This window comes from Eschscholzia californica, unplaced genomic scaffold (genome assembly GCF_041429995.1).
Source record: "Eschscholzia californica isolate CP2 unplaced genomic scaffold, dmEscCali1.0.p SCAF_4, whole genome shotgun sequence".
NCBI lineage: Eukaryota > Viridiplantae > Streptophyta > Magnoliopsida > Ranunculales > Papaveraceae > Eschscholzia > Eschscholzia californica.
The window spans coordinates 26,678,967-26,751,055 of record NW_028238461.1 but is presented as its reverse complement, the minus strand read 5'-3'; the positions used below and the strand labels follow the sequence as shown (position 1 = coordinate 26,751,055).

Genomic DNA, 72,089 nt, shown 5'->3' with positions numbered 1-72,089 from the left:
GCACCCTGACTGTCTTGAGCGTCAGAGCGGTTTTCAAACCCTTTGCAGGTTTCCCCCCTTTGGGAACAGACGAACAGGAGTAAGGAATCAGGAGCTGGAGCAAGGAATCAGAAGTTGGAGCAAGGAGTCAGGAGTTGAAGCAAGAAGTAAGGAGCAGAGAAGCAGAGGAGCGGAGCAGAGTAGAGAGGCAGAGCTGAACAGAGGAATCTCTCCTCTCATAACAGAATATACCATCATAACGGAGGTTGTCATGCATCAACTCCCTTTTTCATGCTGATTTAACCGGAAGCCAATTTTCGACATCAGCAGGCTTATACATGGTTCAATAATCGTGGACTCTCACATCTGACAAAAGAAAGACTAAACAGGGTTTTGGCGTCTTTGGACTGGATTGCCCATTTCCAACATGCATGTGTGTTTCATATTCCACGTTATAATAGTGATCATTGTCCGATCCTCTTCAAAACAAAGTGACATGGAAACCCCACATCTCGGAAAGACAGTTTGAATCATACTGGACCAAAAACAGGGATTATGGGGCCCAATTAGAACAATGAAGGAAATCTAATGCAAAGTCTGTCTTAGACAAACTCCAAAATACTAAATCTCATCTGATGCTTTGGAGCAAAAAAAATTTTGGGAATCTGGACAGACGACTTCATAAACTACGACAAAAATTATCTACAGTTCAATCGTCAATCCCTGACCCCATTACTTTGAACCAAGAGTCAATTATACAAGAAGAAATAATAAATCTTGAAGAACTGCAACGTACTAGACTTGAGCAGAGAACAAAACAATTTTGGGCTCTCAACGACGACCGTAATACAAAGGCCTTTCACTCATCTATTGCTAACAGGAGAAGAAAAAATCAGATACAATACTTAATTTCCTCATCAGGTACAAGGCTTAACTCCGAACAACACATATCCGAGCATTCACTTGCCCATTTTCAGAACTTTTTTCAGGCGAAACCGGTTACTCAAGTCCCATGATGCACCCGAAAAGGTTGCACACCCAAGCGGAGGTATCAAGTAGTAACCGGTAAAACCGGAGTCGATCCAAGGATAGGAAGGTGATTTGGATATCGAAGGGTCTTGTCCCTCGGTCTAGGTATCACTAGCTAACTTAGACTAAAAAGGAAAGGAAACAAAGATAAATGGGGGTTTGATCGAATAAGGTGATAAGAGAATAAAGCAAACAAGTAAAATAAACTAAACTAAACAATAAAAGTAAACGGGCGAGAGAGATTCGAGAGAAGAGTCAGAGGAACAAGAGTCGGGAGGCGGTAAGACTCGATTCGGGCAACAAATAAGTGAGAGAGGTGTCGAAGTCCGGGAATCCATAATGATAATCCTACGACTACGTATGATCCAATCTAATGTGTCGAAGTATAATCGATGTTCGACTCCTAAAGTAGATGTTTCTAAGTACTACGTATATCCGGAGATCATACCTAGTCAAACAAACGCCTAATTCGGTTAATCCCGAGGTATCGAAAGTGTCGTCTAGTCGCCTAACTATGTGAAGTGCATGACAAGACACATGAAAATATGACTTAGACTACGATCGATATCGAATACTTCGTTTCGTCTATTAACTATGCGAAGTGCTTGACAAGACACATGAAAATACGATCAAAACGATAATCGAATCAAATGAACATCAATCCATAATCAAAACATCAAATCATATTAAACATAATCACAAATTCATCACATTTCATCTCATATAATCGACACACTTGATTTAGCTAACATGGTGAATAAGTAATAAATGAAAAGAAATGATAAGAGAAATCCCCCTTTTTCGATGTGGCTCAAGGCTAGGTTCGTCGAGAAAAATGAGTCTCTAAGCGTAGTCGATCTCCCCGTAGCGATTTTCTGGATTTCCCTTTAAAAATGCAATTTGGATGTCCCCGAGTAAAAATCAGATTTCCCCATAGCACTCATCATCATCTTCTCCATCTCAAGAACATCCACCATTAAAGCTTCATCAAGCTTTCTCTCTCTAGAGATTTTTCACCCAAAATCAAATCAAACTACATGGGAAGATAGATCAAGACATGGGGAGTAAAAACCCTATGGTTTCGAATCAAGAAAGTTGTCGGAAAGTCTAGAAAAATCCGATCAAAGTTTGAGACATTTCCGGCCAAACCCTAGATCCGGCCAAATAGCTAAAATCCGGCAAGAGGGGAGTGTCCCTTGCTGTCCCGCGCGTCCCTAATGCAGTCCCGAGCGTTACTCCCGTGCCGGCCAAGACACCCGCAGCCCCGTCCCGAGCTCGGAAGCTGCTGTCCCGAGCTCCATGAAGCTGCTTCTTTCTCGTTCCGGTTGCTGCGGTCGCTGCTGCTGTGCGCTGGTCGCGTCCCGTGCTCCATGGCCATCCCGAGAGCTGCTGCCGGAAGCAGCCCGAGCTGCTGTTGAAAGCAGCCCGAGCTGCTGTGAAGACAGCAACTCGGCTGGCTAAGCTAGGCCGGCCTAGTGTGCTGGCCGGCCTATGCTTGGCCGGCCCTCCTCCTTCTTCCTTCTCTCTTTCTAGCTCTCAACCCAACCAAATCCTTCAAACTCAAGAACCCTAAGTTGTAGCCTCCTTTTCCTCCCAAAACTTGTGTATTGTTAGAATCAAGAAGATGAATAGTGATGACCCCCTCTTTTTGACTCAAACCCTAGGTCAAGACTTGACTTTGACTCAAACTTGAGTCCATAAAAAGAGGGTGCTCATATAATATTTCCATGTCATTCTTCTTTGGGCTCTTGGGCTTGGTTGTGGGCTTCTCAACTAGAAGTCCAAGGAGTGCCTTTATGGAATCCTTGTTTTAAGACCGAACCTTGACTTCTTTCTTTCACAACTTCCCCGTCCGAACTCGGAATTGACTTCCGTTTTCACCGTTGGACTCGTCTTTGACTCCTCTTCTCATTTGATTTGCTTGAAGTCTTTTTCTCTTGTTTTTGGCACATGAAATGATAGTGATAATTCGCTCCCTTTATTCCGAATTAAGTTCTTTATTCCAAATATGGTACCTAAACAAGAAAAACACATAAAATATTACAAATAACACTTGAAAAAAACTAATTAGTCTATGTTAGGCTCCTTAAATGTGACATTTTCGTGTCACATCAAGATCCCCAAACTTAAGTTTTGCTAGTCCTCGAGCAAATAAAACAAAATAAAAGCCTAACTCACTTTCGGAGGCATCCCGGTTGCATTTAGCGTATGCAACAAGCCTTTAAACCTATAAGTTACCCCTAGAGGACGAGTGTCGTCTCGTGAGGGTTTCCATGGATGACACCCACAAACATCATGGTTTCAAATACACAAGGGTCCAACATCCAAATCATAAATAAGCATGGTTCATCTAGTAAAGGGTTTAAGCATGTCAACACATAATGAATCAAGTAAATAAGTTCTTGTAAAAGCTAAAGGCCCCTTCACTAATGATCTTACCCCAAAGTGTTAGTGTCATACCATAATGAGCAACATCTATGTTCCGAAGTCACAACGCCTTGATTCCTAGTTTAGTACATTTCGCCTCGACTTCGGCCTCACGGACATACACTCCAAATATGAAATCACTCAAGAATGGTTCGCTCGTATGTGTGAGTGTGATCACTAACATGGACTCAACACATAAAAAGGGGTGAGGACAACATTTTGGAACGAATGATCTTCGAAAAGGAATTAGCCACTAAACGGAGTGGGGAAGCTCACTCACCCTTCTCACCCATTCTACCCTCTAAGAATGCCTTCCAAAGGTTGACGGATGCTAGAGATGGATGACAATGGAGGATTCCCGAGAATGTCGAACTCTTCATGATAGAACCTCTTAAGCACTTCCACATTCGTTTCTTGCTTCGAATACTTATTCATGAACATACACACAAACACACATATATACAATCACATCACTCACACAAAAGAGCTAACATGCTCAAACATACACATAAACCACTTTATTTCATTTCTTTCATTTCTCATTTTTTTTTTCATCACTTTTTTTTTCGCTTTTTCACTTTTTTTTTTCTTTTTTTTTTCTTTTTCATAACACAAATACAATCAACCAAAACAAAATACACACACATAACTCTATTCTTGCAATCAACTTTTCATTTCATACTTGCTTTTGACATTCTTCATTCTTTCTTCTCATGTCTTCATTCTCGGGATATAAGATGATGGATGGTGATGGAGTATCCGCCTCCCTCTAGTTGGCATTCTTATTGGGTTTCATGGACTACAAGGGCAAGGTTAATTCGCTATCCTAATGTCACTCTTAGTGGCTAGGGAAGTTGAGCACACGAGATCAAATGAGCTCTTTTATAAGTTACGAGGTTGAGTAGCTCTTCATTCTACTCGGAGTTAGCGCGGAAGGGTACACTCGAAAGGCAATTTAGGCTTTGAGCTCTCACATGGGTTAAGTCTCCACTAATGACTACTCTAGGTCTCTTAGAGATGTTTCTTCTTCACTAAGATGTTACTCCCATAGTATAACACAAACACTCAAAGACTCGACTTTCATGCAAAGACCATTAGCAATCACAAAACCCATCAATCCGATACATATGCATCAACATCCTTAAAACTATCAATACAATCACATGCAAATCTACTCAAAATGTTCAAAAATTTTCAAATTTTGGCTAATTTGAACCCTTTTGTCTTTGAAACCCATGGTCATGCATTGGTTATGGTCATATCCCGCATCCCCAAACTTAAAACTAACATTGTCCTCAATGTTCTAAGCATATACTCACCAAAAGATAAAGAGGCACATCAATTTAAAGAGAAGAGTGGAGAGATATTACCATAACCGGAGGAGATAAAGAATAATACTACCAAGGCTCATGTATAAAGAGGTTCCAAGTTGATGCCAAGCTCGCGCCATCCCCAAACTTGGAACAAACCACGCCTTGGAAGTAGAACAAGTAAGAAATACTCCTAAAGTATCAACAAATATAATGAGAATGAAGCACATAAAAGACATGACCATGTAAAAGTCTACCACTAACGTGGGTATACACGATTGCATTGAGCTATGCAATTAGCCTTTGATTCTCTTGTTGTCACACAAGAGCACGAGTTATGTCTCGTGGAGGGTTTCCAGAGATGCTACCCACAAACATCAAGACCCATCTTAATCGGCTAACGATCATATAACAAAAGACGGAAGATTTGGGGGTCAACCCAAATAAAGCTATATACAAATGCTAAAAGTCTCACAATAATATCAAATGAAAGAAGTGCAAGTGAGACTAAAAGTGAAAAGAGGCCATCCCCAAACTTAGTGGATGCACGGTCCACTAAGTGCGCATAAATGCTAGGGGCGACGACTAAACAGTCGTCAAAAGGATCGACATACAAATGAAGTGTCAGGAAGTCAGTCGAAGGCAAGAAGTCGAACTCAAGCTTAGTGGATAAAACATCCACTAAGTCCCTAGACATGCTAGGGAAGACGCCCGAAGTGTCCCTGAAGGGGTCAACAACCGAGTCTGAGATCATGTGGAAGGTCGAACTAGACTCTAAGGGTAAGACAATAGGCTCAGGGACCAAGTCAAGGTCCATAATTTCCTTAGGTAAATAATCCAACAAGCTATCCGCTATCTCTTCAACTACTATGTTATCGACATCCTTAAAGGCATCGGGAGCCTCAAAGTTGGTTGCAACACCTTCACTACTACATAACTCATCCAAATAATCACAAGTGGTAAAAGTTGGAAAGTTCAACATTGTGTGATTCCCAAGTTTGCTCGTAGAGCTATCATCCTCAACCTCAAAATCTAATGTAGTCGACTCATGGTGAGATGAAAATGGTCGAGGGAGTGGGCAATGAGGGTCATCGGTCAATTCATGTTCAAATGGTCTATCAGGAGCTTCTTCGACATTTAACTTAAGACTAGAGTTAGGTGTATTACCCTCACCATCATTCATAGTCTCCTCTTGAGTTTGGGGTGCGCAAACCCCTTCCTCGTCGATGATAGGCTCCGACTCAATTCTATCAACAATATTGAGAATCCATTCCGTGATCTCTTTTATTTCTCGATTGAATCTAGTTTGATACTCTAAAACTAATTGGAGAGTCTCTTCAGACATCTCCTCGTAATAAGGCACATGAGTATAACTAGACGAAGACTCTCGCGGAACACGGATCATGGGACAATAGTCGGTCAAATGGTCTAAGCTCGCACAAATAGCACAAACCGGGCTAATGGTCTCCATGGTCCTTTCTTCACTACCTTCATGTAGGTACCTAGACTCGACTCTTTGAGTGGAATCATCGAGTCGGGAATTGTCATCACTAAGTGAACCGTTCATATATGCTTGTTGATAGTCACGAAGACTTCGACGTGGTCGATCAATACTAATAGAACTACGGTCCTCATCAAATGACAAATTCATACATGAAGGTGTGGTCATCTCAAATTCTTGTCGATAGTCTCGAAGACTCTTACGGGGTTGATTACCCTCATGCTCATAATCCCTAAAACCATGTTCATGACGAGTCTGACCGACTCCATACATCCGTCGATATTCACCCATGGTCATCCTAGGTCGGTCAGGTTCAACTCGTCTATTCCTATCACTAGTCGAACCATTCCTATATAAGTTTGAGTAGTCCTGATGACTTGTAGATGGTCGACTAGTGTTAGACAGAGTTCGCATAAGGTCATTTTCATCAAATGACCAACTTGCCATGATATCACAATATTCAAGGATACTAACACACAACCGCAAAAATGGGAACAAACACTTATAAGACTAACAATCACACACAAGTAAAAAGGAAGAGATAGAATGTGATACTATCGAGTGCTCCTCTCCTTTCGTTCGCCTTTTCCTTAGCTTCTCGATTCCTTCCTTTTCCTTCGCCTTTATGTCACTTTTGGCTCTTTTCCTATAAAACGGTACCTAAAAGAAAAAGAAATTAAGAAGGTACAAAAACAAACAAAACAAAAACGTCTAAGAAGCAAATAACACAAGACTAATGGACAAAACAACAAATGCTATCCTAACTACTAAACCTATCCCCGGCAGCGGCGCCAAAAACTTGATGCACCCGAAAAGGTTGCACACCCAAGCGGAGGTATCAAGTAGTAACCGGTAAAACCGGAGTCGATCCAAGGATAGGAAGGTGATTTGGATATCGAAGGGTCTTGTCCCTCGGTCTAGGTATCACTAGCTAACTTAGACTAAAAAGGAAAGGAAACAAAGATAAATGGGGGTTTGATCGAATAAGGTGATAAGAGAATAAAGCAAACAAGTAAAATAAACTAAACTAAACAATAAAAGTAAACGGGCGAGAGAGATTCGAGAGAAGAGTCAGAGGAACAAGAGTCGGGAGGCGGTAAGACTCGATTCGGGCAACAAATAAGTGAGAGAGGTGTCGAAGTCCGGGAATCCATAATGATAATCCTACGACTACGTATGATCCAATCTAATGTGTCGAAGTATAATCGATGTTCGACTCCTAAAGTAGATGTTTCTAAGTACTACGTATATCCGGAGATCATACCTAGTCAAACAAACGCCTAATTCGGTTAATCCCGAGGTATCGAAAGTGTCGTCTAGTCGCCTAACTATGTGAAGTGCATGACAAGACACATGAAAATATGACTTAGACTACGATCGATATCGAATACTTCGTTTCGTCTATTAACTATGCGAAGTGCTTGACAAGACACATGAAAATACGATCAAAACGATAATCGAATCAAATGAACATCAATCCATAATCAAAACATCAAATCATATTAAACATAATCACAAATTCATCACATTTCATCTCATATAATCGACACACTTGATTTAGCTAACATGGTGAATAAGTAATAAATGAAAAGAAATGATAAGAGAAATCCCCCTTTTTCGATGTGGCTCAAGGCTAGGTTCGTCGAGAAAAATGAGTCTCTAAGCGTAGTCGATCTCCCCGTAGCGATTTTCTGGATTTCCCTTTAAAAATGCAATTTGGGTGTCCCCGAGTAAAAATCAGATTTCCCCATAGCACTCATCATCATCTTCTCCATCTCAAGAACATCCACCATTAAAGCTTCATCAAGCTTTCTCTCTCTAGAGATTTTTCACCCAAAATCAAATCAAACTACATGGGAAGATAGATCAAGACATGGGGAGTAAAAACCCTATGGTTTCGAATCAAGAAAGTTGTCGGAAAGTCTAGAAAAATCCGATCAAAGTTTGAGACATTTCCGGCCAAACCCTAGATCCGGCCAAATAGCTAAAATCCGGCAAGAGGGGAGTGTCCCTTGCTGTCCCGCGCGTCCCTAATGCAGTCCCGAGCGTTACTCCCGTGCCGGCCAAGACACCCGCAGCCCCGTCCCGAGCTCGGAAGCTGCTGTCCCGAGCTCCATGAAGCTGCTTCTTTCTCGTTCCGGTTGCTGCGGTCGCTGCTGCTGTGCGCTGGTCGCGTCCCGTGCTCCATGGCCATCCCGAGAGCTGCTGCCGGAAGCAGCCCGAGCTGCTGTTGAAAGCAGCCCGAGCTGCTGTGAAGACAGCAACTCGGCCGGCTAAGCTAGGCCGGCCTAGTGTGCTGGCCGGCCTATGCTTGGCCGGCCCTCCTCCTTCTTCCTTCTCTCTTTCTAGCTCTCAACCCAACCAAATCCTTCAAACTCAAGAACCCTAAGTTGTAGCCTCCTTTTCCTCCCAAAACTTGTGTATTGTTAGAATCAAGAAGATGAATAGTGATGACCCCCTCTTTTTGACTCAAACCCTAGGTCAAGACTTGACTTTGACTCAAACTTGAGTCCATAAAAAGAGGGTGCTCATATAATATTTCCATGTCATTCTTCTTTGGGCTCTTGGGCTTGGTTGTGGGCTTCTCAACTAGAAGTCCAAGGAGTGCCTTTATGGAATCCTTGTTTTAAGACCGAACCTTGACTTCTTTCTTTCACAACTTCCCCGTCCAAACTCGGAATTGACTTCCGTTTTCACCGTTGGACTCGTCTTTGACTCCTCTTCTCATTTGATTTGCTTGAAGTCTTTTTCTCTTGTTTTTGGCACATGAAATGATAGTGATAATTCGCTCCCTTTATTCCGAATTAAGTTCTTTATTCCAAATATGGTACCTAAACAAGAAAAACACATAAAATATTACAAATAACACTTGAAAAAAACTAATTAGTCTATGTTAGGCTCCTTAAATGTGACATTTTCGTGTCACATCATCCCACATGTTGTCTTAGAAAATTTTGGACATATTTCAGCAGATAACCAGTCGTCCTTGTCTAGGATACCAACAGATGAAGAGATAAGATCAACGACGTTTGATATGAAGCCACTTAAGAGCCCGGGTCCTGATGGATACACGTGCCTCTTTTATCAGAATGAGTGGGACATTGTGGGGCAGGACATCATCAGGTTTATCAAAAATACCTTCAGTTAAGGGGAATTTTCCAGTGCTCTTAATCAAACAAACAACGTTCTTATCCCTAAAAATGAGCACCCATCGACATCATCGGATTTCCGCCCAATAGCCCTTTGCAACACACTGTACAAGTTCATCACAAAGTTAATAGCAAATAGGCTTAAACCCCTATTAGATCAAACCATTGGCTGGAATCAAAGTGGCTTTGTGCCTCACCGGCAGATTATAAACAATATAGTGATAACACAGGAATCAATTCACTCCATGAAATTATCAAAGGCGAAAAAGGGAGCTTTTATGCTAAAAATGGATATTGCAAAGGCATACGACAAAGTGTACTGGGGTTTTCTACAACAAGTTTTATGATCATTTGGCATTATTGACAATCTACTTAAACTCATAATGTACAGTGTGTCAACCCCAACGTTCATCATCTTAGTAAATGGGAAAAGGTATGGCTAATTTAACTCTTCTAGGGGATTACGACAAGGTTTCCCGTTATCTCTGTATTTATTTATCCTAGTTTGTTAATCTTTGTCTTTACTTATTGAGAAGTATGAAAGGGAAGCTCTTTTCGAACGATGCAGAGTAAACAAGTATGCCCCTAGAGTATCTCACCTACTGTTTGCGGATGATCTCATTATTCTTGGGGATGCAACTGAAAAAACATGCAAGCAGTTAAGCAAATGATGGATGACAATACAAGCTTTTCAGGCCAGACAGTCAATTACACCAAGTCATCATTATTCTTTAGCTCAAGAGTTTCAGTGGAGACCAAAACTTGGTTTACAGACTACCTACAAGCACCAGTCATAAATAATTTAGAGAAGTATCTGGGCATGCTACTCCTCAAACCTAAAAACAGATTACAATCATATGATTTCCACATTGATAAATACCAAACTAAACTTTCAGGGTGCCGAAAGAAATTAACATCACAACCAGGAAGGGCTACACTAATTAAGGCATCACTGAACCCAACCAACACTTACTTCCGTGGCCTATCTTTCATCCCGCGAGGCACAATACACAAATTGGATAGACTAGAGCGTAACTTCTAGTGGGATCACGACGAGACTACAAAAAAAATGCATTTCATCCTCTAAGACATAATTCAAAAGCCAACGGAAACGGGAGGACTAGGGATTCGACCTTTGCAACGGGTTAATAAATCTCTTGTCGCAAAACTTGCTTGGAGACTACTGGTCAATCCTAGGGCCACATGGGTGAAAATTATCAAAGCAAAATATTATACATCAGATGATTACTGGACATAAACAAATAAACAGAATGTATCTTCGATGTGGACTTCCCTAATTCAGGTAAGAGATACTCTTCGCGAACACTGTTGTTGGGAAATTGGGGATGGTACATCAATAAAAATTTCCAAGATCCATGGATTCCTAGTCTAAGAGGTTTTAAACCAGTTGACACCACATCATCAATTAATGCGATTTTTTGGGTCAATGATTTGTTCGAAAGAAACAGAAAGGAATGGAATTCTCACCTGATATCTTACTTATTTGATGAAGAAACGACGCCAGAGATCCTGAAAAATTCCTTTATCTTCATTGATGCACCATGATAAACTTATATGGATTTCAAAGCAAAATGGAGAGTTCTTCACTAAATCTTATTTCAAACAGATTTCTCCAGAACACACAAATCCTAGGGTCACTCCTGGGTTCCCTTGGATGAAGTTATGGCAGATTCAGAAGATAGAACCCAAAATATTGGTATTTATCTGGAAATTACTAAATAAGGGGTTACCTGTAATGGTTAATCTAGCTCAAGGAGGTGTAGTTCTAAACCCTTATTGTCGTCTATGCAACCAGGAAGTTGAATCTATAAAACATTTGTTCCACCATTGTTTCAAGTTCAAAGATATGTGGAGTATTGCTTCCCAAATAGAAAATATACCTCATCACCAAGATCCAGAAAACTTAATCAAGAGTTTATTACTGAATAAACAAAATGGAAGAACTTTAATCTTTACTTTATACTTGCGCTGGTTCTTTTGGAAAGGCAGGAATAAGCTCTACTTTGACAATTGACAACCATATATAAAATTAATCATTCACCAAGCTCAGTTGAAGGTTCATCAAATTTCCAACATTGATCCAGTTCTGAGAATCCATCTACAAGATTTCGAATGGAATCCACCTCCACAAAACTGTGAAGATAAATTTTGATGGATCGTTTGGACAAAAAGGTAACTCCATTGCTGCAGTTATCAAGAATCACAAAGGAGAGATTATCACCTAAGTTCAGAGAGAATTGTGGAAAATTCAGCCATGGAATGTGAAGCTAGGGCTTGTTTGTTGACCTTACAAATGGGTAGGTCCCTAGGATTTCGTAAGATCATATATGAGGGGGACTGTAGAGTCATCATTAAGGCAATTATGAATGGAGGAGATTCAATTCCATGGCGGATCAAATCACTGATCCTTCTCGCATCTCAACAACTAGCAGCATGTCCTGACCACACGTTGGTTTACTGTCCACGCATGACGAATGAATAAAGCGGCACACGATCTGACTTCTTCAGCTATTCACCAACATCAAGCAGATTTAATTTCTTACCCCTAGCTTGCAATAGTAGACAGATCAGTCTTTTTTAATCTTCATTGTAACATACTGATGTAGACGCAGCGGAAATATAAAAACGATAAATAAAGTAAACGAAGAACGGCAAAATAACTGAATAAACTTAATAAACTATAAACTTTGATTTGGTTTTCTCTTCAATATGTCATAAACAAAGACTGGACTCCCTTTTATAGATTACTAGACTTTCCTAGATAGACACAAACTGGACTTTCCTAAATAATAGAAACACTAAAAATAATGAAACTTCCTAAACCTAGATTCATTATGAATCATACTTAAATTAGGACTCTTATTAAACTGCTAATCTTTGGCCGACTAGGACATGTTCGTGTGGCCTTGTGGGGCCGTTTGGGATGCGCCTGCATCAGCTCCCCTTTCCCCAGAAGGTTCGTCCCGAACTTTTTCGATGAAGAAAACAATTTGATGCACCCGCATACGATGAGTTTTGCCATACCGATCCGTAATGCCCACTTTTCACGAAATTTCTTGGAAATACGTAGAAGACAATGATGGACTAGTGAACCCACTAGAATCCGAACCCTTTGACGCGCCAAGATTCGCAAAATCAACAATAGTAAAGAAATATCCAACAAATTGCGACATCGACCGTCATCTTTGAGTTTCAGGAAAGAAATCACAAATACGACCTTCTTTATTGGGAAAACAATAATGAATGTCATCTTCAATTCCAATATGAAAACCACCTTGTTTCGTTTCATAACCACCTGAAATAACTGAACAAGGTGTCGACTATCTTCAAACCCGTAGAAGAAACTCGTAGAAGCATAACCAAGTGTGATTAAGATATCGATCTGGAAACATGTATCGTTGATATGATACTCAAAAACTACCTTCCCACGTTCATCTTCGTGAATTTTATAAACCCGAACTCGATAATCACGTGGAAATTTAGTTACATTCCGAGCCCACATAGTTCCAAAATTTATATGTTTGGCATAAGCTCTGCTTTTTCTAGAAGGTATTGTAGCAAAATTACCTATCGCATGAATATTTCTAAGAAATTCCTCATCGAACACATTAGAGACGTGAATGATCAGTCCCATCAATTTGAACACTTCAATAGAATTTGGTTTATCAATACCATGAATCCTCCCAATACCAGAGTCATTGGCTTTCTTGTATCTATAAGATATAATTGACACATACTAGCAACACAAAAACTAAACCCATTATAATTAAGCCCAAAAGTTTTTATCTTCTCACTAGGAACAATATGTGGTTGTAGATCTTGTATCATAACAAAAGATGGTTGCCGAAGATAACCTCTATTTGATGGATTACCCATTAACGTAACCCATAAATCTGATCCTTGAAAGATATTTCCAAAAGGAGAAACGCAAGAAGCCGAAGTTCGAGTTTGTGAAACTGTGAAGGCTCCTGGATCCCAAACAAGGTAAAGAATTTCTTCGTCGAGAGAAAAATCATAGTCTTCACTGAGTAAAGGAATGCCTTCTTTAGACGATGGTCCAGAATATAAACTGTACGATTGATTCAAGGGTGTTGTGACCGAGCTTCTGTTATGAATATAGTGAGTACGTTTTTCTTCATGGTAGTTATAAATTAGCCTCAAATTTCCTTGCCCAACTTCTATGGTGTCATATTCACTTCCCTTGGAAGTATACATGGTGGAACTGGCAAAAAAATTAAGCCAATACTTTGGAGCATCTTTCTGGGATTTACCCAAGTATGCCTTAGCATAAGAATTTCCTAAGGGCAAAGAAACGTTGACTAAGGGTAATATTTTGGACTTGATTACGTTGTCTCTTGAATCCCTAAAAGTAACTAAGCCACTGATAACTTTTTCTTCCACCAAATTCGAAAGAATTTTGTTATGTTCAAAGTGAACGCCTTTATTGGTATCATCTTCTTCTATTATTTCTTTGTAGTTGGAATCATCTTTTTCACAATCTCCCTCTTCAACTTCTTCATGATCAACTTCTTCCACTTCTTTGTATTCTTCTTTTTCTTTTTCATGATTGAAAGATAAAATCGACGAGGAATATGGTTGACGTATTAATGTTCCGAGGTCGTCACACATATCTTGAATCTTAACTAAATCGGATAGTAGTGATTGAACCGTTTCGGCAGACGTCGTTTGTGGTGGCGGTGGTGGTGTATAAGAAGATGGAGGTGATGGTAAATAAGAGTACGGAGGCGGTGTATAAGAAGATGGAGGTGATGGTGAATATGGTGGTGAGTACGGTAGTGGTGTATACGAGGACGGAGGTGGTGTATAAGAGTAATATGGATGTGAAGTTGTATAAGACAATGGTGGAGGTGGTGACGGTGATGATGAATACAGTGGTGGTGAATGATTATAGTACGGAGGTGGAGTATAAGAGTACGGTGGTGGTGTATAAGAGTATGGAGGTGGTGGTGATGGTGGTGGTTCGGTGTTTGTCGGATAATAAGAGGATGGAGGTTGCGATGAGTTTTCTCTTACGGTTTCTCCCGGATTCCAATAATAATCGTACGAATTCTTATTCTCATACACACATGATGCACATGAACATCGATTTGTTATCCCTTGATGAGTATAATCTGATTGAATATAATCATCTTGACGAATAGAATACGATTGATACGGATTTAACAGGTCTGGAAAAAATTTTCCAGAATCATTATCCAAAAACTTTGGTGGCTCTGAATACCACATGATGTAGACGCAGCGGAAATATAAAAACGATAAATAAAGTAAACGAAGAACGGCAAAATAACTGAATAAACTTAATAAACTATAAACTTTGATTTGGTTTTCTCTTCAATATGTCATAAACAAAGACTGGACTCCCTTTTATAGATTACTAGACTTTCCTAGATAGACACAAACTGGACTTTCCTAAATAATAGAAACACTAAAAATAATGAAACTTCCTAAACCTAGATTCATTATGAATCATACTTAAATTAGGACTCTTATTAAACTGCTAATCTTTGGCCGACTAGGACATGTTCGTGTGGCCTTGTGGGGCCGTTTGGGATGCGCCTGCATCACATACTTTATGCTTGGGCTATCTATGAAGATGTATTTCCAAAAAAAAAAAAAGTAAAAGGGGGGCAAATTGTTATTCTCGGAGAAGTAGAGAACTACAATACAAAATCTTGAGGGCTTCCTACCCTCACATGCTACTGTTTACTTTTTTATACCTGTATTATCATTATTATTACTATTATTTTCTTCAGGAATACAAATCCAATTATACGATCGTCATATAGGAAGCAAGATAGAGAGAGAGAGAGAGAGTTAGAGAGAGAAAAAGGCAGTCCCTTCAATTTGTTCATTTGGAATTATCGTATTTTCTTCGATTGATCTTCAAACCCTTGGAGAGAGGAAGAGAAGGAACCGAAAAGGAACTGCTTTTATTTATATCACTTTTTTCTTTTTGAATCTGATGGGCGATGAGAAATCGCCTATAGTTATGGCGAACAGAGATCGTGAACTTTTGATTCCAGTAGCTGATTCTGTCCACCATGATGATGGATCCTCTTCCAAACCCTCTTCCTCTTCTTCTTCTTCTCATAACTCTGGTAGAGAGGTTAGTTACCCATTCTCCCCTTTCAAACCCTTTCATTTAGATCGATTTCGTTACAACCCATGTTCGAATTTCTGATAAAATTATTATGTTCTTGTGATTTATTGAGGTTCGACCTACTTGTTGATTTATTTGAATTTGAGAAACAGATTTGTTTAATTGTTTGGTCAACCTTTTTTTTCTTTAATAATTCTTCTCATTTTATATCCAGCAAAATTATTTGTTTTAGTTTTATTGCGGGTTCTGGTCATAACCTAAGTTAGCCCTGTCTGATGGCAGCTATACCATGACCTAGTTTATACTTTATATTTCTGCTTTGGGGATTATTTCAACTCATTTTATATTAAGAACCTAATTTTATAGAGAACTCAGAAGCTTGGGTTAATGTGTTAATGAGAAGAGTAAAGCTAGGGTTAATGTGGTATAGGTGTGTTATTGTTTGATGTATGTTAATACATCAAACAACTTAATTTGGTAAGATCAGTACAGTGTTATAATGTAAGTTCCTAGAATGGCTTCATTAAAAGGAGCTGTTGATAAGGCTAAATTTTTAAGTGAAAAATGATACTCTGCCCGATAACTAGGCCATCTGAATCCCAGCTGGCTTAGGCGGTCAGCCATCATTTACAGGTAGATACTATCTAAAGGTTGTCCACCTAAGCTGGTTGAAATTCTGCCAACCTACATGTCGGGCAGAGAGTATCACTGCTGTCTTGAAGTAGGAAACGAATTTAAGGTTGAACTCTCTCTTTCTCTCAAAAAGCATCTAGTATCATTACACCATGAAGGTTGGATTAAATTGAGTATAATTCAGGGAACTGTAAACATAGGAGGCTCTAGGACTAAGTTTTTTCTTTTAGCTTAGCAAATGTAGCTCATTTTCATATACCTTCATGGTTCAAATTCTCTATCTTACGTATCTGATGATATTAAGCCGATTATATTTTAACTCATTCACTACTCACTACTATAACCCCTGTTGAGTCTTCTTTCGGCTATCTTCCAAATAACGAGACAACAAATTCATCCACGGTATCCATGGGATAGGCCATTTTCATTGTGAAATATCGAGTGAATTGTTCAACAAACAAGGCAGTAATCTGAACGAAGCTAAGAGACGAAATCTGGGGCACCATTTGTCTGTTTCAGTGGAATGAAAATCGTAAAGTGCAAACTTCACCTCGCACTCGTTGAGGAGGTCTGATACATAAGTGTTCACCGCAATACAGAACAACTCTTGGGATGGGGCAAACAGTGGACAGTAGGCTGGAGGGATGGGGACCATGGGGTGTCCATATTATATACATGTATCATATTATTGAATATGGATACTTGATACACATAATAAATTATTAAATTGAATAGATTAACGGTATATTAGTATGTCGCGTGGATAGAGTTGAATTGCCATTTTTATAAAACTTTGGTGTAAAATTAGAAGGTGAAGGTGTCAAAAAACAGACCCGTGTCAGAGATGTTTTGTTGCCTTTGACTACATAGCATTGACTGAACAGGCATACGATCCTTCTAAACTTGCCCACGATCAAGAAAACTTCAGAGAAAAACTGACCAGCAGGCTCTTCTATCAGGCTAATTGGCACCAAACCATTTGCTTATTTTTAGTGGTAGAATATCTGACATCAGGGGGCATCTCTTGTATCTTCCTACACCCTATTCTTTTCCATGAATAATTTATGCTCCTTCAAAAGGGAAATCTGACATCTTATGTATTTTATAAGCTGCGCTTTCATATAGATTTAAAAGTTGAATTTGTTCATGGGGGTGTGTATGACTTCATTTATGTCTTTGAAGTTGAATTAAATTGAGTTTTAGACTGTGTTAAACTAGGTGTTCTTTTGCAGGCTTTCTACAAAGTTGTTAGAAGTTGGGCGTCAAAAAAGTTCATGACTGGATGGTGAGTGTATTATCTTTTTCTCCTATTTTTCCGTTGGTTCTGTACGCTGTTCTTTATTTCGTCCTGATTATTGTCATAACCAAATGGTACCTTTAGTTCTGTCTGATCTGTTTGAATGTATAGTCCATTTTTTCTTTCGATAAACTCTTGAGTTGACAATGTTCACTGTCACATATATGTATGTATATATAAAGCAGGGCTGACCCCCACGCCCAAAGCAGCCAAAGCGGCTTTTTGGGCTCCATGCTGGATAAGACCCGATACTCGTTTAGAATTGCGCTTAATCACTACGAAAACAGAATATTAGTAAGAACATGTAGAAAACAATTTCATAAAAGAATGGTGGAGATGACAAAGGTGATCTACACCTATTTAGCAAGAGGTCGTAGTCTCGTAGAGTCGATTCCATCTTATGGTATTTCAGAATTATTTAGCCAAAGTCGTCACAATCTCTTCAAGGATCCGTTTGGTTACATTGTTATGATTTAATTTTCATTCTATAAATTATTTCTTTTCTTTCACAATGGAATTGGAAATGATATTGTTAGTTATTTTTCCCGAACCAATCAATGTACTCCCTCAGTCCCAAAATGAATGACCTATTTTGAAAACCAAACTTTATAAGGGAACATCATTAATTAGAGCTTGACTTTCAAAAATAACATGGATTTTCCAATTGTATCCTCATTAACTTTTTTAATTTACAATGAAAAGGTTAAACTTACTTTTAAATAAAGTTGACGTTAAATATATAGTAATGGGTATAGCGAAAAATTCTTTTCTTTATTTTTAGAAATAGGACACTAAAATGGGACAACCCAAAATAGAAATTAGGTCATTCAATTTGGGACGGAGGGAGTATCAAACACAACTTAAATAAAATTACATTTTACCAAAATAAAATCTGTGATGATTTGATTATTTTTCTCTTACATCAAAACTTCTGATCTGTCTATAGAAAAAAAGATAATCTAATAGGGCTTTAAGTACATTTGTAGATTTATCTACAATCGACATTGGTATATAGAGATTTCAATTTTTTGCTGTACGCTTGTAATCTTATCCCAAAATGATTGCTAAATCTAAACAGAAACTATGATCTACATTTTGAATAATTTGATCAATGACATGACTTTATCTTGTTTTATGTGATAGTAGTTAGTTGGATGAATGAAAATATAGTAGGGCCCCATTTTTAAATTCGGTGCCATAGACTTGGGCCGGCCCTGATATGAAGTGTTATGTTATTTCAAAGTCTTGTTCAGTTATCCTATAGCTAAACTCAAATATAATTTTAATCGTATATATAGTACCTCTCCAACACAGTTTCTGGGATGACTGTCACTCTGTCAGGAAGTAAGGTTCTACTAGGGAAACTGTTCTGGATAATACATGAAAAACTAGCATTTATATTAGATAAAAGAAAAGTGATGCATGTTCACTGCTAGACTCAGAGATGTAGATTTGCACACCTAAAGTATGAACACGTAAAACCCTTAAGTTGTTTTCGCAAGTCTTGTTCAGTTATACTACAAGTAAATGCAAATATAATTTTACACATATATTACCTTTCCAACACAGTTTGTTGGATGACTTATCACGCTGTCACAAGTAAAAGGAAGTAGAGTTCTACTAGGGAAACTGTCCTGGAAAATATGTGATAGACTGCTATTCATTTTAGATAAAAAGAAAATTGATGCATGTCCTTGCAAGATTCAGAGATGTAGATTTGCATACCCAGAGTATGAGCATGTAAAACGTTAGGCTCAACCCGCCTATTTATTTCAATAGTTAGTGTTTCTTTTATACTACACCTCGTGTAATTGTTTTGTTGTTGTAGAACGTATGCATAGGCTGATGGACCGTCCTGTTGGTTGGGTTTGTTCTTAGAAACTTCTGTTGAGTGAAACTCTAACTTATTCCAATAATTCAATGTGGATTTAACAAATCTTTGCCCATCAGTAAATTTGATACCCATGAGGTATGTGAGATCCTTATATATTCCCCCAAGTCTTACTGGAACGTGACACCTGTAGTTTGAAATGTCCTAGTTTTCTTGTTTGAGTCTTCAACAGTAATCAGTACATAAATAAGAATCTGCCGTCCTCCGACATATAAATATAGTGTAAGCACCGCAAGAAGAGATGTATGAAATGTAGCTAAAGATTTGCCTTATGGCCTCAGTGGGTGATCTTATACTCTTAAGTCTAAAATAATGATGAAAATGTCTTGATATGCCCTGTTAAGAGTCTCAAAGATGAGTCTTCTTTCTGTAAGCAGTTCCACTGTAATTGCATAACAAGAGATCCTAAGGACTTCCTCGACGAACTGACAACCTATTTGGGAGAATTTATGTGAAATTTCTGCAGGGCCTCCTAATAGCAGCAAAAAAGGGGTCATTGAGGCCATAATGCAAACATTTTCGTTCTCAAAAATCATACTTTGACCCCCTTTATGTGATTGGCATAAAAGTTTTATAGTTTTCCGTCGGAGTGGTTGTTAGTTTCGTATCAGATGGAAGCTACAAAATAATGTGATAGCCAATTTGCTTATAAGTGTTTCGTTTCTTTCTAGATATCTTAGCTACAGGAAATTATAGTGTTATCTGGAAGCTAGTGCATGTCAATATTCTGATGATTGTTTTCTTCATGGTTGTTCTTCTTCCTGATTGGTTTTCCTTTGCAGTGTCATCTTATTGCCTATAGCTATCACTTTTTACATCACATGGTGGTTTATTCATTTTGTGGATGGGTTTTTCTCTCCTATCTATGCTCACCTGGGAATCAACATTTTTGGTAGGCATGCTGTTTCTCTGAACTCCTTTCTACCTATTACTTGTTTTTAGGAAATGAGGATGGGTATTGAGTTTGTAACTGGATGCATGCCGATGTATACAGTCTCTTTACTTTCTCTACTTTGTGTTGACTGCTGAGCTCAGGGCCTTGACTGTAATCCTGTATTCACATCTTCATTAACCGTGTATGTGTGAAAACTAACCTGTGCTTGATTTACTCTTAACAATTTAAGATAATTTAGGTCATACATACAATGATACAAATTTAGTTTGTGACTTATTTGGAGGGGTCCTGGTTCAAGTGTCGGATTTATCTCTCGTGCTTGGGATCAGCTTGTGCAAGTTGCACCTCCTCTCAGGCCATTATTGAAGCTCTACACTTTTCCCAATTATAGCTACCTATATTTAAATTCTTTCAGTTGTCTAATGCATTAAATGGTAACGGACATCTATAAGTTTATTCCATTAAAATAATAGAGAGCAAGAAGTAGAACCTACGAGAAAGAGAGATGGCAGGGAAGTAATAAAAGGCGGTTGCTATATTATTTTGTCTCTAAGAGATTAAAATTGTTTTTGGGGAGCTTTCTTTTTTATCAGACTTCTTTAATAGCTCTTAACTTAAATGCAAACCCATATCTGGAAGAGGTCTATTTATTGAGAGTAGAGGTGATCTATCGAATGAGCTTTCCTTGTACTTTAACTTCTTACGGTACCTGTTTGATTTGGTATGAACTAATTTCACAAGTTCATGGTAAGAGGGCAAGATAAATGATGTATTATCTCGTATGCATGTTTCAATATATATTTTTTGGGGGTTCCAGTGCAAAAGTAGAGATTTTGACTGAGCTGTAATTTGTGATCACTGATATTTTCTCTTTACGTGCATTACTATCTGGCCGTTAATTTCTTGTTTGGCAAACTAAAAATAAATTTTTTGGAACCTTCCCATCTCTTCTGATACTTTTGACTTGATTATCCTTGAATAGGTCTTGGGTTTGTGACTTCGATATGGTTCATCTTCCTGGTTGGTGTATTCATGTCATCGTGGCTGGGGGCATCTGTTCTGAGCCTGGGGGAGTGGTTTATCAAAAGGATGCCATTTGTTCGCCATATTTATAATGCGTCCAAGCAGATAAGTTCTGCCATATCTCCTGGTATGGTATACCTGCTGTTAACTGTTGCACATGTTCTTTAATCACCTCTTCTTAGCATTACCAATTCCCTGCTCATTGTTATAACAGATCAGAATACACAAGCATTTAAGGAAGTAGCCATCATAAGGCATCCACGTATCGGCGAGTACGCATTTGGGTTCATCACCTCATCACTTGTCCTTCAGGTCTGAACATTTTTCTACCATTTAAGTAGGGTTATACTATTTTATTAATTGTTTTCGTTTTCAGACTTTAAATCGTAGTCTGAAGTTTTAATCTCTATCATAACAGAACTATTCTGGAGACGAGGAGTTGTTCTGTGTCTATGTGCCTACAAATCATCTTTACCTTGGCGATATATTCTTGGTCAGTTGCAAAGATGTCATCAGGCCAAACTTATCGGTCCGCGAAGGAATTGGTAAGAATTATTTCCTGGTACTAGATGTTCGTAGGACAAATTTATGCATATGAAATGGGACTTCACTTTGCAAGCCTGAGTGCTATGGCTAAGTGGCCCGACCACCTTGACTTCATCTTCCTTGGGTTTTTGGTGTCGTTCATTGAAATACCAAATTGCAAATTTCTAAACAAGAATTTTATGAAAGACTGGTAACCTAAACCAACCCGAATATTGACATTTTAAACCTGCTAGAGAAAACACATGATTGGGGATTCCAGTAACTCTCTAGAATTGAAATTTTAAACCTGTTAGAAAAATGATTGCTTAATGGTGATGGACTGATTGTTAAGAAATTAGGGGAACTGTCTTGACATCACATAATCGAGAACTGATTTATCTTGTTTTCTGTCTTTTTCAGAAATAGTCGTCTCCGGGGGCATGTCAATGCCTCAGATTTTGTCGACGCTGGAGACACACACTCCAAGACAAAGGTAGACCAGGAGCTACGAGTAAAGAAACTAGTAACTAATTTGAGTTGTGTATTCCTTAATTTCCTTTCTTATCTGATGATGGTGAGATGTCGGAGATTTGTCTACGATGTGTGTGATTATGTGAAATCTTTAATCATAATTTTTATTAGTTGGTTGGATGGTTTGTAACATTCCATGTCATATACAATGTAGTTAAGTACTTGTTTGAAAATATGGTTACAACCTTCCTCTATTTATCCTCCTAATCAAGCACAGACTAGATTTAGGACTCTTGAGTGATAGGGAGATTTGCTTATTGTTAATATTTGAATATCATCCTTTACTATTACAATGAGGCTTGACATCTGTTCGTTTTGCTTCGTCCCGTTAGATATTGTTTTGTAAGTTTTATTTATCAGATGTCTTGTTTCCTTTGATATTTGTAATTTTTTTTTATCAGATTACCTCATTGACTGTTTATGCACATTGGGGTAAATATAGGCCACCATTTTGGTTAAAGCAGAAAACGTTTTCGGGAAGACGGTGGAAAACCAAAAAAACTCAAACCAAACACTCCCCTCCAAGTCGCTTGAGTGCAGGTGCCGGTCGGAAATGGTCGTTCCTCTCTCTCTCTCTCTTCTCTCTCTCTCTCTCTCTCTCTCTCTCTCGCTCTCCCTCTCTCTTCTCCTCTCTCTGCCTCTCTCGCTCACTTTCTCTCTTCTTTCGCTCTCCTGTCTTTTCTTCTCTTTCTTTCTTTGTCACAGTTTCGGCGAAGGGATCGTTTGGTTTCCAGACGAAGGCGTCTCGTCTGGATCTGAAAGAACTAGATCTAGACGAGTTTCCGACGAAGGGGATGCCGGAACGATCGTGAGATAATGAGAGAGGGAGAGAGGATAAGAGGAGACAGAGAAGAAAGAAGAAAGAAGAAATAAGAAATAAGAGAGAACTCTGTTGCTGATGATCGCCGACATTAATGGTGGAAGTCGCCGGAATCCGGTGGAGGTCGCCGGAGTTCTAGTTGAGGTGAGAGGAGAAGAAGAAAAAATAAAAAATTGAAAGGGTGATGTTTGGAGGAAATAAAAAAAATTTGTTCCCGCCCAAAACTTATTGCCCCGGAAACATAATAGTGAAAATAATCATTTTTTTCTATCCACAATGTTGATTAATTCTCTCTTTTCTAAAGAATTTTCTATCGTGAGACTAAACAATTCAGTTGTCTTTCTGGTGGGGAAAATAAAAAAACCATCCACACCATCAACTGGCTCCATATTTGTAGGCCCCGCAAACTAGGTGGGCTCGGCATCAGGTTACCCGCTCTAGATAACGAAGCGTTCCTCAGCAAACTCGTTTGGCGTTCTCTTAAAAACCCCCAGGCCCCTTGGACGAAGGTCCTCAAAGCAAAATACTACCCTAAGGACACCAAACCTAGGATGGCGATGACTCACCACTTCTGGATTTGGAAATCTATGATGCAACGCTTTAAACAAGTTCACGATCTCATTTTTTGGGATGTGAACAAGGGCACAAACATCAACATTTGGGAGGACTTCTGGATTCCGAATCATAAGCCTCCGCTTGCTAATATTAATCATTGCAGTTTACAGGCAGTGGATCAACTGATCACTAATAACCATTGGAACATGGATTTGTTACATCGCTATTTCAATAACGAGGTTTGTAGAGCCATCAGCAGTATCAATATACAACATGGTAGGGATGACTCCATGAAATGGACTCTCACCAAATCAGGTAAGTTTACAATTAAATCTATGTATTTTCATTTGAGAACCAAAAATTTTGATTATACTCCACCGGAATGGAACCACATTTGGAAAATCACCACGATCCCTAGAATTAAACTATTTTTATGGAAATGTTGTACGGATAGCCTACCGGTTCGGGGGAAAATCGGGCAGTTTATTGGAAATTTAACCAACTGTGTTTTTTGTGAGAATGTGGAAACTTTGACTCATATTATGCTTCATTGCAGTTTTACCCGCACTATATGGTTTCACTTTAATATTAGGGTAGATAGCGTTAACAATTTGCAGGAATGGATTAAGGAGTGGAAAATTTTTGAACTCGAGCAGCAGTCTCTATACGCTAAAATCTTATGGTTCATATGGAAAGCGAGGTGTTAACAAGCTTTCTCTTCGAGGATCCAAACTCCGGTTCTAGTGATCAACAATATACAAGGTTCAAGCTTCATCCTGAATAGTAAGAAAAAAGAATCGCTCAAAAAATCCCCTCCATATTGGGCGCCTCCAGACCCCCCTTTTCTGAAGTGTAACGTGGATGCTTCTTTTAAGACACTGCTAGTGTAGGGTTTTGTGTATCCTATACACTAACTAGTGTTGTAAGCGGAATCTCAAACATCTCATGTTTAACACTAGATTTCCCAGGATCGTTATGCATAAACTAATCAATGAACTAGAGAGGGATAAATACCTTAACGCGTTTTTCCCTCGAACCATTCCAATCGCATGCAAAGATCGAGAGCTCCAACTGTAGCTCCTCTACTTGAGACACCGAGTGAATAGACTTGATCTCCCTTCCTTTCAGACTGCTAGGACTTACTAGAAGGTTGAGAAGAACTCTTCTTCTTGACTAGATTGATAGAACGAGAGCTTTTTCTCTATATTCCTCTCTCTCCAATAGCTGTATATTCAGAGAGAGAGAGAGAGCTGTATATTTTTCCTTAGAGAAAAATCCACACTTTTTCTGTTCTCAACTGACCCAATATATAGACAAACCCTAATTAGAATCTCATTCAAATTAGGTTTTCTATTTTCTGGGTCACAGAAAAGATAATTACCAAAATACCCTTTTTGGGGTATTTTGATAATCCCCTTAAGTGTGGCCGGCCAGGGCAGCCCACCATGGGCCTTATGTGGCAGGCCCACTTACTCTGGTCGGCCATCTCATGGCCGGCCCAAAGAGCCTTCCTTCTATCTTGTCCCGAATCTCCATTCGGACCCTTTCGGCCTTTCCGGTTGAATCCCATCCAACTTTAGCCAGTTCCCGTCTAGTCAAATCTCTCCGATCAAGTTTCCACTCTTATGTGTAACTCGTTGTAGGATCCGGTCTATGTTAGTTGCGAATCAACTCCTTGATCCGACGATCGTAGTTGGCTTCTAGCAAAGCATTACGACCCCTAATTGGACCGGACTGGATGATCTTTACGTGTGGTCATCGTTATCCTAACTGACAAATTGATCGCATTGCCACCTTGGTCGAAGGACACTCCTTCGGAAGGACATCTCCTTCAGACCGAACGGATAAATCCTTCAGTCTCCCACTTGTACTTAGAACAAGTGCAATGCTCGATTCCCATGTCGCTTAGTATCTCATCTGATACGTCACACCGTTCAGACTTTCTTGATCCAGAGAACAACTGTCAATTCAAATGATTAACTCTTAATCCATTTGAGTGCGGCCACACATTTTCCAGTTGCTTCTCCTCAAGTGGCCCGGAGATACTTATTCCTAACTTAATAGGAGGACATCATCCAGTCTTGTACTCCCACTTAACTTCATGTCTATCCTGTCTCCCCCAGTATGCTGCCTTTATAACCTCCTTTTACGGCGCGGCGTTTGACAGTACCAAAGTTCGACATTCCTTACATAAGATGAGTGGAGCACTCATGTTTACGGAATCTCTCCAATCTTGCCTATGAGAGTTTGTGACGCCTTTTTCAACTCCTTGAAAAAACTCTCATCTTTGGGTTAATCCAATGTAGATTCCCCAATCTACATCCATGTAATTGACTTAAATACCATATTCCTATAGCCCATGGAACTGCGCTATCAGTCAATTCCCATGCTAGTCTTCTTAAGTTATTGTTGTCCACGCAATGACCTGGACTAGGGACTCTATAATGAATCTATTCCACGTTCACTTAGTAGGGTTCCATTTACCAGATCACGTATCTGATAAACCTACCTGGAATTCCTCATTATTTTGGACTGTCATTAAACACTAAACCATGATTTAACGACGAAATAATTAACTTATTTCTGATAATAAGAGTTTGTAAATCTTGAGCCTTCCCGTGTAACTCCTTACACCCCCAAGTTTACTAGTCTAAGCTTTTCAGGAAAGCTTAATGCCTACGACCTTAGTATTACCACCATACTCAGTCAAGGTGACAGTTTAGTTAATAGATCAAATCTATATGGATTTTGCTTGTTATCATCCGATGATAATCTTCAGTATCGCCATACCGAATTAAAACTTCCCAAGTTTTAACTACTTTCTTTTATTTGTAAAGTTTGCAACAGACTCTGCCTGGAACCCTTCCAGCTTACTGTTCTTCCAAGTCAAGATTGTCATCTTATTCTGGAAGTTTGCAACATATGACTTTTCGACCTTTTATTTTCATACCGAGATCTCACAAGTTCTTCTCAAGTACATTGTGTGATCCAGATCAGCTCATCTGGATTTGATTGGTGACGACCATAAATACTCCAAGTATTTTGCGACGTCGAGGTGAATGCTAATCATGTCCCACATGACCGATCTTATGCCTTTTGCATAACCATCTTTCTCATGCGTGCTTGCTCATCAGAATCCTTCAGATTCCGAATCTTGCTAAGCTGCGTGCCATGAGACTTGGGTAGAAATACTCCTTTTGAGTGTTTCACATTGGACTTCTCAAGACTTTTCCTTGAACAAGTCTTATCACCCTCTCGATCCATCTCCATAGATCTTTGGTGCCCAAAAAGCATTTCACCTTTATGTGGTCCTTTTATTGAGTCAGTTCTAAACTGTTTTCAACGTCAGAATGTTGTTCTCAATCTCTAGTATGTCGTCTACATACCGGACCAAAGAAAACTGGGTCACTCCCACTAACCTTCTTGAACTTCTTAAATTCAAGATTTCTCTTCATTCCCAAGAAACCAACTCTTGATTACTTTGCTGAATCGAAGATTCCAACTCCTACTTGCCCGCTTTAATCCCTTGATGGATTTTGAAGCTTGCATTCTCACTAGCTTTAGAAGAGTAAACTTCCTCCTGAATGTGTCATGTATACATTCCTTTGCTAGTAATAGATCATTATGGTCATGCTCTGGGAAACACCAATGTTTCCATCCTTGTCTGTTTTTCACTTTGAAAAACCTATTTGGACTTAACAGGAACCCTTCCTTTAAGCAAAATAGACCAAGTTCCAAACTTGATTTCAGACATGGATACCATTTTGATCATATGGCTCCAAGCCATGTTTCGGAGTGATTCCGTCACAGCTTCTGTGTAGCTAGCTCATTTTCTTCTTCAGCCGGATCTCCATCCTCTGAGACAGATTTATGAGCTTTCAAGGTCTATAAGGGGTGTGAGCAACTTTGAGACACTCTCAACTCCTTGAGGGTTCTCCTGCAAATCACATTCGCTCTGCGCGGGAGGATCTCCGAGATCTACCATCTCTTCCTCTCTTTCCTTTTCTATCGGCTCAGAATAGTTAGGAATCGCGACTTCTAACATCGGTACAACGGTGTCAGTTTGTTGCTCAGATCGAATTTCTTCGATATCTAATATTTCTCCCACTTGTCTTCTTGAAATAACTCTTATTTCAAGGAAGACACCATCACGAGCAACAACCTCCTTGTTCTCTGATTGCTTGTGGAAGAATCCCCAATATTTATTTATCCCATAAATAAATATTCTTTCTTGATATGCAAACTTGGTTCTCGGAAACCATTTACGTTTCATATCTATAGACCTTCAGAAAAGACCACTTTTGGAACCCTTCCAAACCCATACTCTTATGGTGTCTTTTCAGCTTTTGACGGAATATGGTTAGCTAGGAAGAACGACCGTGTTTGAGAATATATCTTAGAAAGTGTTCGGAAGATTGGCCTTAACCCATCACTGATCGACTCATGTCTCACATGTTCGATTACTCCCACTAGACTCATCATCCATATGATGTGTTTGTGGAGCAAGGTGAGAAACTATTTCTCAACTTCTTTTGATAGTCATCAAATTTCTGATTCAAATATTCATCATCTCGATCCAATCGAATGACTTATATTTTCGTCAAGTGGATTCAGGTTGACTCTAGTTAGTGTACCAATAGTTTTACGTACATCTGTATGTACAAAAACTATTAGTTTACTAGCCCTTTCTCCCTTTCTAAAAGGTGACTTTGTCAAATGGCCACGTTGAACAAAATTCACATGTGTCGTATGATTCAAAATCATTAGACTTAGAAATCCATACCATTGGATCTTCTTCATGTGTTTTATGTCAATTTGACCAATGACAAAACATGAGTTGACCTCTCCGAATCCTTTGATTATAGCCTATCGTATTATTGTTAATGCTCTTGGTTTTCTAAGAACCCATCGTTAACTTAGCACTATTTTAAAACATCTGATGTTTCTAGAAGAACATAATAACTCTTATTAAGTTCTACCTAGATTAGTGTCTAAAAGAAGACTTTGATCCCTTTCAGCATCCTTAGCAACTCTTGCTTCTGCTCCCTCTTGGATCCTCACTTCTTTTAGTCAAGTATGTTATTTCCACGAAGGAAATCTACAAAACTTGCTAGATTAACTTAGTCAACAAAGATACAAGAATCGGAATTCATAATTCCTTTTCTTTTCTCTTCCAGGTACTCAGGGTAGTTTCCTTGAATGGCCTAGCCAAACTTTTACAACGACCCTTTAACCTTTTGAATCATAAGAACTCTTCTTATATTCTTTTGGTTTCTGAATCTTAAGAACGTTTCTTAGACTCATTTTTCCTCAATGTTCTTTTCAAGACGACTTTCTTAGAGGCACCATCCTCTCCATTCACGACTTCTAGTGGAACTCTTCCTTTAGTTGTCGAATGGTTGTGCACGTATCCATATCATTAATCTCTACGTGAGAGAAGAATTTTATGGATGTTCACAAAAGACTTTGGATAATCATATCCTTAGTCGTCCAAAGAAACAATGAACATTAGGAATGATATATTCTCGGACGTTTTCTTTATTTCGAATTCGAGAACGCTTCTCGGATTCCTTTCCAATCATGAAAATAATTTTCGTTTAATTCCTTCTGAAGGAATGAACGAAGGTTGGAAAACTCTTTTCTAATAGTCATATATCCTCTACTTTTAAAAGAAAATAAAACAAAATCCTAAAACTTATTATCATTGCAAAAACACTTTTTGCCATATTATTCAATGAAAACCGTCCCCCTATGAATAATACGATTCCAAGACCCCATTCCTGTGAAGCTAAGCGTACTTTGGCACTGCCCTTAACTTCACCCTCCTGGGTGAGTAACTCCTTACTGATCATATCTCATATGACTCTGGGTTGATGAATAACACTTATGTGTTAAATTCATCCTTTTGCCTCGAAATCCAAAACTCTTTTGCTGACTCGTTGAGAATAACCATTTAGACATGTAGACCTCTTCATAGGTCTACCCGTATTGTCCCGAGGTAAAAGATGGCACCCTGCTTTGGCATGACCCACCATCGATGAACAAGGGCGCAACAGGTGTCTTAATCTGGGTAGGCATTACTCAAAATTCTTTTTGGGGACTCTTACGTTTTTGTTTGCATGCATTACTGTGAACTCTAACATAATCATACACCACACAAAACGTAAATAAGTAAATGCGCGCGAGAAAATAAATCAAGCAGACATGATCCTAGTATGGCCCCTAACCTAAAAGATCTAATCTTCTTAGGTTCTTTGCTTGTTTAGCCTCCGTTCGCCTGGATCTCCATCCTCGAACATCCATTGAATTCTCCCACTCGAACCACGATCTCATCCTTTGGCTCTTCAATGGACTCAATTGTACCCTTAACTCTAATTACAAGACTCAACGATTCGCAGATCGTATAAAACTTGAAATTAAATTAATTACATCGGGCACCCATCCGTGCTTAAAAACAAGATAGAACAATTCTATGGCCATACTAGAACCCGCATTCACATCCATACATACATAATAATATGACATTCATAAAACACCCAAGTATGTATGAGATTCGCTTACTTAGGTCGAATCTAGGTTTGCTATGTTCTAGATAGCTTTTCGGGAGATACTACCGACATCTCTATGTCTAACGTGCCTTAAGTCTAATTATCTCATAATTCTGACTAACGGCTCGTTTTGGTTTTATCCTAAAAGATTTTGAAATCGTTTTGGAAAAACTCCGATTCGGGCTTTGGTGGGCCCGGGTCGCTTTCGGATAAAATATGGTCAAAGTCGGAAGAAGAAAATAGAGAACCTCCCACTTAAGTCAAGGCCCAAAAGACCCGAGTCTAACTCCAAAGACTTAAGTCAAACTTGGTCAAGGGACCCTTTGACTAGACCCAGTCAAGTCTCGGTCAAGGTCCGAATCAAGGTCGGACCCGGATTGACACGTTCCAGACCGTGCCAAGTCCCTCGGGTGGTCACGTCCTGGCCCTAGGCCAGACGCTTCCTAGCCCCGCAGACGCGTCCTAGACGCTCTGCCCAAGTCTATGCTTCTCGGACTCCCAGTCCGAGACAGCTTCTGGTCTCACCAGACGCGTCCCAGACGCGTTCTGGAAGGTCCAGTCTTGGTCGCGTCCGGATTCTCAATCCGAGACGCGTCCGGACTTCTCTGTGTGGTCGCGTCTGGAAGACGCGACCTCAGGTGCCAGACGCGGATTCCTTCGGGATCCCTGTCCGAGACGCTCTCGGACGCGTCTTCCTGTCCGAGAAACTCGGACGCGTCCTAATCCGAGACGCTCTCGGATTCCCAGTCCGGGAAGGACTGGGACGCGTCCTGGTCAGTCCGGTCTCCTGGACAGCACCCTGTTTTCTTCTAATTTTTCAAAAAATTCCAACTTTTTGCTGTTTTTGATGAATCTTTCATCCAAAAACCAGCAATTTGAAAACTCTTTTAAAAAAAAAAACATCATCTTTAAAATTTTATTTTGAAAACTCTTTTCAAAAACACCAAATTTTAAAGTCTTCCCATTGAAACTCTTTCAATTTTCTATCCGATTAAGTCTAAATCCAATTTAAACTAATCAATTTCATGTCTAAATCCCTATTTAAACATAAAATCATCTAATCAATCAAGCTCGAATCTAATTCGACTAGTCAGAGATAGTTTCATGCAACCGGCTCGTGATGCCACTGTAGGGTTTTGTGTATCCTATACACTAACTAGTGTTGTAAGCGGAATCTCAAACATCTCATGTTTAACACTAGATTGCCCAGGATCGTTATGCATAAACTAATCAATGAACTAGAGAGGGATAAATACCTTAACGCGTTTTTCCCTCGAACCATTCCAATCGCATGCAAAGATCGAGAGCTCCAACTGTAGCTCCTCTACTTGAGACACCGAGTGAATAGACTTGATCTCCCTTCCTTTCAGACTGCTAGGACTTACTAGAAGGTTGAGAAGAACTCTTCTTCTTGACTAGATTGATAGAACGGGAGCTTTTTCTCTATATTCCTCTCTCTCCAATAGCTGTATATTCAGAGAGAGAGAGAGAGCTGTATATTTTTCCTTAGAGAAAAATCCACACTTTTTCTGTTCTCAACTGACCCAATATATAGACAAACCCTAATTAGAATCTCATTCAGATTAGGTTTTCTATTTTCTGGGTCACAGAAAAGATAATTACCAAAATACCCTTTTTGGGGTATTTTGATAATCCCCTTAAGTGTGGCCGGCCAGGGCAGCCCACCATGGGCCTTATGTGGCCGGCCCACTTACTCTGGTCGGCCATCTCATGGCCGGCCCAAAGAGCCTTCCTTCTATCTTGTCCCGAATCTCCATTCGGACCCTTTCGGCCTTTCCGGTTGAATCCCATCCAACTTTAGCCAGTTCCCGTCTAGTCAAATCTCTCCGATCAAGTTTCCACTCTTATGTGTAACCCGTTGTAGGATCCGGTCTATGTTAGCTGCAAATCAACTCCTTGATCCGACGATCGTAGTTGGCTTCTAGCAAAGCATTACGACCCCTAATTGGACCGGACTGGATGATCTTTACGTGTGGTCATCGTTATCCTAACTGACAAATTGATCGCATTGCCACCTTGGTCGAAGGACACTCCTTCGGAAGGACATCTCCTTCAGACCGAACGGATAAATCCTTCAGCTAGACCCTGCTGGCTATGGCGGTATCATCCATGGCGAAAAGGCGGAATTCATCATCGCGATGGCAGGCGAGATCAGAGGCCAGACGGCGGAAGAATGTGAAGGTCGAGCCATACTGAGAGCGATGGAATGGGCAACACAACTTCAGATTACTCACCTCCAAGTGGAAAGTGATAACCAAAACATCATAACGTATCTCAACAATGGAGGCAGGTCAATCGATTGGCAGACAGAGAAAATCATGGGAAACATCAGGGAACTCAAACATCAATTCGTCTCCATAAAATTCACTCACATCTCTAGAGAATTCAACAAATGGGCTGACAAACTGGCTAAGTGGGGAAGGGTAAATAATAGAAGCAGGACTTGGAACTCCTTTTGTGAGGTTCAGAAGGATTTGGATACGTAATTCTCCCCTGTTCAACAAAAAAAAAAAAACAATTCAGCTGTCTCCACTTATTTCACCCTGTCTTGAATAACTTCAATATGAAATGTGATCATTCAACGTTCAAATTAAGAAAGGCTATTTAAGTTTTTTCATGGTCTTTCATGACCGCTTCTCAATAATTTCAAGTCTGTTCTTTTAATGTTTGATTTTCAATTGACCTCTGAATCTGTAATTTAATAAATGCAATCTGAATGGAGAAGTCTACACAAAACTTTCACCAGGATTTTCTACTAAGGGGGAGTCTCGTACTTGTCACGTCTTTACTCCTTTTGTGACCTATCGCCATTTCCATGATTATTCACATTCGTCATATACAAAGGATTTTGTTTCACCATATATCCTTGTATATATTGACGTCTTCATCAAATTGGTTATGATGAACTGATTCTCTAGTCTAATTTTTTCAAGTGGTCATTTTCTACCGCATCTAACATATTTTTTGGTTTAATGGTATCTTGTTTATCTAGAAGTATGAAAACAAATATTAGACAGTCTGAAAGATTTACAGATGTCAGCTATGTGTTTCTCCTTGTTCCCGTGGAGCACACATTCCTCTTTCCTCTTCCCAATCCGCCATCTTCTCCAAATTGATCATTTTGAAGTTCACAGCTACCAATTATCAGCTTGTTGACGTCTTCACCACCACAACTTGGCGCAACCCGTTTCACAAAGTCACTGGCAAGTTGGGCTTCATTGATATTTCCGCTCCAACTTGAGGGGCAGTGTTAAGGTACACCACAGTTATACACAAATAGATCGAGCACCCGACCCGATTACCAAGTCAACAACCGATTGATATTATAGGGATTCTTACTTATCTTTATGTATATTGTTATGTTTAAGGTACACCACAGGGACACACAAATAGATCGAGCACCCGACCCGATTACCAAGTCAACAAGGGATTGATACTATAAGGATTCTTATATTATCTTTATGTATATTGCTATATTCTTTATCTAATTATACTTACCCTAGTTTAACATATATATACTTGTACTCACTTTGATAATCAATATAATGAAAAACTTATATTTTCATCTCTCTATCTCTCGGCTCTGTCTCTCGATTTCTCTTTCTCATCTTCTCCCTCTCATACTAGCTTTAACGAAGGGATTAAATATACTCGCATTTTTGAATTATTTCCTTTAACTGCAAAAGATACCCCATTGATTTGGCCGTTGGAGTGTTTTCTTCCATTTTTGCATGTTTCCTTTCTATATAAGATGGACCCAAATAAAAAAGCAATTCACGAGTAAAATAGAGAGAATCATCTTCCAAGTTGATCAACCCTAACAAAGAAGTAATTCATCGGTAAGATAGAGAGTATCGTCTTCCAGGTTGATATTCGAGAACTTTTTTCCAGATGATTTTAAGTTAGTTTGCCCTGTTGTTGATAATTGGATTTTTAAGACTTTTGGTTGGTACCTTGGCTTTTACGCCGCATTCTTTAAGTTAAGGATGTGTTTACCCCCTTCACTTTTTATTTGTTGAAGTGCTAAATTACTACAGGTTGCTACCTCGCCAACTCAACTCAATATTGTGGTCAACATTATGACCGGTATAATCATCTACAAGTTGGAGCTCAATCTTGCCCCCAACGGGCCCAACCTCTACATCTTTACGCAACTCTACCATATGAAGCAAGAGAAAAGCTAATATCAAGTAGTTGTAAAATGACATCTTTCCTTTCATTGTTGTTAAGATTGGGTGAAAAAACTATAAGAGCAAGTTATTCTTTATACACTACAAGGATGCCAATAAGAGCTTTGACATTCCCCCTAGGTACGCTGCTCTTGGTAGCGACGCAGTTCCTTAACTTTCGCCTAGTCCAGGCGACGTGAAGTCACTTGGAATCTTTCAGAAGTCTTATGCTTCCTTTGACCTTAATCCAACCTTTTTCACCACCCCACAGAAGCTCCTCGAGGCTAAGTTGATTACAATACTGCTCCGTAGGACAATTTCTTCAATTTAATTTCTTTCCATTATATTCTTGTCTGTCGTAAACAAGCTATTTTTATTATGCGTAGTTGTCACCAAGGGCGGAGCCAAGGTGCGCGAACCCTGGCTCCAGCCAGGGGCAAACGTTCTTATAAAAGTAAACTTGTTATAAGAAATTGAGGCAGCTGGACTGCTGGAGTGGTTAGTCAGGTGGTCTAACACACTACAGGATCTTGGTTCGAATCCACAAGATAACATCCAATTTTTACTTTTCTTTTTTGTGCTAATGTCCTGTTGGCCCCTGAGTTCTTTTCATTTTAAATTTTATTCCCAATTTTATGCCCCCAACTTTTTATCAGATTCAGTTAATAATTTTAGGCTAGCCGGGGATCACTTAAAATCCTGGCTCTGCCCATGGCCGTCGCACTTGAAGTTTTCAATAAAAGGATGAATAAAACGGTGATTAGGAGTCTTCTAAACCCAAAAAACCTAGAACTAAAACATTGGCTTCAAAGGAAGATGGTAGACCTGCAGACTCCATGCAGTCCTGTTGGCTCAAATCAGTCACTCTTGCAGGTAGATTTGCTGAAGCGATAATTAGATACCATAAAAGGCTGAAGCGATAACTAGACAAACCAAAAAAGCCCGACTAGTCTGAAGACGAAATTGTCAGACCATAACTCGACATCAAGCCCTGCTAGCTAAAGTGATGAAACTGTTGACGCACCGAAAGTCCTATGAAAGCAGACCATAATCCAATAAATTTTTGAACTAACAGAAAACCCTATTCTCGACCATCATGACTACTTGGAGACTGAGCAGGTCTACTAGCTTGCTTTGAAGCTAATATCTTAGTTCTGGGTTTTTTTGGGTTGAGAGAACTTCCAGGCAATCCTTTTTTTTTTTAGTTTCTTAGAAACTCAGATAGCGAAAATTACACACAATAAAAGTAGCTTGCTTACGACAGGTAGGAATAGTGTAACAAAATCGGTTCGAACCATTGATTTGGTATTGAAAGATGGTATGATCCTACCGTTTAATCCCAATCTATCATTCTACAAACACTTACTCAGAATCAACTAAATACACATTAATACATTAAAGTTTACCGTAGTCAAGACTAACTTACCGATTAGAAGAACATCTTCTTTCAACCATCAAGTAATTGTCACCTGATTTGAACCAAAAATCTAAATAAAACCACTAGTAACGAGTTAAGAGAAAGCTTTAGTGGTTATCTCAAGTTAAAGGTTTCAAAGACTTCACACTGAAAAATCGAAAATAGAAAAAGAAATAAAGTATGTGATTTTAAGATTTGGGCGAACTGGAAACTAAAGAAGAACAAAAAGAGAAAATGTTTCGCGCATCTTTAGCAGTGGCAGTAAGCAGAGTTAAACCGATTTTGTCTTTTTTGATCAAATAAAAGAATGGGTAAGCCCCTCAACGACTATTCAATAGCAATCTTCAGGTCACATCGAGTTAATCTGACAACATAGCTTACACTTCAAAGGTAGGCACACGAAATCTCAAAGCTGACATACTTGCCAAGTGAGTGTCGCCATATCGATCTCGGAGCATTTCCCTACTTCCTTTGTAACTAGTTTTTTGTGTTCGGTGGTTTGTGGTATTTAAAAAAAAAAAAATGCTTCGAGCCACTTTCTACAAAGTCGCGGGGGGGGGGGGGGGGGGGGGGGGGGCATTAGAAAGAAGCACTTTTAGCAGACACAACCACACCTAATGCACGTAAATACGAACTACGTAAGCCCTCAACTCCCCAAGGAAGTACCAAAAACCCTAAAAAGTCTTTCTGGTTCCCTATCTCTCTTCAATATAGATTGTTTGAATTTCCGAGATTATCCTACTTCAAAATAATGGCTACCATATCTTTAGAAGAAGAAACGGTGAATAAAGTCCTTTGCCAGGTAAAATCGATAAAAAATTCGATCCTTTTTGTATTTGTTTATTATCGTCTATGTTTACTAATCTGCGGAGAAATGCTTTAAGTTTAGGTTTTCATGACGCCCGACGTGGAATTCTGGATTTGGGGCGTTACACCCGCCCACTACCACCAGATATAGCGGGTCGGGTAAGCCCGAGCCAGGCTTCCTTCGATCGCAGATTACTCACGAACCGGGTGGATAGGGCCGGGTCTCGGGTTCCCTGACCGATATCCCACACCTAAAGGGACATTACCACACGTAGTACACGTTAGTAAGAACTGCCTAAACCCTCAACTCCCAAGAAAGTACCAAAAACCCTAAAAACTCTTTCTGGTTCACTCTCTCTTTCTCTCCCTCCAATCTTCAGTACAGATTGTTTGAGTTTCCGAGACCTTCCTAGTTCAAAATAATGGCTACCGTATCTTTAGAAGAAGAAACTGCGAATAAAGTCCTTCGCCAGGTAAAACTCAGAAAAAAATTCGATCCTTTTCTTATGTAATTTCAGCGTCCAACCTAATTTTATCCCGTTTCTTATTGTTACAGGTAGAGTTTTACTTCAGCGATAGCAATCTTCCTAGAGATGGGTTCCTCAAGAAATCGATTAACGAAAGTGAAGATGGATGTATCCTTTTAGTACCTATTCAAAGTTAATTTTTTTCGGTGTAAAGTTTTGATTTTGGTTAATAACTTATTCCACTCTTGTTGGGTCTTTAACTGTTTACTTAGTGGTGAGTTTGGCTCTGGTTTGCTCTTTCTCTCGGATGAGAAATCATCTTGGGTTGGGAGGGGATGTAAAGGCCGAAAACGTCTCAGACGAAACAGTTCAGTCTGTAGCTGAAGTACTTCGAAAATCATCTCTTCTTCGAGTTTCGGAAGATGGTGGGTTTTGAAATTTTTGGATTTTCATCACATGTACATATTGAATGATTGGTATTAGGGCACTGTATTTTTCGGATTATTAATGGGTATTTGTCTTGCAGGGAAAAAGGTTGGTAGGACTACTGATATCTCAAAACTAGAGGAGGTTGTAGAGCAACTAGATAATAGGACAATAGCTGCATCACCTTTTGAGCATGGTGTTACCATCGAGGAGGTGGAGACCTTCTTCACTCAATACAAAAAGGTATTGTCATGTTTTCGCTTTTCCCTTTCTTATGTTATTTCTGTAGCTAGCAATCAGATTTGTCGCTTAATAGTAGTTACATGTCAAATCTGTTTTATATTTGGGTCATAAGCCTGTGGTTGTTTATGGGGATGTGGTAATTTTTCATCTTCTGGTTGGGCTCTTAGGCCAGCCCTGAAACAGAGGAATCTCAAACCCAAGGGGAGGCTGGTTTGTTTTTCTCTCTCACTGAGAAATTGCTTTACTTGGAATGCTATTTCATTCTTGTTATATGTTAAATTGCCTAAGAAATCTTACTAATTTCTATTTCTTGATTTTATGTTCCAATGTTAGAAGTATGGAAATAGACCGTTATTTGTGCTTTTACTTTAATCTTCCTGTCTTATGACGGATGTTTTGTTTAATACACCGTATATAGATCTTATTATCATATTATTGATTTGATCTGATGATGGGCTTTATCTTGTTACTTTGGTAAATGTAAATCTAATGCAACTCAGTTTAGGAAGCTTTTATATAATATGATTCAACTGAATAAATTATCGGTTTTTTTTACGTGCGGGAAGCACTGTATTTTGTTTCAATACTTTGAAAATTATAGCTTGAATTTTGTCATGCTTGATATCATTTTTCCTATGCTGCTATTGCTATGCTCACGTTAGATACTAAGCATATTGAATGTGTAGTAAACTTTAATTCATTTCAACAGTTTTTTTTTTTGTTATGGTGCTAAGTTTAAAGCGCTTTATTTGTTTCTTTCTATTCTCTTGACATATTCTTAATTCTCTTTTATGAAGGTGTCTTGCATTGAAATGGAGAGATCTATGGTCATGTTTAAACTTGTGTTGTTTTAACTGGTCACCTGTGCTTCTTGCAGGTAAATAGTGTAAGGTTACCTCGTCATGTTGCGGACAAAAGGTTCTTTTGTGGCACTGCTTTGATCGAATTTTCAACAGAGGAGGATGCTGCCGCAATTTTGGCCCAGAGTTTGGTTTATGCTGGTGCTGAGTTAGACCTGATACCAAAGTAAGATATGGTTGCCATATATAGCTGTCTTCCTTCATACAAAAACTGTTCGGTCTCCTTGATTTAAATGACATTAATATAATTTCCTGGATATCTTTGCGTCCTTTGCTATTCATGCATAAAAGACATTGTGATTTCTGTTTTGATGATGTCTGACTCTTCTATAACTTAATAGTGGTGCTGTTTTTACATGAACTAATAGGGTATCTTTTTGTGGACGTTGGATCTACGTGTTTATTATTTACTGATTGTCTGTAATCTTATGAAGACACAAGTGGCAATCTTGCAACGTTCTTTTTTTTTCTCAAAGACTCTAAAAGTTATTATATGCAGTGTGAAAACAAAAAAGCTAAAAATTTTAGATCATTTTATTTCCATAGTGGGTTTAGGAGAACCCTAACTTGTTTCAAAGGTTTAAGAACCAGATTTGAATAGAAGATAACAACGTCCAGTTCTTAACCAGCAATATTTAATTTTCTACATCTGAAGTTGTTGTACATGCAAGTATTATTTCAATATTTTCTGATTATGTTTGATAAGGTGTTGTTTGCATGATCACTTGTACTGTATTTGTGCAATAGGAAGTATTCTAGCGATATATTTTTTTTTTCAATTAACTCACAAAGTCAAAAGTTATAAGAACTGTTCTTCTGCATTAAGTTATAAGATATGTTATTCCCGCATATATGTATTTCATCTATACAAGTTGTACTTACTGTTTATCTTGCACCACTTATGTTGATTCAGAAAGGAATTTGACACTGAAAGGGAAACATTGATCGAAGAAGTTGAGAAATCTCGCTCCATGAAAGGTTCAAACAACAAAAATGATTCTGATACAAGCTCAGAGTAGGTTTTCTTTAGAACTTTACTTTTGAGAGTATAATTTTTTATTTCCAGATTTTCTATTTTCTGTTATTTTGTTGGCTAAATTTGCTTACTGATTGTTGGTGGTATCAATGTTGTGACAGCTACCCTAAAGGCTTAATTATATCATTTAAGCTGAAACATACATCAGGAGAAGGAAATGCAAATCAGAATGGTACCCATGAGGCAGCTAATGCCAGTGAGAAAGGAAAAGAAGATAATCTAACTGAAAATGCAACTGAACAGAGTGAAGAGAAGGCCTCTGCTGATGTTGGAGATGGTAAAATGGAGGCTACAGATCAAGTTGTGAAGGAAACCACTGAAGAAGGCGAGCAAAAAGATACCAAAGAAACGGAAGAGAAGGAAGCTGTTGGAGAGAAACTCTCAGCTGCTGATAATAGAGACAGCAAGGATGTCGTCTTGCGTGAGGATCTAAAAAGTGTACTTCATAGATTTGGAACCATCAAGGTATTCTGCTGAATATCATTTATTAGTCTGTAACTGTTGGATAGCATTCTTATTCCTTTATTATTTGTTTTAGTTGGGTCATTTGCTTTTAAAATAAATTTTTTTATCACCGTAGTTGTTCGTGGAAAATGCTATTCATCATGCGACTAGGGTAGATACAGCTCCTAGTTTCGAACTCTTTATGCTTTATACTAATGCTTCAATCAACTAGTAGTAGTAGTTTTGTTTTTCATGGAGCAGTTATTTTGTAAAGCAGTTAGTTTCTCCTGTTTTGGCATATTCATCTTCTCATTGGCTTGTAAAACTACAAAATCACCTATTTATACAACCTTTAGTAACTCTGAAGTCTGAATGTCTAATGCTCGCTTCTTACCTCTTTTAGAAATTAGAGCCTGAAACTATTTTGTTCTGTGAAGTATGTGGACTTCAGGATGGGGGAAGATTCAGGATATATTCGTTTTGAAGAGCCAGAAGCAGGTCTAAAAGCTCGTGCGGCTGCTGTGCTTACTGAAGAAGGTGGTCTCAAAGTGAAAAACTACATTGCTTTCCTCGAAGCTGTAACTGGTATGCAGAATCTTCACGTACCTCTTTATTTTCGCTTGTGACTTTATATCTGTTGTCTTCACAATATTAAAATCTGGAACCTTTCAAGAAAATACTTCAGTTTTTGTCTAAAAGTTCGTCACTTTGAATATTCTAGTCTGTCCTTGGTTGGTGTCCTGAGACAGTTCATTTAATTGGTATCCCTTGTAAATGCTTGTCTGTGCTTGTTTTTGGTGTTTATATTTTCTGAAGTTGTATCTCTCCTTTGACTCATTTGCCCAAAAGTATGATTTGGTGCAAAAATGATTTTTCTGTTCACTGAACTCAGGTGAGGCTGAAAAAGAGTATTGGGCATTACTTCGTCGTGGTGGTCAGGAAAAGCACTTGGAAAGTAAAGGCAATCGAGGAAGGTATGTACATCAGACTACAGGAACTTCCATTGCATGCCCCCGTTCTTGCTTTTTCATTTTCGTTCTGCAAAAGCAGATCTATTAAAAACTTTGACTTCTTTATTGAAAAAAACAGTTAAGCTTGGCAAATAATATAAAAAATGTGTTATTCAATAAACTGGTCGGTTGCTAATAGCAGTTTCAACTGGAATTGGTCGGTCAGGAGAAATCTCAACCGTTGCAACCGAACACCATATTAGATCGGCTCTTAACTGACCTGTTTAGTTTGGCATTAGCAGGCTCAGGCGGTTAGGTTCAGCCAGTGCTCACCCCTAAATAAGTTCATTCCAAAAAGTCAAAAAAACTACAAGTAAAAACACAAAGTACTTGACACCTGTGTCTGGGTGGCCTCTGTCTACTAACTGAGTGTTGGCAACACTTCGGACAAGTGTTGGACACTTTGCCCTCCACGTTACATAGCTAATAAGTTTCGGCTACATACTTTCATAGTTTCATGTACACATGACTTCTTAAACAATCGCTTTATCTTGCATTTGCTTTTCTGTTTTTTCTCTGTTATTTTGTTTATCTGGGTAATTAATATATATTTCAATTGAGAAGGATGCCACAAATTCTGATGATAGATAATAGTTGATAACCCATCTTACCATAAAAACTAGTTTGGGTATTCATGTATTTTTTGTTCCGACACTCACATCTCCGAGTAGAAATGAGGCATCTAACAGAGTATATGTTATTTCAGAGGAGGAAGAAACAACAGAGGAGGAGGAAGATTCAACGGCAGACATGGTCGACCAAGAGACAACTACTCTGGTGGCGGACCACCAAATAAAGCTCAGAAGGTGTCAGCGTCATAAATGTTCCTTGATTATTGGCTATTGTGTTGCTCTGTCTAGCTTAGTGATCAAAGATAACATTTGCTTGTAGACTCTCAATCCACTTCCTTGTTGACAATGAGCTATAAGTCTGCTTTTGGAAGTTATTTATTTGAGGTTGGTTAGGAGTTGAACTACTGATTTGTTAATCAGTTTTGGTATAACTCGAACGGTTAATGTATGTTTCCTTAGCACATCCAGCAAGTCAGTTCCATTTTTTCGTTATCACTGAATGACTCTGTTCGGGGCTTGCGAGTCTGTTGGGGTGGTAGTGGAGGCAGGGGCGTGATATCCTAACTAGGTAAACACAAGAAGTCCATATTTTGGACAAAAAAAAGTGATTAATCTTTCAAGTTTTTTTGTGACGTTTTGGTAATTCGAACATCGCCTTGGTTTATAACTGGTGAAAGGTTGCACTTATTATTTTTGACATAATAAGGTGATCATTGCGGTTAATGGTGTCATAGCTTTGAAGGTCTTTCTAATGTTTTTACCAGGGGGTGTGCGAAAATCAAACAATCAGTCGAATCAAACCAAGTCGAACTTGTTGATTGGCGGCCAATTTGGCTATTTTTGATTTGGTTCGGTCGGAAACCGAGCAACTTACAATGGTTTGGTAATGGTGTGGTTTGGCTTCAGCTTGGGTTTCTAGAACCTGCCCAAGGGCGGACCGGCTAAACTTTAAGGTTTCCTAAAAAATCCTTTTGAATAAGATTTAGGAATACCTTAAAATAACAACTAGTTGCTATTTTCTAGTTTCCCATAGCTTGGCAGACCACATGATGCCTATCTTGGAAAGATCTGGCCGGCCCCTACAGGGGCACACGACCAAGCATGACTGCCCACTTTTTGGGCCCAGAACATCCCTTTTGGTGTCCGACTCAAACACCCTTCTTTCGACCCTCTTGTACTATCTTTGCCTAAACTTCTTTTAAGCCTTTTGGACATATCTATGGGTCTCACCCATTCATATATGTCTCATCCCTCTAGTCATATCTTCCAATCAAGTTGACACTCTTTGTGTAACCCAATGTAGGATCCAGACGAAGTTAGCCGCGAATCACTTCATTATTCGACGATCGTAGTTGGTTTCTAGCTAAACATTACGACTCCTAAATTATCCGGACTTGATGATCTTCTTCGTCAATTGTCCTATCCGACAAATTGCTTGCATTGCATCTTTGGTCGAGGGACATGTCCTTCAGTCTCCCACTTGTACTTAGAACAAGTGCAATGGTCGATTCCCATGTCACTTAGTATCTCATCTGATGCGTCACTTCTCTCAAACTTTCTTGATCCCGAGTACAACTGCCAAGACAAATAATTAACTTTGAATTAGTTGAGCACGACCATGCATTCTCAGTTGCTACTCATCAAGTGGCCCGGAGATACTTTATCCTAATTTAATTAGGAGGAAATATTTCATTCTTGTACTCCACTCAGCTTCATGTCTGAGGAATCTCCCCAATCTTGTCAATGAGAAGTATTTGACGTTCATCATTTTGATGTACTCTCATTAATGAGTTATCCAGTGTATTTTCCAACCATACACCCACGCAGTCGACTCGAATACCCTATTCACATAGCCCATGAAACAACGATATTATGTCGATCTCACGTGCAAGTCTTCGTAAATCATTGTTGCCCATGCAATGACCTGGACTAGGGAGGTGATAATGAAATTATTCCAAGTTCACTTAATAGGGGTTCATTCATCAGACCACACATCTGACCAAACCTATTTGGAATATTTCTTTATACACGGACTATCTCTTAAAATACTAAACCAAATTTTAAGTGACAAAATAAAACTTATTTTATTTTAAATATCGAATGTAAGTAATTAGGTACATAAACTCTTTTATGAGTCCAATTACATTTGGTGTCATTTCGCAATGTGCTTTATACCGAATGAAAGTGAGTTTCATCATTACCTTAGGAAGGCAAGATTTTACTTAGAGGTTGCAAAACAAATTAGTCTTCATAACTATATTTTGAGTAACAAAAAGGAAAAAATGGCTAGTCAGTCACATAGTTTTCGATATCTTACAAAATTTAATATGAGGTGACTAAAGAAATGATAATTAAAACATGGTCATTTAAAATTAGCACTATATCCACTCAAGTGAACCCCAAGACTTTATGAATTAGTATTTGTATATTTGAGGAAGTATCAAGGAAAGTGTGTAGGGGTCATATTCTAACCTCTGGCTTCAGACCACCTATTTGTCATGGCCAGCCGCGTTCAAATATGAATTCGACAATATGTGTCAATAACCTATGTAATTTGAATGCTTTATGAAAATCTTCTAACAAGTCCTCGCCAAATTCAGACCCATTGTTGTAGCTAAAATAACATGTTGGAGACGTGAGAGGACGACTTGTTTTAGTATTTAACTCAATACGAAAAAAAAAACACGTAGAATGATGTTAGAATTTCCTAGCACAACTCAAATATACCTGCTAAAAAAAATATTCTTAAATCTCCAATCTACTGGGGAGCTACCTTCTCTCCACAAATGATGTTAGAGTTTATTATAAGACGGGGTGAAAATCACCACTCTACTCAGTCATTAAGCACTTCAGAAACAATTATATATACATCTTACAATCTTATATTATTTAAGTTAATACAGTATATTCAGTACCATAATCTTAAGTTAATCTAATCTAAAACATACATTAGTACTACAAAATTACGTCTAGCTATCTTTCTAGTAGTCCCTTGTGGTCATTTAGTTTTCAATAGAGCCCTTCTACACCCAGACATGAATTTCAAATAGAGAAAAGATTTGGAAGATTTGTTGTTTGGACTTCCTTTCTTATAATCAATTTGCTATTTGGACTCCCTTTTTCCAGAGTTGCATTATGGACTCTCTTTCTCAAAATAAAAAGTTAAATATAACAGTTCCAAAATAATAATAGGTGAAAATACTGTTTTACCCTCTTCTTGAACTCCTCTTTCTTTCACTCAGTAAAATTCTCAAAATTGAATTAGGTTGAAGATGTAAAATCGGGAGAGACCCATTTTCCAAATCAATCTAATTTCTATAACAACCCATTGGTATTGCAAGAATGGGTATGAAGATGGGATGAAAGATCCAAATCATGTGGACCGAAAATTTTGGTTAATTAAATATCAACCATGAGGTATGAACCAGATTAATGAAGAAAAACAAACATGGGTTTGGCTACTGGTTTGATTTATAGACAAGTTTAGAGAGAGAAAAAGTGTGATGTTGTTGCAAGTGGGGAGATGACTGTTAATGGAAGAAGAAGAGGTATGATGGATTTAATGAAAAACAATCTCTGAAATTCTTCTTCAAGTTTCAGTCTTAGAGGTATGATGGATTTAATGAAAATAACGGAGAATCCCTTCAGTACTACTAATACTAGTAAGTATCATTTAATGTCTGGTAAGGGTTTTAGTGGATTCAAGGAAGAACCACGAGTTATGAATTTTAGTGTTCAACAATCCAATTTCGATGAAAACAAAAATAGAATTTATGATGTGTCATTGCCCAAAAAGAACATTGATCAATTCAATTCATGGTGAAGTTGAGGTTTTATCAAAGAAAGATGAAATTATTGTTTATAATTAGAACTAATATTATCCATGATAATTAGTCATCTTCTTAAATTTCGGTGATTGGGTGATTTTCGGTATTAGGGTTTGTGTGGTGTGTGTTCTTAAATGGAGGAAGAAGATGAATTAATTAACTACGTAATCCAAACTGCAATATCGATAATGTAAGGGTAAAGTGAGAATTTTTTTAAGTATAACTTTAGAGACGGAATATTCTCGGATGATTCCGTCAAAAGGGAGTCCAAAACGGAACTATGGAAATAGGGAATCCAAACATCTGGTCAATTATGGGAAAGGGAGTCCAAACAACAAATCTCCCAAAAAATTTGGACAGATAGAATGGTGTGGTACCAATAGCAATACCACCCCCGAACAGAAACTGAAATTGACGGGCCTTGATTTGAGGATCATATCTCTTTACATTTGTTAATCCAATAGCCGGAAAATCGTGGCCATTGATTTCATTTTCTCCCTCAAATGGGTTCAACTTTTTGGTGGCTCTCTAACTACTGGACTTGTTACTGTGAGAATAGTCCCACATGGAAGAAGGGACACCTAGCAACCAAGAATATAATGTCTAGGTCCTCTCCACTCATTGTCATTTGGTTTTGAGTTGGATGACCACAAACTTAACATAGTATCAGAGCTAGGCCCACACGTGATAGGCTTAAAAGCCACACGTGGTCCACGTCACCCGAAAAGAAAAAAAACACGTGATAGGCTAAAAAAAACGCCACACGTGGGGGGACGTGTGAGAATAGTCCCACATGGGAGAAGGGGCACCTAGCAACCAAGAATATAATGTCTAGGTCCTATCTACTCATTGTCAATTGATTTTGAGTTGGATGACTACAAACTTAACCTTACAAGAACAAGCTTGAGATGAGGCGACGACAAAACGTCGTGTTCAAATAAATCCGAGTCACCTGTCATGTCAAAAGAGAGAGAGATTCTCTCTTTTGCCTCTAGAGACTAGTAGAGAGAGAGTCCCTTGTATACAGAAGTCTAAAGGGATGATTATTGCAACGAGGGGATATTAAAAGAAAAAGTTGGATTACGTGCCAACATCTTAAAACCTTCTTCATTTTGGCATTAATTCCCTACTTGATACTTGTCTTTCATTCACATTTCCAAAACCCAAGAGAGACAGAGATAGAGATTATGCTTATGAATTAAAAGCATAGTTTGGGGGTTTATTTTCTTCCCTCATTCAGCCACAAAGATTGTTTGGGTTTATTCTTATAAGTTTGATTGAGAGAAGAGAGAGAAAGAGGAGAGATGTTGGAAGGGAAAGCAATGATAGATGATACAGACATGCCAGTGAAGATGCAGATCCGAGCCATGACTTGTGCTTCACAAGCTCTTGATCTTCATGACGTTCTTGATTGCAAATCTATTGCTGCCCACGTAAAAAAGGTTAGTCATATTAATATACTCATATTACTTACTACCTCAAATCTTAATTTTCTTTCTCACTTTATATTTGGAGACAAAAGAAAAATAAAGAAATTATATTTGGTGTGTTGTTATATAAATGAAGCTTTTGGTTGTTGAATTGAGACAGGAGTTTGACAAAAGATATGGAGGAGGATGGCAATGTGTGGTGGGTTCAGACTTTGGATGCTTCTTCACACATTCAAAAGGGACTTTCATATATTTTACTTTGGAAACTCTTAATTTTCTTATCTTTAAAGGGGCCTCTTCAATTTCCTCCATCTCTAATTAATCCATTCTAGTATGGGATGGGGAAGTATTTTCTTTTTATTTTGTTGCTTTTTCTTTGTGTAGAAGACTGTGTACTGATGCATTTATGAGGTTTCTCTCTCTCTCTCTCTCTCTGCACATAAGACAAGACTCTCACTTAATTAATTGTTGTGGTGTCACTTTCCCTTCTCTGATTTTTAAGGAAAGTTATGCTTTGCTATGTTCTTTTCTTTGTTTGTCAAAGATCATTACATTAGTTACACTTACACCACTGTATAGGTGGGTTATCTTATCCTAATTAACATGTGCTTCTCCTTCTTAAGTACAATAAATAGAAAATGACTAATAAAAAAATTTCAAATTGCTAAAACCTATAGAGAAATAAAAAAAAAGGTAAAATAAAACTGCTAGAGAGAAAAAATAAATTCCTTTCCGACACTTAGATATGAAATTTATTTTTCGTTTGTTAAAGATAATTTCTTTTTACATTTACTGTGCGAACTTTTTGGCGGAAAAAAAAGACTCATTATTATGCGATAATCAGGATAATTCGAAATAATCAACACTATTATTATGCGAAATTATCTAAAAAATAATGAAAGTCCTAAAAGACATTTTTTTTTCGTTAAAGGACCTAAAAGACACTTTAATAAACGAACAAAAATCAAGTTAAATACATATTTTTATAATTTAGTTTCTTCTCTTTCTAATTTTTCTTCAAACTTTAAATTTCAAATTTCTATTTCATTCTTTACAAGAGTTTATCACACAAATTATATAGGGATAAGGTTTTGTTTATTTAATTTTTCTTTGTTTTTTTCATTTAGATTGTTATGTGATGGGCCTAGAAAGTTTCCTAAATAGGTCACCACCCGCAAGTATACGGGCGTCAAGTATTAGTTCCGGTAAGACCGGTTCGTTCCTCAGAGACTAAGTGAAATCTATTCTAAAACTTAGAAATCATACAGTTTTGTTTAAAATTGGTTTTGTGGTTTTGGTGATAAATAATAAAGAACAAAATAATAAAATAAATAATGATACAAGGAACTCAAATGGGGGGAGATGACCTAGGGTTTTTGGAATCCACCGAATAACTTACTTTTAAACACACGAGATCAACTGACTAACTCTCTCGTTTTATAACTCAGAATTTCGGATAATGAACTATCCTAATTCCGGGAGATGTTTTCGATAAAATCGGTTTTTAACTCATGAATTTGTAATTGTCTTATTTAAAAAATGAATTTCTAAACTACTATCTATCAATCAATAAGTATGTATCGTCAAAGGATTTAACCTAAGCACGATACATCAAACCTAAAAGCATAGATAGTGAAAAGATAATTGACTTCACAAATTAAAACAATTTAAACATTGAATCACGTTAGGAGAATTAACCAAATAACTTATGTTTCTAAAAGATCATATATGGTTTCACCATGAACCCTAGATTAGAGATGGTTAGCTAATCATAGTACAAGATTAATTATGGAGAATAAGAGAAAATGGAAGGAAGACAGAACTTTTCTCACTGGTTTTCTTATGGCAGCCAAACACACCCTTAAGGAAACTTATTTTCCAGCAACTAATTTCCAGCAACACTCAGGACCAAACAGGTCCTTCTTCTCGAACAAAAAAATTCCTATCTGTCTCTCTCTCTCTTTCTCTTCTCTGTTTAAAACTCCTTCAATCACTTTCTTTCTCTCTCTTTCTTTTAACAATCATTCTCTCTATCTCTCTCCCAAAGAAGGAGGAATGATGAAAAAATAGTTGAGAAGATGAAGTCTCTGTCTTAGCAGAGCATGGACAAATTCGTCTGATAAAGAGAAGATAAAACTTTAAACATTACTCCTTTATACTAATCAAGAACAGTAAAGAATGATATAATAATCCACTCCACTCAACACTCTGTCTCTCTCACAAAGAAAATTGAAGAAATAAAATGGCTATGATAATCAAATTTACTTCTCTGTTTTCTCTAAATATCTCTGTTTTCTCTCTTTCTATTCAATCTCTGTTCTCTCACAAAACAAGAAAATAAGAACAGAAGGGGATGAAGATGATGATGATAACTTTCTCTGTTCTTCTTCTCTCTCTTTCTAAATATTCAATGAAGCTCTGAGAGGAATAAGATGATTCAGAGAGCAACCTCCCTCTTTTACTGCCTCCAAAGATGAGATGCCATCCCTTCTCTCTGTTCTTCAATATATATAAGAGAGAGCATTAGTTGCAGTCGTCCCTCTCTGACTTGTCTAATGGTAGGAAAATATTCAGAAACCTTCTCTCTCTCTGTTCTCGGCTTCAATCGAATCTCTCTTAAAATCAATAGCAATCTCCTTCCTTCTCCATCTCTAGGTTTCTTTCTAAAAGAGAAATATCCTTCACTGTCATAGCTTGTTAATTTCGAATCCCACCTTGCTGTCCACGATTTCTTTCTCTCCCTAAACCAATCTCACAAACCTCTCTTAATTTATATCTTTCTATCTTTGATAAAATTCTCACTCACTGTGAGAAATCTCCAGCCATCTCTCAATCTCCAGTTATCTCTTTTGAGAGAAAGAAAATCAAAACCAGTCGGTCTCTTTTTCTCTCTAAATATCCGGCTTTCCTTTACAAATCTTCAATCAAATTTGTCATCTCTCTTCCCATTCTCGGTTTCTCAAGAGATGATTATCTCTTTCTCTTTACGTTCTTTGTGTTGGAAATTAGAGGTATAGATACTTCAATACACTCAAATAAACTCAAAAAATTCACATCAACATACTTTCATATAACAAAGCTTCTTTAGATCTACACAATCTCATAAAACAAGAGACACAAAGTTTTGTCACAATATTAAACTAGATATTGAAGTTAGTTCTTACCTTAAACATAATATTCATACTAGATCTATGTCTTCTTCTCCAAGTTTCTTGTATACTATTCTCCTTTTACTTTCTCTCTCTAGATTGTTCTTGAACTTGACTAGGAAAAGAACTCTCTACACCCTTTTAATTAATTTCATGAGGCTTTTAATTTTTTACCCCTTCTAGTTTGGTAAACCATTTACTCAAACCCACACTTTTATATTGGGCCCAAACCCAAATTTGGTTTAAAAGCCCCCTTTTCAACATCCCCCCTTAAACCAAATTTCCATAGCTTCTGATACCTAGCATCCACTTCAATCTCTCAAAGACATCATGCTTCAAGGGCTTCGTAAATATATCCGCTATTTGATCTTGAGACTTGCACTACATCACTTCAATATCACCTTCCTTAACATGTTCACGAATAAAATGGTAGCGTGTATCAATGTGCTTGCTTCTTTCATGACAAACGGGATTCTTGGCTAAAGCAATAGCCGATTTGTTATCAAGGAACACTTCGGTTGGACCAACTTGAGGGCATTGAAGATGCTTCAACATATTTCTTAACCAAATTGCATGACAAACCATAGAGCTAGCGGCGACATATTCCGCCTCACAAGTAGATAAAGTCACAATGGGTTGTTTTTTAGAAAACCAAGTAAATGCCGTGTAACCCATAAAAAATACAAACCCCGATGTACTCTTTCTTTCATCTAAGTCTCTACCCCAATCACTATCGGAATAACCGATAAGCTTAAAATCTTGTTCACAAGAGAAAAATAAACCATCATTGAGCGTACCTTTAATATATCGAAGGAGCCTCTTTGCAACATTAAGATGAGATTCATCCGGTGTCTCCATGTACCTACTCACTAGCCCAACTCCATAAAGAATATCCGGTCTTGTACATGTAAGATAACGTAGACTTCCAATCAAACTTTTGAAATATGTAGGATCGACATCACTTCTTCTTGAGCATTTTCTCAACTCCACTCCACTTTCAAGAGGGGTGTTTACCGGATTACATGACTCCATTTTAAACCTTTTAAGAACTTCCTTAGCATATCCACTTTGAGAAATAAATATGCCATTTTCCATTTGCTTCACTTCAATACCAAGGAAATGACCCATCAACCCAATATCGGTCATATCAAATTCCTTAATCATGCTCTTCTTGAACTCATATATAAAGTGTGCTTATGAGGACACTTTTCAAATCCATTTTCTTGAAAATACTTATCAATTCTTGCATTCCATGCACGTGGAGCTTGCTTTAACCCATAAAGGGCCTTCTTCAACTTATAAACTTTATCTTCTTTGCCCTTTCTAACATACCCTAAAGGTTGTTCAACATATATCTCCTCCTCAAGGATACCATTCAAGAATGCCGACTTGACATCAAGTTGATAAATTTTCCATGAATATTGAGCCGCTATAGAGATTAACAATCTAATTGTTTCCATACGAGCAACGGGAGCAAATACCTCACTATAATCAATGCCGGCTCTTTGCTTGTAACCTTTAGCTACAAGTCTTGCTTTGTATCTTTGGACTTCTCCACTTGCATTATTCTTTGTCTTATACACCCACTTCACACCAATAGGTTTGTATCCTTTTGGCAAATTTGTCAACTCCCAAGTATCATTTTTTTCAATTGCATTAATTTCTTCATTCATAGCATTTTCCCATTTTTCTTCTTGGATGGCTTCTTCATAACTAATAGGATCACAATCCATGAGAAAACAACACAAATTTAATTCTTCTTCATTATCCACAACTTCATATATCTTTCTCAAACTTCTTGTTTTCATTGGCCCTTCATTAGAACTTCCCCCCGATGATGAGGATGATGGAGATGAGGACGATGGTGTTTGTGGGTCTCTTTGAAATTCTTTTGGTGGCACATCTTCTTCTTCTTCTCCTTCAAGTCTAAGTTCAACTTGAACAATTTCTTTTCCTTTCCATTCCCATGCCAAATCTTCTTCAAATACCACATCCCTACTAAATAGAACTTTATTGACAATTGGATTAAACAACTTGTAACATTTCATTTGCTCATTATACCCAAGAAAGATACATTTCTCACCTTTGTCATCAAGTTTTGTTCTTCTTGCTTCCGGTATCTTTGCAAAAGCAATACATCCAAATATCTTTAAATGAGATACACTAGGCTTGTAATAACCCCATGCCTCTTGTGGGGTCTTCATATAGACACTTTTAGTGGGACATCTATTTAACAAGTATACGGCACATGCAACGGCTTCACCCCAAAATTCTCTAGGCAAACTTTTTTCTTTCAACATGCTTCTTGCCATGTCTAATATGGTGCGATTTTTCCTTTCGGCAACTCCATTTAGTTGTGGTGTGTATGACAGAGTAAGTTCATGAACAATTCCATGTTCTCTACAAAACATATCAAATGCTCTTGAGGTATATTCTCCACCTCTATTGGACCTTAGTTTCTTTATCATAAAACCACTTTGTTTCTCAACCATGTTCTTGAACTCTTTGAATGCCTCAAATACTTCGGATTTATTTTTTAGGAAATAAACCCATGTTTTTCTACTAAAATCATCAATAAAAGTGAGAAAGTAATTATTACCTCCATTTGTCATTGGCTTCAATGGACCACAAACATCGGGATGCACAAGCTCCAATATATTAGATGCTCTCCACCTCCCTTCTTTAGAAAAACTTGTGCGATGATGCTTGCCAAAGATACACCCTTCACATACTTTGTTTGGGTGATCAATACATGGTAAACCCCTTACCATATTCTTGCTTGCCAAGGTCTTCATCCCATCAAAGTTTAGATGCCCAAGTCTCAAGTGCCACAACCAAGATTCATCTTTCACAATAGAGTTTAAGCATTTTGCATCACCATGTTGAATGTTCAAGGGAAATAATCTATTCTTTGCCATCTTTACCTTAGCAATTAGAGTTCCACTTTTATCTCTTAATGTGAGATGAAGATCCTTCAATCTTATATCATAACCTTTTTCTAAAAGTTGTCCCAAACTCAAAATATTATTTTTCATCGCGGGAACATAATAGACATCGGAAATATAGTTATGTTTTCCATTTTTTAGTTGAATGAGGATATTACCTTTCCCTAGCACCGGTATCTTTGAGGAGTCACCGAACTTTACACACCCTTTCACACTTTCATTCACTTCAACAAACAATTCTCTTTTTCCACAAATATGATTACTTGCACCGGTGTCAAAATACCAAGTGTTTGTTTGTGATTCGTCAAGACCATCACAAGAAAATAACAATGTAGGATCAACATTAATTTCTACTTCATCTTCAACAAGGTTTGATTCTTCCTTAACTTCATTTTTATACCAACATTCATTACTATAATGCCCGAGCTTGTGACAATTATAGCATTCAATATCCCATTTGTCTCTACCTTGGCTATTATAAGGTCTAGTAAAGTTTCCTCTACCTCTTTCTCTTGGTTCATTTGTTCTTCCTCTATTAAAAAATTTCTTCCTCTTTGGTTTCCAAAGCCTCTTCTACCATTATCATAACCTCTACCATAACTCTCATAGCCTCTTTCTTTTTGGGGTGTATATTGTTTTTCTTCTAAAGTGAGTTTTGCTTGAAGTACTTGATCAACCGAACAATTTGAAGAGGTTGCGACATTTCTATTCACCCTTTGTTCAGGGATTTGCAATGTTCCCATCAATTCATCTACCGTCATGGATTCCAAATCTTTTGATTCTTCAACGACAATAACCACATTATTAAATTTAGGTGTCAAAGACCGTAAAATCTTCTCCATCACCCGGATATCATCACATTTTTCATCACACCTTTTCATTTCGTTAACATTAGACAATACTCTTGAAACATAATCGGAGACAAGTTCTCCTTCATTCATACTCAATCTTTCAAATTCACCACGCAAAATTTGGAGGCGAACCTTTACCACTTTATCAACTCCTCTAAATGAATTCTTGAGAATATTCCAAGCCTCTTTCGATGATTTTGCTTCGGACACTTTTTCAAATGTAGGACCATCAATTCCTTGATAGATAAGAAATAAGGCTTTTTTATCCATCTTTCTTGAGTCTTTAAGTACACACTTTTGTACATCATTCATAAAACTCTCTTCTTCTTCAGTTGGTTCTACATAACCATTTTGAACAATATCCCACAAATCTTGAGATTCTAATAATACACTCATTTGAATACACCAATGTTCATAGTTCTCTTTAGTTAACCTAGGTATTTGAGGTTGTATCATATTTGACATTTTCTTAAAAGATCCCCAAAAATTTCACAAACCATAGATCTCAAAAAATGTTGAGAAAGCTTGAATTGATAAACTAATATGACTCGGATACCAATTTGTTGGAAATTAGAGGTATAGATACTTCAATACACTCAAATAAACTCAAAAAATTCACATCAACATACTTTCATATAACAAAGCTTCTTTAGATCTACACAATCTCATAAAACAAGAGACACAAAGTTTTGTCACAATATTAAACTAGATATTGAAGTTAGTTCTTACCTTAAACATAATATTCATACTAGATCTATGTCTTCTTCTCCAAGTTTCTTGTATACTATTCTCCTTTTACTTTCTCTCTCTAGATTGTTCTTGAACTTGACTAGGAAAGAACTCTCTACCCCCTTTTAATTAATTTCATGAGGCTTTTACTTTTTTACCCCTTCTAGTTTGGTAAACCATTTACTCAAACTCACACTTTTATATTGAGCTCAAACCCAAATTTGGTTTAAAAGCCCCCTTTTCAACACTTTGTAGTAACTAGTAAAGAACGAAAGAAGTGAGAGAGAAAGAGATTCTGTAACATTCCTTCCTTTTCTTCTTCTAATAGAAATAGAAAAGGTAATAAGAGAGAGAGGGACGTCCAAGCAATCTGGTGCCAAGATTATTGCCTTTCTTCTTCTTTCCTTGTTTTGATAATTTCCAATATTCTCCATTATCTTTCTTTCCTTTCATTCTTATTTTCAAATTGTAAACCAGAGAACGTGGGGATCAATCACCACGTGATTGTTGGGGATAAAAGAATTTGATATGGTGCTTCACTGACAGCGTAGCGGGTGTTACACCATAGCCTTAGATGGACCCACGTGTCTTTAAGCATGAACCGACCGCTAGATCTGTGAAGGCTTACTTGCTTATCTTGCTTCGCGTTGTAGGAACTTAACAACTCAAACAAATGCCAGAGGCACCCCGATTTGACACAACACTGTACCGAAATATCACTCCCACCGTCGGATTACAAGCCACGTGTCTTTGATAGCTCTGAAGTTGACTAGATTTTAACCCAAGCTTTGACTTGCTCCAATTAGCTCGTCCGGACTCCGATTTTACTTCCGTTTTCGCCCACGAGTTCGTCTTCGACTCTACTTCTCACTGGAGTATCAATATTGGCTAAGATTTTCAGAACCAGCAAATGACCAAACTACCCTTTTGTGTCTCTTTCTCCCATTTTTAACCACTTTCTGTGCTCAATTCCATAGAAAACACCTGAACAAGAGAAACTTACAAATCATCAGAGTAATCGCTCGAAATAGACTAACTAACCCAAGTTAAGAGATTCAGATGGGACATTTTCATGTCTCATCATGGGGTATAGGCCATATAGCATTCGCCCCCATTAGGCATATTGTTGGACGAATGTTTGATACCGGAAAATTTTAATTGGTTGGATACGTATGCTGATCATATACAGATTTTTGGCTATCTATTGACCTACTTGAGAAATTGAACAAAAGCTTGACAACATTGTTGTTTTAGGTACTGTTTTATCGTCCTGTTTTTTTCAACAACGATAATTTCCTTCTAAAACTAATCAGAGATAAACAAGTTGGATTTTAAATAAAAAATCTTAAAAAAAAAAGACAGATTGTTCGTACTCCGTTTTAAATTCCAGATACGAATTGTATTTCAAATAATAAAACAATAAAAGATGATAAATAACATAAACTATTTTAATTAGAACTGAGGTGAGTGATCACTTTCCTTAAGACAATAATTCGCCCTGTTTATTGTACCAACAGTCTAGACGATCTGTCTCCCCGGATACAAAGAATTACCTTTCGAATGGGAGTTACTTGGATTTGAAAATCTTTAGAACATCATCAAGTATTGAAAAACTCTTGAATGCTTTAAACTCTGTTACTTCGAAGTAGTGTAGAAGTCGGATTTTATGGCTTATTTATAATTGCGAGGTGACTGTTAACAAACAATCACACTTCGAGGGAACAATCACAATGTTTTGAATGGAGGAGGTGAAGGAGATGTCCTTCGACCAAAGATGCAATGCGAGCAATTTGTTGGATAGGACAATTGATGAAGAAGATCATCAAGTCTAGACGATTTAGGGGTCGTAATGTTTAGCTATAAACCAACTATGATCGTCAAATTACGAAGAAATTCGCGGCTAACCTCGACTGGATCCTACATCCGGTTACACATAAGAATGTCTATTTGATCGGATGATATGACTAGAGAGATGAGACATATAATCATGAGAGAGTCCCATAAACATGTCTCATAGGTCTAAAAGAAGTTTAGGCAAAGATAGTACAAAAGACCCAAAAGAAGGGTATTTGGGCCGGACACCAAAAGGGGTGTTTTGGGTCCCAAAAGGGCACAACCAAGCTTGGCAGTGTGGCCCTATATGGGCCGTCCAGATCTGCCCAAGATGGGCTTGCTTTGGCCTGCCAAAAGAAAGGAATTGGAAAAATAGAAACTAGTTTCTATTTTTCACTATTTCCTTAATCTTATTCAAAAGAGACTTTCAGGAAACCTTATTAGGGTTGGACTCTAACTAGGATTTTGTATAATGTCTCTTAGGGAATTGAATAAGGTGTGGAAGAATTCTCAATGAGCTTTCTTCTCTACAACATCAAGTAGAGAAAGAAGGAGAGATTATTCCCAACTATCTATCTGGTCTTAAAGAAGAAGTGTTCTTCTAATCAAACCACCATTAGTGTTCTAGCTAGTAACAAGGTGGGAGATCAAATTGATCATTAGGGTGTCTTGAGTAGAGGAACAACAATTGGAGCTCTTAGTCTTCACATTGATTTGGTGTCCAACTCAGAGTGGTAAGTTTACATCAAAATCTTTCTATGAGGCAATTAGGGTTAATCCGATTATGCCTCAACAGGTTTTAGACTTCCCTTGGTCTCAATTTTGGAAAATGAAATGTATGCAACCTAAGATCCAAAATTTTATCTGGAAATTAATTCATAATGGTATTCCTACACTTACCAATATAGGAGTTAGGATCCCTCATATAAACCAAATTTGTAGGTTGTGTGATTCGGGTACCTTAGAATCCAGAGACCATCTTTTTGGAGATTGTCCTTTATATCATCGATTAATCCAGAAGGTAGGCATAGAGGATCTGCAATACATCAAACAAGATCCTGTTCAAACCCTTAAAGTTGTGCTGAATGACAAAAATTCGAGAATGGAGAAGTGGTACAAGGTAACTTACATGATGTGGTTTTGGTGGAAATTACGAAACAAACTTCATTTCCAAAATAAACCACCGGATCTGAATCGATGTTGCTGGAGTATTCGAGAAGAATTAAGGTATGTAAATCTACAAAACCCCACTTTTTCGACTAACCAACATGAGCAGGATGATAGATGGAGACCTCCACCAGAAGGTATCCTAAAGATTAATTTCGATGGATCCTTCAAGGAGGAACATGCTTCTTGTGCTGCCTTGATTAGGAACTCGGATGGAGTTATCTTGAACTCCAAAGTGAGCTTGATAGAACCAATTTCACCCATTCACAGTGAAATCGCCGGCTTTGAGATGGGTTTAACCCTAGCTTACGAGCGGCAGCTTTCCTACTTTATAATAGAAGGTGATTGTAGGGTTTTGATTGAGCTAATCGGAGCCGTTGATCCGGAAATTCCATGGAGGTTGGCGGACAAGATCACAGCCATTCGATCAAAAATACAACATCTACGGCTGGATATTAGATACTGCCCCAGAATTAATAACAAGGACGCACATTTGTTGGCAGCATCAGTTTTACCCACCGTCAGTTAAAAATTTATGTTTGAGCCCTTCTCAGTTGATAATTAGTTACAAATCGTCCTTTACTTAACTTTTTCAAGTTTGTATTTGGTCCGAATATTGTAATTTGGTTTGGTTTTAATGGGAACTTCAAAAAAAAAAAAAAAAAACTCTTAGTTAATTGAGTTTTTCCTTTTTAATCCCCTACTTTGTGACCAGCTTCCTTTATGGCCCCCTGTTTTTCATAAATTCAAATATGACCCACTTTTTTATTTAAATTCCTTAACTACCCTTCCTACAAATATATGTTTAAAATAAAAATAATAAAAACATTCCCTTCACCTCACCTCTCTCTCCACCCCACCTCTCTCTCTCTCTCTTTCTCCACCCCACCTCTCTCCCTCTCTCTCTGTCTTCTCCGACAAGGTCGCCGAGCGAAAAGAGAAAAAATTCTCTTCTCTCTCGAAACACTCCGGCGAAGGGGTTTCCCTTCGCCGGAGTTTTGGAGAGAGAGGAGAATTTTTTTATTTAGAGAGAGGTGAGGTGGAGGAATGTTTTTTATTATTTTTATTTTAAACATATATTTGTAGGAAGGATAGCTAAGGAATTCAAATAAAAAAGGGGGCCATGTTTGAATTTACCAAAAACAGGGGGGCCATAAAGGAAGCTGGCCACAAAGTAGGGGCCCAAAAAGGAAATAACTCTAGTTAATTATTAGTTTATGCATGTGATCGTGGGAATACTAGTGTTAGACATTAGATGTCTGAGATTCATAGCGAGGAATTGCAAAGTGTGGGCGCCTCGAAAGCGCCCGATGCATCCTAAGATAGACCAAGTTACTAAAAACCATTCACCTTCCTTTTAGTTATCAGATGTGGGACTTTCCTTAAATATTTCACATGTTTTCATATTTAAACCCAAACTTCAAAAATTAACATTTTATTCATACGGAATCGGTTTTGAGCAAACCAAAACTTGAAATTCAAGTCCTCGAAGAGACGAACGCAACTGTATGTTCCATGAGCTGTTTAGACCATCGAAATCTAGTCAAAAGTGTAAAAGGCGTTCCTGCTGGATTATCAATTCTAACAAATATTAGATAAAAGTTGGACAGACAAATGGTTAAAAAATACTTCACTGGTAAGCTGTATTTTTTTATTTTTTTATGTCATTATTGGGATTATAGAAATTTTCTAAACAGTCCTTGAGATTGATTATAATATCGTTGTCTTCTCTTGAAATTATTCATATGGTTTGGACGGCTGTTGATGCATGTAAAGGGGTCAACACATATGTGGACTCTTCATTTAACCCTTGTCCTTCAATACTTTATATTTATCTAAAGATTCTCAAGTATATAATTTTTCGAGAAAAATAAAATAAATGATAGATGTCACATGATCAACATATTAGAAATATAAATTCTCTTTCGGGTATTTTTATTCCCATTATTGCATCTGGAAGCCTACTAGTGCTCCCCAAAACAGAACTACATGCTTCCCTCTCCTGTCACATACTCACATTACAAACTTCCCCTTTGTTGCCAATGCATTCTCTGCAGCTTGGAATATATTAATGAATTGGCTATATAATGTCATAAAAATATGAACATCTTTTAACCGATCCGAACCTGGTCAAACTAAAGTAGACCAAATCGAATGGCCCAAAGTCTTTGATTAACAAATAATTATAATAATTTCCTTTTTTTTTTTGTAAATGTCTGCATATTTTAAAGGATATGATGCCGTGTTCCGGTATCTCGAACCCATTGTCCAGAATCCAAGACCTTGAGGATCCTTAATCCTACTTGCTCAATATTTGAGGGTAAACAAAATGTCTCTTTTTCTTCCGGGGTTTTTGGTAACCTTGACTTTGAAAATCTAAATTCCACCATTAATTCCTTCCAACCTTTCAAAACAAACTCAACAAAATTTACCACCCTTTTCTTTATTCATCATATATTTTTGTTTCTGCACCTCACGTTCATCTTTGACACAATCACAATTCGAATATTCTTCATTTTTCTAGCTTTTTCTTCCCTACCCTCTTCCCAAAATCAAAATTTCAAGCTCAACTTGTCTTTACCTACATTTTTTGAGACTTGGGTTTTCTCTTTTTCTTTCTCTAGATCATACATTCTCTCTGTTTCTCTGTCAAGAGATAACATCTTTGTTTCTAAAGGTAGGAGGAGGAGAGGAAGAGGGTAGAATCAAATTTGGCTCTCATGTTGTCAAGTTGTCTATATAAGTTTACTAACAATGGTAAGAACTCATGAACACGAAAAACGTGCGATTAAGAAGTGGAAATCATTTTCTGCAAGAGTACTATTAGAGATCACAGGACATAATAAACAACAAGTTCATAATTTTGTACCTTCTGAGCCAAATTGTTGTCTTGTGGTAGTGAATGATAACAATAATAACAACAACAAAATGGCAGAAAAAACTCAGACTAGTCGATCGCTTGAAAGCCAAAAAAGTTTATACAACAAGCCAGATAAAAGTTCAGGTAACTACATCCATCTTTAGATTCTCTTTCTCTCTTCATTGTCTATATATGTTTGATGTTTTTCATGAAGAATTTTGTTTCATTTTTAATAGAATTGTTCCTTCACAAAATCATTGTGAATAAGAAATGAATAACAATGAGAAATTATGTCCAACTTTTGGACTTGATTGTTGAATTGTAATTGTAGTATATAGATCTAATATAAGGCCATCTATCTAAGATGATAAATTGAAATGCGAAAAGTAATTTGTTCAATACTTTGTTATTGATTGAATTCACATTTTCTTTTGAAAGTATTATTGAAACTTAGATTAATCATTCGTGTTGAATTGATTTGGTTGATCAGAGATGGAAATGTTGAAGGAAAGATTCGCTAAGTTGTTATTAGGCGAAGATATGTCGGGTGGAGGAAAAGGAGTTTCATCTGCACTGGCATTGTCAAATGCCATTACAAATCTAGCAGGTAGTTTATCATTATCTCTATTCCAATATCTTTCTTATGTAGATATGACCGAAAGGAAAACAAATGGAGATTTCTTGTTCTTAGAAGGAAATTGACATTTGACACTTTCATAATTTTTCGATCTAATGAAGCTTCGGTATTCGGTGAGCAATGGCGTTTGGAACCCATGTCAGCGGAGAGGAAAGCGAGATGGAGAAAAGAAATTGAGTGGCTTTTATCGGTCACTGATCACATTGTCGAATTTGTTCCTTCTCAACAGAAGTCTAAGGATGGTGTAAATATGGAGGTGATTGAAACCACTATAACTTTCATTATAATTTTAATACGCTATTAAAAATTTCGCCATTTTGACTATAAGTCTATAACATCATGTTTATATTTTTTTTTATAGATTATGGTGACAAGACAACGTACCGACCTACACATGAGCATCCCTGCCCTTCGCAAGCTCGAGACAATGCTCATTGTAATGACTCATCCTTTCTTCAATACATATACACATGTTTTTGCGTTTCTCTCCCTCATTCGGTTGTCATTGAAATGGAAAACAGGATTACTTAGATAATTTTAAAGATCAAAAGGAGTTTTGGTATGTATCAAGAGATGCTGATGACGCTGAGAAACGACCAGATGACAAATGGTGGTTACCAACTGCCAAAGTTCCACCAGAAGGACTGTCTGATGTTTCAAGAAAATGGCTTCAGTTTCAGAAGGATTCAGTAAACCAAGTACTAAAAGCAGCCATGGCTATAAATGCTCAAGTTCTTTCAGAAATGGAAGTCCCAGAGAATTACATAGAATCCCTTCCCAAGGCAAACAACATAACCCTAAGTTTCTCATTGTTATATCTCCATATATATATATATAAAATTCATGTTTTAGGCCTTCTTTATATTAACTTCATTTCATTTTTGAGTACAGAATGGCAGAGCAAGTCTCGGAGACTCAATTTATCGTAGCATTACAGTTGAATCCTTCGACCCAGAGGAATTCTTATCGACTCTAGACCTATCGACTGAGCACAAAATCCTAGACCTCAAAAACAGAATTGAAGCATCGATCATAATATGGAAAAGAAAGATGATTCATAAAGACCAAAAATCTTCTTGGGGTTCAGCTGTGAGCTTAGAGAAGAGAGAACTCTTTGAAGAGAGAGCAGAAAGTATTCTAGTTCTTCTTAAACAACAATTCCCCGGCATACCTCAATCGTCGCTTGATATTAGTAAAATTCAGTACAACAAGGTAAGAGAAAACTTCTCATTTCTAACATTTCAAGCTTATACAGTAAAATTATAAAGTAAAGTCGAATATCTCTATACTAAAAAGAACTTGTTTTTGATTTATATATATAGGATATAGGTCAATCCATTTTAGAGAGTTATTCAAGGGTATTAGAGAGCTTGGCTTATACAGTTACGTCTCGAATAGAAGATGTTCTTTACGCGGATTCTTTAACGCAGAATCCATCATTAGCGAAAACTATGCGAATGACATCAATCAGTATAGCACCGGGACCAGTGAAGTTCCCAAACCCTGAAGAAGAGATTGAGAAACTGAATTCAATGGAAACACCAACTTCAATGACTCTATCAGATTTCATGGGTTGGCAAATGGATCAAAATGAAAGTGATAATCAACTTAAGAATAAGAATGAAGCATTGGGTAATCTTGAAGATTTCTTGAAAGATGATGATGAAAAATCTGTGAAGAAACCTCCTTATATTGTCATAACAAAGAAGGCTTCTTATCTTGAGAATTTGGGTGGTTTGAGAAGCCCAACTGCGCGACATTAACGAAAATTATAGAGAGAACAGAGAGAGAAACTCACATTATTGTTTTATTCTTATAAAGAAAAGAAAGAAGCTGAATCTGTACAGACTTTGTAGTTACAGTTCTTATCTGTTAATGGTGACTTATATTTCTAAAGAGTCACATTCTTTCTCTTGTACTACTAACATTTTTGCTAAGTTATTATCTCATAGATGCAACCAGATGGCTACTTTTAAGCCGTTATTGGTATCTGTAAAAATTCACGATCATATAATAACCGGAGAGATGAATGAAAAGCAATGAACACCATATTTAATGTGGTTGATTCGAAGATCTTCCCCTATAGATCTTGACTTACATCCACGGACAAATCAATAATGAAATAAAGTAGATAATGTCTATTTAATTATAATATTAATTACAGACATATCCTAAATACAAGAAACTCAAACTTCTGGATCTTCAAATATCTCAGAATATCTTCAACTTTTGTTGATTACCAGATCTTCGTCTTTTCGATCCGTCAAGTTATTCACGTATCTCATTACTCCCGCAAGTAGGAACACAGAACTTTTTAAGTGTCCAAAGAGAAAAGATAAAAATATAGTAAAAAAAAACTTAACATGTGTAATATGAGAAAACTTACTGTAGTATGGCTAACAACCCTTGGTTGGAGTGGTAAGAGGTTTAGTCTTCCACCCAAGGATTTGAGGGACGCTGACAATTTCAATAAAAAAAAGAGACTTACTGTATTATAAGAAAACTCACTGCATTTTGACATGTTTGTTACACATGATTTAATATTTTACATATTAGGAGGTAATTGTCTAATTAAGGCTTGACGCCTTGACGTTTCAGTTTCAGACTGCATCTCACGTCGGTGTTGTTGGATGTAACTAACAAGCACGTTGTATATCATGTAAGACTGGATCTGAGTAAAGACATCCCTATTCTAAACATAAATTTGCACTAAAAGAATGGGGTTATTTCCCCATTGGCCTCTAAAGTATGACCGGTTCTTATGTGGTTTTCTTTTTATGTACTGACTCATCGTTCAAACTTGCACTTTTGGAAAATGTTCTTAATCGTTTTTCGTCTTTATTTCTTGTTTTTATACTTTATGTTTCTCAAACTTTACCTTTTAGTCATTTATCTTCATATTTATGTCTATCTTCTCCATTAAAGACTATTAAAGATTTCAAAAAATGATTTATCCTTATTAAACATCTAAATAATAAATATATTTTTTTTCGCCTTGTACTTTCTTTCTCTTTGAGGAAATCTACTTAAACAAAATAACCATTTTTGGTAACCATAGAACGTATCTGGTCTTTTGCTTCACGAATAAGACCAAATCTGGTCTGTATGGGACAAATACTGCTCGATATTGGTCAGATCTGAAAAAGACCAGAACTGGTCCTCCACGAAGAAGATCAGATGGTGGGATGAGATAAAGAAGGTAAAGGGGTGGGCGAGTGATTGTCTGCTGGGGTTCTTCATTTTGTAGAAGCACCTTTAATATTAAGTTAGATAACCCTCAAAACCCTTCCTCTTTTGAAAGTATTTTTTGCATGTTGTAAATTGTCGGTCTATTTTCTCTAGAAATATCTATGAATATATGTATAGATATTTCTCATGCAACTTAATTAAATTAAAAGAAGAGAAAGAGATAGATGTATTCCAAGCTTTATTTGAAAAATTCTTTTCGAACTTTTTCATCTTCAACATTACAACACTACATCTATTTAGAGGGTGGAAGGAGGAGTAGGATAATGACACATAACCTTATGAGTTGTCACAATATATAGTATATGGTTAGTAATAAGATGACACTTCTCATATGGAACTTCCATAAAATGCCACCACATTTAGGTAGTGTTATAGAAATGGCGGGCTTAGAAATGGTGGGCTTCCATAGTTATATGTTTGGGCAAGAAAATGTATTAAAAGCACCCAAGGCCCCTTGCTTTACTAATGAGTTTATGGGCATCCACATACCCTATTACACTTCTCTTTGGATGATCATTTCTCGAATTAGTTACCTCATTAAAACTTTGTCAGAGAAACCTTGTGGGACAAAATCTGATGAAAGAAAAAAAAGTACAATAGAAGAGATACTGAGTCGTGCTGGATACGCAAAATGTGGTCCCATTAAAACCTTGCCAGAAAACTCATTGGGACAAAACTGGACGAAGGAAAGAGTACAGAGCGTAGGTAGTGATACAGGAATCTAGACATGATCATAGTCTCCCCTTGATAAATATCATATCTTGGATCGATGTCACCTAGTGTTCGAAGCAGAATCTCAGACATCTCATGTCTAACACTAGTAGGTCCTAAGATCATGCATAAGCTAATAATTAGCTAAGAGTTAGAGATTACCTTAATCGATAAATTTTTCCTCGAACCTTTCCAATCGAATGTGAAGACCAAGAGCTCCAAGTGTTGTTCCTCTACTCAAGACACCCGAATGATCAATTTGATCTCCCACCTTGTATCTAGCTAGAACTCCAATGGTGGTTTGATTGGAAGAACTCCTTCTTTATGACTAGTTAGATAGCTTGGGAATTAGGTCTCTTTCTTTGTCTACTTGATGTTTTAGAGTAAGAAAGCTTTTTGAGAAATTCCACACCTTATTCAAGTCCTTAAGAGACCTTATATAGAACCCTCAGTTAGAGTGTCACCCTAATTAGGTTTCCCAAAAAGTCATTTTGAATAAGATTAAGGAAATAGTCGAAAATAGAAACTAGTTTATATTTTCCTATTTCCCTAAGTTGTGGCCGTCCAAATCAAGCCCAACTGGGCAGATCTGACCTGCCTCATTAGGGGAAACACCCAGCCAAGGTCGGCCCAATCCGGGGCCTAAAACGTTACTTTTAAGCCCCTACCCAAAATCCCTTCTCTCGGTCCTTTCGTGCTATCTTTGCCTAAACTTCTTTTAGGCCTATGAGACATGTTTATGGGACTCTCCCATGATTATATGTCTCATCCCACTAGTCATATCATCCGATCAAATAGACACTCTTATGTGGAACACGATGTAAGATCCGATCGAAGTTAACCGCGAATTACTTCGTAATTCGACGATCGTAGTTAATTTCTAGCTAAACACTACGACCCCTAAATCGTCCAGACTTGATGATCTTATTCATCAATTGTCCTATCCGACAAATTGCTCGCATTGCATCTTTGGTCGAAGGACATCTCCTTCAGAACCCCACTTGTACTTATACCAAGTACAATGCTCGATTCCCTTGTCAATTTGTATCTCATCTGATACGACACATCTTTCATACTTTATTGATATAAAGTATAACTGTCAAAGACAAATGATTAACTTTTAATCCGTTTGAGCTAGGCCACGCATTTTCAGTTGCTACTCATCAAACGACCTTCAAATAATTTTTCCTTAATATAATTAGGATGACACAATCCATTCTTGTGCTCCCACTCAGCTTCATGTCTATCATGTCTTTCTCAGTGTCTTCTTTTATAACCTCCTTTACGGCGCGACGTTTGGCGGAATCAAAGTCGGACACTCCTTACGTAAGATGAGTCAAACACTCATGTTTTAAGGAATCTCTCTAATCTTGTCAATGAGAAGCGTTTTGACGTTCATCATGTACTTCTCATTTGAGGGTTATCCAGTGTATATTCCTAATAGTATACCCACGTAGTCGATTCAAGTAGTCATATTCCTATAACCCATGAAACAAAACTATCTCGTCGACCTCACGTGCTAGTCTTCTTGAGTCATTGGTGTCCATGCAATGACCTGGACAAAGGGAGATGATAATTAAATATTCCAAGTTCACTCAATAGGGTTTCATTTGTCAGATCACGTATAATACAAACCTATATATTTGGAATGTTCCGTGGACTGTCGTTTAAATACTAGACCAAATTTAGAAGACTTTGAAATAACTAATTTATTTCCGATAACGAGAATTTGTAAATTTGAGCCTCTTCTGTAAAACCCTTTTACATACTCAATTTACAAGTCAAGGTTATTCTCAGAATGTACCTTACGCCTTAGACTTATGTATGATTCTCATACTTTGTCTTAGGTGACAGTTTAGTTAAATACAGATGTATTCCGATTAAACTTTGCCTACTATCATAGGTCGCTTCCTGCGATTTTCTTTTGATAAACTTTGGTAACCCTTTACTAGAGTTAAGGCTTCCATTCTTTCATTTGCAGAGTCTGCAACAGTTCCCAGCTCGAAACACTTTCAACCTACTTTCTTTCCATGTCTGGAAGTTTGAATTGACGTGTGCAACTTTCTTTTCCACTTTGAACTAACTCATCCTAGTAATTTTACAAGCCTTTTAGGATGTTAATTAGTTGTGGTTCAGATTGTCTTATCTCAATTCGGATGTTAACATCTCTTAATACTACAGTATGCGAGATGTCTTGGGCAAATGTTAAATCATGTCCTACACGACTAATCTTATGCCTACAGCATAACTATCTTCCTCATGCGTGCTTGTTCATCAGGGTCCTCGGATTCTGAGTCTTGCCGAGCTATGCGCCATGAGGTTTGGATTGAATGTCTCTTTTAGAATCTTTCATATTTGGACTTTTAAGAATCCCAAGTTTTCTTATCTTAGTCCTATCATCTTTTGATCTATATTCATATACCTTTGATGCCTAAAGCATTTCATCCTTTGTGGTCCTTCATTAACTGATCCCAACATCTCTATGTTGTTCTCAATTCTGGTGTATACCCTGCACACCAGACCTGAAAAGCGTTACTCCCACTAACCTTCTTGAAATCCGGAGATTCAAGATTCTCTTCATTCTTTAATATGACATTCATACATATAATAATATGACATTCATAATTTAAAATAAAGTATGTATCCTAAATTCGTTTCTTGGTTCGCTACGTTTCGTATAGCTAATCGTGGGAAATTGTGCCCGAAAGTGTCCCACCAGTCTACATTGTTTGACTCCAACTTTGACTATGCATATCTCACTCTTCCGGACTCCGAATTGACTTCCGTTTTCTCCTACGAGCTCGTCTCGGACTCTACTTTCCACTCGTCACTGACCTTGTCCAAATTTTCCAGAACACCCTTGTGTCCAAAAGACCAAAATGCCCTTCAAGTAACTTTTTCTCATTTTTAACCGTTTTTCACACCTAACTCCGCAAAAGACACCTAATCATAAAAACCAACCATTTTATTATAATAAAGACTCGAAACGAACTAACTTGGCTAAATTAAACGACTCAGATGGGACATTTTCATGACCCATCATCTATTTTCTCAAAATTCGGACTAATGGCACATTATGTTTCTTCCTTAATGATTTCCAAAATCGATTCAAGGAACAACTCCGTTTGGGCCCTCAGATGGCCGGGGTCAATGTCGGAAAAATATGCTTAGAACCGGGAGAAAAAAGGTTTGAAAAACTCCCACTTGGGTCAAAGCCCAAAAGACCTCGAGTCAAACTCGAAAATACCCAAGTCAACCCTGGTCAAAGTCCATTGATTGGTCTCGCGTCAACCCTAGACTTGTCTCAACTCAGCCTAGTCATAGGTCGGACCTAGGGACAACACGTTCCTATCGTGCTCTGTCCCTCGGTCAGACGCGTCCTAGCCTGACTAGACGCGGCCGAGACAGGTCAGTCGCATCCTAGACGCTTCTAAGCTAGGACAGACCATAGCCATCTCGGATGGGATGCCTAAGATGGGTTCTGGATGCGTCTAGGACGCATCCAGACCATCGGGTCATTGGTGCACCCTCTCGGATTCCAAGTCTGAGAGGTGTTGGAACTGTGAGACGCGTCCTTGACGCGTCTCGGGTTGGGACAACACGTGGACCATCTCGGATGCATGGTCCGAGATGCCTTTGTGCATCACAATCGCGTCCCAGACGCTTCTGTGCACGGATGGCATAGGCCTCTCAGATGAGGTGCCTCTGGACGCGTCCAGATGCGCATCATAGATGCTTCCGGTCGCTCCAGACGCATCTACGATGCGTCTGGATTTGCGTCCAGGGTCTCGGTCCTAGACCGAGACCAACTAGGATTCCCCAGACGTGTCCTAGTCGCGTTTGGGTTGTTCCAGACACGTCTGTTTTGGACAATCCTAGTCCGTCTTGGACTATGATATCCCAGACGCGTCTCAGATGCTTCTGGGATGTCCGAGACGCGTCTCTCTCGGACTCCCAGACCGTGTTGGACTAGGATATCCTAGACGCGTCTTAGACGCTTCTGGGACGTCCGAGACGCTTCTGTCTCGGACTCCTAGTCCGGGTTGGACAAGGAATCCTGGTCCTTCACGGATTGGGATTTCCAGTCCGTGGTCCTTCACGAACTGTGAGACGCATCCTGGCCGGTCCGGCTAGCTGGGTTTCTAAAATTTAAACTCTAATCTATTCCCTTCTTCTTTCTTCTCTGTTTTTATCAACCAAGTTGTTGTTTTTGATGAATTTCTTCATCAAGAACACAGATTTTGATGATTTTAATCAAAATTTTCAAAACATTAAACTAGTTTTCGAAAACCCTTTTCAAAAATCTAAAGTTTTAGGTAATTGAATCTCATCCAAAAACCCTTAATTGATCTAATCAAAACATGTTTAGATCTCCATTCAAACACAACTATCTAGTTATTCAAGTCCGAATCTTATTCGCCTAGTCAAAGATAGTTCATGCAAACGACTCGTGATGCCAATGGAGGAATTTGTATCTATCTATCTACCATGCTTATGATACTACCTAATGTTGTAAGAGGAATCTCAATCATCATATGATTAACAATAGGTTTTCCAAGATCTATACGTGAACATATCAATGAACTAGAATCGGAAAGATAATTACCTTAATCGTTTTCCCCCGAACTATATCCCGATAAGTATTCGGAAGATAAGAGCTCCAATTGTATCTCCTCTACTTGAGACACTGAGTGTACGACTTGAACTCCCTCCTTTGAGTCAGCTAGGACCTTCTTGAAGGTTAAGATGAAGAACTCCTTCTTCTTGACTAGATAATTAATAGAAACTCTCTCTCTCTCTCTCTCTCTCTCTGAGAAGAAGTAATTTCAATTCCCTTCAATTGAATTCCCCTTTAGGTTGTCTAATTTAGTCCTTATATAGAAATCCCTTGAATAGGTGTTTGACCCAAACTAGTATTCATAAAGACTCAATTAAAAGGTATTTCCCATAATACCCTTTTAGGGTTAATCTTAGTGTGGCCGGCCAACATAGCCCCTTTATGAGCTTCCTTGGCCGGCCCACCTAAGCTTTAACCGTCCATGAGATGGCTGACCCCTTGCTTAGGTCGGCCATCACATGGCAGGCCCACTAAAAGCCTTTCTGGGCCCTTCCTCTTGGGCCCGGATGTGTTTGTCAGTGTTCGGACTCCTCCGAACTAATTGGACTTACTAATAACGGATCCAATCCACATATTTGCCAATCTCCCACTAGTCAATTCTCTCCGTTCAAATCATCACTTTTATGTGTAACCCTTGTAGGATCCGGTCTATGTTAGTCGCGGATTACCGAAGTTATATGACGATCGTAAGCGGCTTCTAGCTAAGCATTACGACCCCTAATTGGACCGGATTAGATGATCTTCCGAGTAAGGTCATCAAGATCCTATTCGCCAAATCGTACGCATTGACATGTTGGTCAAAGGACATTTCTTCGGAAGGATACCATTCCTTCAGACCGAGGGAATATATCCTTCACTCTTCCCATCCATTCATGTTGTAGTTCATCTTGAGTTGATTTGAACCCACTATGGAGGGAGTAAAGGATAGTATTGGTAGCCACTTCTTGGCTATAAGGAAAACCCAGCTTAGCTAGCTTACCAATGAGCCTGATCATTTGACGAACATGAGGCCCAACAGCTTTTCCTTTCTCAAGGCGCATGTCTAGTGATGCCCTGGAGGTTTCAAACCTTTCTAATCTCGACTGCTTCTGGAACATTTCCCTAAGTTGTCGAATCATAGGGTAGGCATCCATGTCAATGAACTTCTCTTGAAGAGTGGGTTCTATGGTTGCCAACATCAGGCACATTACAGGTTCTACCCTTCTCTGAAAACTCTTTTCATGTTCCTTTTCTTTAGGGGTCGAACTAGCATCCAATGTTGAAATTTGAGTTTGTAGCACATTCAGGTTGCCTTCCATCGTGAGAACTATTCCTAGGTTCCTCTCCCATTCGAGGAAGTTGTGCTCATCCAGATTCTCGTTGTCGAGAAGTGAGCAAAAGTTGAAGTTCTCTTTTGTCATTTTAAAACTACACGAAAGAATTGCAAAGTTTTAAAACTCGTTATCGTTTTTCAGAAAAATATGTTTTTCCAAGATCCTAGTTCTCCGAAGTTAAGCGGATTATGGTCCCGCCCTCAACTGCATCGTTCTAGGTGAGCGAACTACTTCACTGATCATACATTTATGACTCTTGGTCGATAGATTGCATTAATTAATGCCAAATATATCCTTTTGCCTCGAGTATCCAAAACTCTTTTTTTGATCTCGTTGAGAAAAACCATTTGGACGTGTAGACCCCTGCCATGAGTCTACCCGCATTAGCCCAAGATAGAGGAGACACTCTACAAAGGCCGACCCACCTTCCTCGATCGAGGGCTCAAAGGGTGTCATAGTCTGGGTAGGCATTTTTCTCAAAATTAGTTTTAGGGACTATTACGTTTAGTCTGGTATGCGTTATAGTGAAATATTTAGCCTAACTAACATCCACGACATAAAGCGTAAATAAATAAGTAAATGCGCACGAGAAAATAAATCAAACACACACGGATCCTAGTATTGCCCCTAGTCCTAAAAGATTTAATCTTCTAAGGATTTCTTCTTCTTCTGCCTTTTGGTTCGTCTAGATCGTCATCTTTGAACCTCCACTGATTTCTCCCACCTGATCTCCATCCTTGAGATTCTTCAATGGACTCATAGAACTTAAACTCTAATTATAAGACTCAAACTATACGCGTATCGTATAAACTTGGAATTAAAATTATTAAAAATTGCACCTATCCGTGCTTAAAACAAGAATGAAAGAAATAACTTTCTATGACCATACTAGTTTTCGCATTCACATCACATGCATTCATATAATATTCAAGGCTAACAATTATATATGCATGATCATCCGGGAGATAGTTTTGTCCACATCATTATGTCACATCACGGACCTTAAGTCTATATTCGAAGAATTCGACTAATGGTACATTCCG

At 38.0% G+C, this 72,089-nt stretch overlaps 5 protein-coding genes across 5 annotated transcripts; all 5 read left to right on the top strand.

Annotated features, from left to right (window-relative positions):
- The first annotated feature begins 15,026 nt into the window (after positions 1-15,026).
- LOC147543924 (protein CONTINUOUS VASCULAR RING 1-like) lies at positions 15,027-22,526 on the top strand. Its single transcript, XM_086633228.1, has 7 exons — positions 15,027-15,543; positions 17,403-17,455; positions 20,141-20,250; positions 21,236-21,403; positions 21,491-21,588; positions 21,695-21,821; positions 22,222-22,526. Exons 1-7 carry the CDS (start codon positions 15,400-15,402, stop codon positions 22,296-22,298), a joined length of 777 nt encoding a protein of 258 aa, XP_086489354.1. The 5' UTR covers positions 15,027-15,399; the 3' UTR covers positions 22,299-22,526.
- Positions 22,527-36,841: 14,315 nt separating this feature from the next.
- On the top strand, positions 36,842-42,190 carry LOC147543923 (la protein 1-like). Its single transcript, XM_086634176.1, has 10 exons — positions 36,842-37,142; positions 37,226-37,304; positions 37,409-37,561; positions 37,663-37,805; positions 38,683-38,831; positions 39,579-39,680; positions 39,803-40,166; positions 40,583-40,730; positions 41,038-41,119; positions 41,862-42,190. Exons 1-10 carry the CDS (start codon positions 37,092-37,094, stop codon positions 41,974-41,976), a joined length of 1,386 nt encoding a protein of 461 aa, XP_086490302.1. The 5' UTR covers positions 36,842-37,091; the 3' UTR covers positions 41,977-42,190.
- A 4,412-nt stretch (positions 42,191-46,602) lies between these two features.
- On the top strand, positions 46,603-47,504 carry LOC147543922 (uncharacterized). The gene is made up of 2 exons (XM_086638380.1): positions 46,603-46,996; positions 47,145-47,504. Exons 1-2 carry the CDS (start codon positions 46,859-46,861, stop codon positions 47,304-47,306), a joined length of 300 nt encoding a protein of 99 aa, XP_086494506.1. The 5' UTR covers positions 46,603-46,858; the 3' UTR covers positions 47,307-47,504.
- Positions 47,505-57,593: 10,089 nt separating this feature from the next.
- On the top strand, positions 57,594-58,187 carry LOC147543921 (uncharacterized). Its single transcript, XM_086635541.1, has one exon. The coding sequence runs from the start codon at positions 57,594-57,596 to the stop codon at positions 58,185-58,187; it is 594 nt and encodes a 197-aa protein (XP_086491667.1).
- Positions 58,188-60,110: 1,923 nt separating this feature from the next.
- Positions 60,111-63,051, top strand: LOC147543920 (rop guanine nucleotide exchange factor 12-like). The gene is made up of 7 exons (XM_086637552.1): positions 60,111-60,662; positions 61,009-61,125; positions 61,257-61,411; positions 61,517-61,591; positions 61,677-61,937; positions 62,047-62,367; positions 62,478-63,051. Exons 1-7 carry the CDS (start codon positions 60,413-60,415, stop codon positions 62,916-62,918), a joined length of 1,620 nt encoding a protein of 539 aa, XP_086493678.1. The 5' UTR covers positions 60,111-60,412; the 3' UTR covers positions 62,919-63,051.
- The last annotated feature ends 9,038 nt before the right edge of the window (positions 63,052-72,089 follow it).

Excerpts from the sequence above, each read along its gene's own strand:
- LOC147543924 (XM_086633228.1), top strand. The coding sequence starts at position 15,400 with ATGGGCGATGAGAAATCGCCTATAGTTATGGCGAACAGAGATCGTGAA. Across the intron at positions 15,544-17,402 it reads CTCATAACTCTGGTAGAGAG|GCTTTCTACAAAGTTGTTAG; the intron begins GTTAGTTACCCA and ends GTTCTTTTGCAG. Across the intron at positions 21,589-21,694 it reads CCTCATCACTTGTCCTTCAG|AACTATTCTGGAGACGAGGA; the intron begins GTCTGAACATTT and ends CTATCATAACAG.
- LOC147543923 (XM_086634176.1), top strand. The coding sequence starts at position 37,092 with ATGGCTACCGTATCTTTAGAAGAAGAAACTGCGAATAAAGTCCTTCGC. Across the intron at positions 37,562-37,662 it reads TCTTCGAGTTTCGGAAGATG|GGAAAAAGGTTGGTAGGACT; the intron begins GTGGGTTTTGAA and ends TTTGTCTTGCAG. Across the intron at positions 40,731-41,037 it reads TTTCCTCGAAGCTGTAACTG|GTGAGGCTGAAAAAGAGTAT; the intron begins GTATGCAGAATC and ends CACTGAACTCAG.
- LOC147543922 (XM_086638380.1), top strand. The coding sequence starts at position 46,859 with ATGTTGGAAGGGAAAGCAATGATAGATGATACAGACATGCCAGTGAAG. Across the intron at positions 46,997-47,144 it reads TTGCTGCCCACGTAAAAAAG|GAGTTTGACAAAAGATATGG; the intron begins GTTAGTCATATT and ends GAATTGAGACAG.
- LOC147543921 (XM_086635541.1), top strand. The coding sequence starts at position 57,594 with ATGGAGAAGTGGTACAAGGTAACTTACATGATGTGGTTTTGGTGGAAA.
- LOC147543920 (XM_086637552.1), top strand. The coding sequence starts at position 60,413 with ATGGTAAGAACTCATGAACACGAAAAACGTGCGATTAAGAAGTGGAAA. Across the intron at positions 61,938-62,046 it reads ACATAGAATCCCTTCCCAAG|AATGGCAGAGCAAGTCTCGG; the intron begins GCAAACAACATA and ends TTTTGAGTACAG. Across the intron at positions 62,368-62,477 it reads GTAAAATTCAGTACAACAAG|GATATAGGTCAATCCATTTT; the intron begins GTAAGAGAAAAC and ends TTATATATATAG.